Here is a 70,469-nt window from a genome sequence, read left to right as displayed (position 1 = left end):
AAGTGTAAGAGAAAACCTCACCTCTTGAACTAGCTTTTAAGGTTGTGAAAGGTCTAAGACCACCCAACACTGGTATCAGAGCCTAGGTTTACCAACAAGTCTCGGACCAACAGTCTACGGGAGAAACGGGTTAGCGTTGCTCCGACCTAAGGCCCGATGTGTGAGGGGAAGATTGTTGGGGTAATCCCAACAATCGATTGTGGAAGGGGTTGATGGTCATTTTATAAGTGTGAGGGAAAACCTCACCTTTTGAGCTAGCTTTTGGGGTTGAGCAAGGCTCAAGACCACCCAATACTACGGAAGGCGGACACAACTCTAAACCCGACGCATCCAGACACCCGTCCCAGGAAAGTAACCATAGCTCTGATACCATTTGTTGGGAGATAAAGCGGTTATGGAGTTTTTACCAAGAGTACATTAATATACATGATTGAACACAATTATAGCCCAAAAGCCTAAGCTAATGGGCTAAGGTCCACTTAGGTATATTAAGCACTATTTTCTTATATATTTTCTCAATGTGGGACACAACACTCACAAGTGCATTTATAACAATCTCTCTCTCACTTGTGAGTCTCTTCACATTAACCTAATTCCCCCTCGCTTGTGAGTCTTTTTCCATTTCCAAGAGTGCCTTGCGTCAAGAGTTGCGGAAGGTGGACACAACTCTAAACCGGACGCATCCAGATACTTATCCCAGGAAAGTAACCATGGCTCTGATACCATTTGTTGGGAGATAAAATAGTTATGGAGTTTTTACCAAGAGTACATTAATATATATAATTGAACACAACTCTAACCTAAAAGCCTAATTAATTAAAACATAATTGATTTGTAAATTAGGCCAACCACAATGACTAATTTTGCATTTATCCCATACTAATATATAACACACACGTGTATAATAAAATAAGTGATATACATAGAAGTATTGAGTAACATGTACTTAACTATATTTAGTTGATCTATATTAATTAACTAGATAATATGTTAATTTATGAACTAACTAGTTAGTATGTCAACTAGTACATACACATAAATATTAAATTATTCATATAACATATATTATTTAATTACTAATATATATATATATATATATATATATATATATGAACGAGTTAACAAGTAGTGCTAATGAGCCGGTTCGAGTCTTAAACTAGTCGAGCTCATGAGTTCCCATTGAGTTTGATCGAGCGAGTCGAGTATGTATCATTAACTAATCGAGCGGATTTCAACAGTAACAAGTGGGCTTGTACAATGTCGAGCCCGAGTTTAATCAAGCGGGTATCAAACGAGTTGTTGAGTTTTATTAGCTCGCTTACACCCCTAAGTTTTGCCTTCAATTAATTTTTTATTTTTATTTTTAAATGGTTTAAGTGTAATACAACGTCGTATGGTTTAGTTTTAAAAAAAAATTGTTCAACAAATCTTTACTTAAAGATATATAATTTTACGGTTTTGCCCTTTTAAATCATCAGTAAGATTTAAGAATTGATATGGGTGTTTTTGTCTTTCAAATAATTTAATTACTGTTTTGTCCTTCCTAACTTGTAAAGAGTGGAAGATTTTTTTGGGTGTTTTCCGTCTTTTCATTTGCACCATGTAATTGACGATGTTACCCTTGCTTAGCTTCACAATGGACAGCTTTTCAGGGGGGCTTTTCAGTAGTTTCGCTTCTACCTCCTTCCACTGAAATAGTGTTTTAGTGACATTTCAAAACACCAAGCCAAATCGTTAAAAACAAAAAAAAAAAAAAATCACCAAGCCAAATTAGCTAATACTAATCGCGAGAAAAACACATAAATAAAGTCTTAATAAGACAATTATTATTTTATATATGTGCTTAGGTGGAGACAAAACAATCTGTCTTCGCTTACTCATATTTCGCTATTCGCCCGCATATGTGCAGATAACATTATATGATATTTGTTCATTGGTGTTAACGGCTGAAAAGCCGTTTGTAAGAGTATTTTCAATGGAGGAGCCAAATTTTTATGCAAAATGATTCATCAAAACTCATTTTATCTAGTTTAGCTAATGAATATGTAAATGCCTCTTAGATCCGATTAACTATACTTTTATCTATATCATATTATTTTTTTTATAAGGATTGTATTTTTCCTAAATATCATATTTTTCAACTTTTGAGAAAAAAGAGATGTGAAGAGAGAAATAGTAGGAGAAAATTTTGGAAAAAGAGAGATGTGAATGAAAAATAGCAGGAGAAAGTTGTGGGAAAAGAAAAAACAAGTGAAAGAAACAATAAAAAAATAAAATGGCTCATGAGAAAAGTGCCGCTACATGTAGCATTTTTGTTGGCTAATCTAATAAAATATCAATTTTGTATTTTTTTCGGCTAATCCAATGTGAGGACTTTTTTTATAAATCTGATTAGCCATTTTAGATAAAAGTATAATTTGGTTCCTCCATTGAGAATGCTCTAACCCATGCAGACAGCGAATGCGGAGTTATTTTTTAACGATCTGCCTGAACACCCCTAGTGAATAAAAGCAAGCTAAAGCCCAAAGCCCACGCTCATGTAGGTGGACTGAAGGGAGGAAATTAAAGCAAGAAAAAAGGCCTATGCTCCTATCTATCTCAGCCCACACTTGATAATTAGAAGTCTGGAATTGAGAAATTTTTATCAAAACCAGCCCAAGCCCAATAAATAAAAACACACACAACTCCACAAAGAAAATTGAAATTTTCACAAAATCAAATTATTTCTATTTAAACATTATAATATTTCCTGGAACATGAAAAAATCTATTTATAATCTTTAGCACACTCAAAAGGGCTCCAATTGATAAAAGATGAAGTGGTCCACACAGTTAATACTCAAAAAAAAAAAAAAAAAGAAAAGAAACAGAGAAGTGGTCCAGTGAAATGATAATGAGTGTACTTTAAGCTCCTGCATACAATATTTACTATGGGAGGGAGGTAGGTAGGTAGGTAGATGTATGTATTAGTAGTGCAAAATTCAAATAAAGGGTGTCCCAAGCCATTTCTTTGAGTGCAATACAACTCAACTCATGATAATGTACCCACTCTTTTCCATGAAAGATTAACTTCAATGTTTTCCAATTTCCCAGCAAAATTGATTGGTAATTACAGATGATAAGTGCACCATGGCCTACATGAAATGAAATTCCAGCCAGCATGCCATATAGCTTTTAACACACTTAAAAGATTACAAAAAATAAAAAAAAATTCATTCCCTAGCAATCCTCTAAACTTCAATTATACTTTAAGTTATTATCAAATGCTTAAGCAGCTGTTTTTTTTTCCATAATAATGTTGTTTTTTTGGCATGCATTTATATAAAATATTCCCTTGTGACATGTCAAAAAAATAATAATATATATATATATATATATATATATATATATATATATATATATATATATATATATATGGTTAGGGGATGTGAAACTTGACTACAAGTATATGATAATTCTTGGGTAAAGTCCACTTAACCCCTTCAAACTACTACCCTAATGACAATCTATCTCCCAAACTATCAATTGCGACAATTTACCCCTCAAACTACCAAAATAATGATAATGTACCCATAATTTTAACAAAATGATGAAATTACCATTAGTAAAATAAAATAAAAAAATACTAAAATTAAATTTTTTTTTTCAAATTTTTAAGGGTAATTTTGTCTTATTGAACATTCTATAGGGATTATTTTGCCATTTTGCTAGTATTGAGGGGTACGTTGTCATTGTTTTGGTAATTTTGGGGGTAAATTGTCGTAATTGATAGTTTGAAAAGTATATTGTAATTGGAGTGATAGTTTGAGAGGGTTAAGTAGACTTTACCCATAATTCTTTAATAATATTTATACAATTTTATATAAAAAGCAAGTGGCTAAAGATAACATTAAAACTAGGAGTAAACAGTGGGCCAGTTAAAACCGGCCCACTCGCTAGGATTTACCTAACAGTCTTCTTAAATGGACCTTATAGACAATACTTTTTTCAAACGTAAATCCCCACCAACTGTACTTTTTTCAACTTTCTATAAAATCAAAACACAAAACACACTAACAAATATAGCAAATCTTTTCATTTTCTTTGGCTTTCATAGGTATGTGAATGGGAAGCACTACCTCTAATTAATTTTTTACCCCTTACAATTAAAAGTTTTTTTAGTTCAGCCCCTGTTTGTGGGTGTTAATTATGTGAATACCATAATTTTGAGTCCCTCGGAGCAAAACTTTCTGGTCCCACCACAAATTGAGAAATTGAGATCACACCATGCAAGAACATCCATTTTGAATAATTGTTTAAAATTCATTAGGGCCCAGAAGGATCCGGATTCCCTCCAATTGGGGAGAAATTAAAAATTCTTCAATTGTTAATTGTGACCCTTCATTTTAAATTCAATTGTCTATAAAATTATTTAAACCTCGGTAAAATAAAAGCCAGCATTTAATGCCTCGGTTATACAAAAGCAACTGGCATTTTATAGACAGATCCGACTTACATGCTGTTATTAAACTATAGTTTAATCAATGGTCAAGATTGAATCTTAAAGTTGACTTACTTTTAAAAGCTTTTAATAGGAGAGATAAAATGAATAAATATTTAAAAAAAATTTAATCTTAACCGTTGAATAAACTACAGATAACAGCATGTAAGCCGAATCATTTATAAACCATTAAATTTAAAATAAAAGACCATAATTAACAATCAAAGAATCTATAATTTTTCTGCGATCCGAAGGTTCTCAATTGTAATTTGAATGTCTGCATGCATACTGTTTTGGTATTTTGTCCGTTGTGAAAGTCAGAAGATTTCAAATAGATGTGAAGGAGAACGATGACAACTCTGGAACAACACGTGAAACTGTGAAAGCAATACCCACAAAACGACATCTCTATTTTTCTTTTAGTTTTGGTTACTTCCTTTACTTCTTTCAAAATTTAAATTTATGATTTTACATTTTTACCCGGGCTTTCTCTCCCTCTCTGTATATAATTATATATACACTATCAAAGTATCAAGGCAAGAATTAAAAATTTAGGTTTGGGGACAAAATTGAAAAGGATATTTGTAGAGTAAAAAATTAATTTTAAAAAGTAAATATGAGAAGAAAAAAAAATTAGGAAAAGTTTTAAAATTTCGGGGGCGGGAAGTAGCCCACCATACACTTAGTTCCGCCTTGAAATCTCATGCAAGGAAGGGAGTGGCCACCCCCACACTGGTCAGCTAGGGTGGCCCAAGTGATTTGGTCACCCCTGATCATCTCTCTGGGTAGTTCAGCTACCAATAACTACTTCTTAAAAATTATTTATTTATTTTTTTAAGCTTTGCTGTTATAGTTCGGACAGTTAATTTATTTAGAAAAAACGTATTGTAAATGGATTGAAATCTCTTAGAATTCCCTTTAAATTTGAGATTTTTAAATTTATAAATCTCGGCCGTTCATCTCTTTAAGTGTCTAAAATAAGTCATGTTTCAGCATTTAATAAAGAAACATGGCTTATTAAATTCCTTGAGGGTAGCTTTTCATTGCTAAAACATGGCTTATTTTATAAGTTTAGATGAGATGAACGGCGGAGAATTATAAATTTAAAAATCTTAAATTTAAAGAGAATTGTAAGAGATCTCAATCCGGACAATGATATTTAATGGGATTTCAATCCCTGAGTTTGTGCTTTTATCTGTGCATGTCTCATGTCCGTAAGCCTGTGACAGATTGAACACGTAATTTCTTAACAGAAGTGTCTGATTTTACGATATTTACCTTGTCTATGGCCCAAAAAATAATCTTTTAGGCTCATTTTTGCTGTTGAACAGTTAGTTTTTACAAGTATACAGTGTACATATGCATGAAACAAAATATAACATAAAGAAAATTATAAGAAAATAAAGAAAAAGACACAAAGATTTTAGTCGTTCGGTTTATGATTTACATCCACATGTTAAAGTCGTAAAAGTTACATTTTGCTCTTATTCAATTGATGAAATTACAATACAAAATATTTTCATTTATTAAAAAAAAAAAAATTGTAATAGATAAATATGACAATCAAATCCGATTATATTCTAAAATGCAGGGTCTATATAATTATGGGCATCTAATTATACGGCACTTTCAAGTCAAGGAGGAAAATAAATTACAGCGGCCTTAATTAGCGATCATGTGGTAGATCTAATTAATGGATGAGAAAATGGATATCGATTCGATGCGCATAACCATAACAACAACTCTCAGCTTGCGCAAGAATTTGCTTGAGAGCCTGTAACGCATCATAAATGGACAGTTTTAAGAACATAAATTACAGTTGCCAGCGCATCAGTAACAGTGCTGCCTTTGGCGGTGTATATAAGTGTGAGTTTCTGACAGGGGTGGCAGTACTTTTGGATTTTCACGAGCATAGATTCTCCACCTAAAATAAGGGGAAAAAACCAGAGATTTCTTTTGAGTTCCCTGATTTTTCAAACAGGGCACCTGAGGAGAGGCCACTAATGAGCCTAGTGTACTGAAAAGATTTAAGATAAAGAAATAGCTTCAGCTATTGGCCGAAGTGACAAGAAAATGATATCTGTTAGCATGGAAGATGGAAAATGCAGGTGGGTTCTTCTTCTTCATCTTCTCAAACACAAGACATTTTTCACTTTCTGAAATGGGTTTTCTCTCAGTGACACGAACATGGAAGGGGAGGGTGGTTTGAGAACCGTGGAGTGCCTGAGAGGGAGATTGGTTGCAGAGAGACAAGCTTCAAGGCTTGCTAAAGAAAATGCAGAGCTTCTGGGCAATAAGGTGTGCTCTTTCTGTAATTTTTTTTTTTTTTTTCATTTTAATTAAGGTTTTTACTTTACTGTTTACATTTTTCAAAAAAATTGTGTTTTCTTCCTCTAATTTACTCTCAAATGTGCTTGGGAGGTACAGTTGATGGAGCTTGAGAACCAACTCAAGGAAGAGACCAAACAGAGGAACAAAGCTGAAAAGAAGCTTAAAATCTTGATGAAGAAGCTTGAATCCTTGAACATTACAACCATATCGGTGGAATCAGAGCAGTCTAGTTCGTCTGAAAACTGCAAAATGTCTTGCAGATCATCAACTAGTACATCAGATTCCAAAGACCCAGAAGAAGATGAGCTCAAATCCCAATTCACAAGCCCAGAAATCTCACAAACCCTGCAGAACAATGCCTCAGAAACCTCTGCATCCACTCCAATTCTTTCAAGCCCTTCAAGCGAAAAAGATTCCCAGTCTAATTCCAACCTCAACGATCCTTCCCAAGAAACATTGAGCGATAAATTGAGTTCCACCTCTGAATACCCAAAGGCTGATAGTGACAGGTATCAATTCAAATCTGCGGAGAAATTTTCACAAGAGCCCTGTTTAAGCCATTTAAGCTAATCAAATTTGTTAATTTGTTTCAGTTATTCAAGCTTAAAGTCTTCATTACAAGAGAATGAGAGTAATCATGAGGATGATGTTGATAACTCGTTGGCATTAGTTCCCGTGGACTATCCAGCGAGCTCACAGGCTGCTGAAATGAAGCCATTGAATGAAAGTGTAAGTGAAGTTCTTGATGCTTTAAGGCATGCCAGGGAAAAGCTTCAGAGTTCGATACAGGGAAGAAGACATATGATTCAGGTTGGCTCAACGTAAAATCACAAATGCAAATAGACAAATAGTAATTATGTCAATTTTCTTTCATATAGTAGTACATAAAAAGACATTTGTGGTGTTGTTTTTTTGTTTTTTTTTGCATTGAAGAAAACAGAGTAATATTGGGTTGAATATTGCATTAATCTGAGTGTTAGGGTAGATGTTAATAAAGTTATTTTGAATGTGTAAGTACATCACAAAGAGCATGTGAAGTGGGGCATGATGTTGTTCATGCTTTTCTGCCCCTGGGTCCCAACTCTTTGCCAGTTTCCTCTTTGTGCTGCTCTACTCATGGCCTTTGAATGTAATTGAATATCAATTGGATATGATCACTTGAAACTTGTGACTTGCCTTTTATGGGATTTGATTGTTGGGTTTGGGCTAATTGAGGTTCATTAGTTATATGTTTTGTAGGCTTAGGCTTAGGCTTAGCTTTGCTCAACTCAGAAGCTCAAGTTTGGCGCTGCAATTTTGTAGAGAAAAAGTACCAGTTTAAGAGAAATTGTATTGTTTGAAAGTGCATTTTTAAAAAATTGTGCTTTGAAGATGTAAAACAATGAGCGTTTTGATATCATAAAGAGACGTATTTTTAAAAATGCACTATTTTAAAGTATAAAATATGATTTTAAAGGTTAAACTGTGATTTTATTATATGCTTAACTGCGTTGTTAAAATATGTATTTTCAAATCACTATTTTGAACTCGCACATTTTAAAATTGCAAACTCAAACCGTCCCTTACAAAACTAGGTAGCTTCGAGCACTTCTAATTAGCTGCTTTCATAGTCGCTTTTCACTAAAACAATTATAGCATTTTTCTTCTCTTCTTATAACTGAATAAGGAAAATGATTATAAGGGAGAATCCTTCCTATTCTTGATCCAAAAGGAAAAGAGAATGTGAGATCATAAACAACAACAAAAAGGAAATAGGGGTAAGCTTTTCAACAATAGACCAAAAACGAAAATAACGGTACAAAAATACATACAAATAGTAGGAAATTGGACAAACAAGCATTCTGGTCCTCTCAATAGGGCTGCATAAAGTGGTTACAGAAGCAAAATTGGCACAAATTAATGCAAAGCACTCAAGGAAATACTTGGAAAGAAGCTAAGCCAAAGCACGTCAAACATTGACCTATAGCCATGGTTGCTAAGTTCTTGAATTGAAGAACCAAAATTGAAAGTCTGTGAAATTGTAGAATCTTATAAGTTATAACCCTCACAATATACCTAAATAGAGAGTGTTGGATAGAGTTTTTGACATATCCGTTTCTCCCATTTAATTTGTAATTAAAGCAAATCACATACTCATTTATAGATAGATCAAGACCCTTATTTATAATCTAACAAAAAAAAAAAAAAAAAAGACCCTTATCCATAATCAATCATGACTTCTTTCCATCAAGAGAGACAACTTTTGATGAAACACCAAGAAAGACAACATTTCATTCAAGTAGTTATTTGTATATTTAATTACCTAAAATTTTTAGTTTAATATAATATATAATACATGTGACATGTAATCTTATTGTAGGAGATAGAGTTCTAACAAAGCTTGCATTGTGGATTGGACAGATCCACAATGCAAGCTAGCTTGAATGGTAATTTAATCAAGCAGGAATGATTAATAAAGCTCTATAGATTCTGGAAGTGACCTAGAAAGATGAAACATGCTTAACGTGCACTAAATAACATGTTTCCTTGAAATCATTGAAACGTGAACTTTCCCAAATCCTAATCACATGTTTAAGAGTTAATTAAGTAAGCACATAATCCAAATTGCTAAGGAATATATATATATATATACTCTTCTAAGAAATTCTGTAAGGTGTTTAATTAAGCCCTCAGATTTTGCACGAAAAAAGAAAAAAAGGAAATGGAAGGTCATTGACTCATTGTCGTTTCAAGGTGCGCATTTGAAGGAAGCAAAAGAACTGAAAGAAAAGGGACTACAGGAGAACTTTTTCGCCGGAGGGACCATACACATCAAATTGGCATGAAAAGTGAGAAGCTCAGGCGAGAAAAGCTAGCAATTCTACCACTTTTTGGTCAAAAGATGAGATTATAACGTGACACAGTGAAAACTTCAAGATCGCCATTAATTGTTGGGAGATGTTGAGAAGCACCGAATCTGTACCAAAAAAAAAAAAAATTGTAGTCATTTAGTGGTCACCGTCCCCTAGGTGCGAAGATCAGCCATTTTCTGCCATTATATTTGTTCGGACAGTTTTCGATCGTAAGCATATTCACTCCGGTAAAAGAAAAAGAGATGAGGCAAAAAGCTTGTACGAGCATGCCGAGAGAAAATAGCTTCATGTCTAAGTCTATTATTATTTTAAAGTGTGATTGAGGGGGCAAGAATTATGTGTCAAAAGATTACGGTGTCTATACCCCTCAATTTAGGAGGCTGAAGGGACTTTGTGAGTGTTCGAGTAGTGTAGACCGACATGTTCCCAACAAAACAAAGATCAACAATGAAAAAAGAAAAGGGATAAGAACTGGAAAGTGGCTGCTTAAGTTGCATTAGCTTCTAATACAACTGAGACTAACTGATATATATATACACAATGTATTCAAATATAAATATACAAAATTCAAATATGGCAACCAGTCTGATGAGTCCGCACCATCCTTATCTTCCCTATCTTTCTATAGTATCATATTTCAAGTATGAGTTCGAAATTGAAACAGAGAAGATAGCTTCAATTGCATCATCTTCGATTGCTGCTGAGTGTGACTCCATATGATATTGAATTGTTGAGGTGGCTAATGTTGAGTGATGAGTTGCTGACTAAGATTGAGTGTTAACATCCCCCCACAAGACAAAACCTTAGCTTGTCTCTCAGAACTAAATCTCGAGCAATAGTCAACCCCTTAGTGAAAATAATAGTAAGCTGATCAAGAGTTGGTGGATATCATGTGATTAGATACCCTTGTGAACTGCCTTCTCTCGAACAAAGTGATAATCTACTTTAATGTGCTCGTGCTCTATTCTTGCATGGAAAGCATGATTAGAAGCTAAAGATAATGCTCCAATATTGTTGCACCATAAAACTGATGGAACATTGACCCGTAAATGAAGCTCTTGATCATGCTAATTAAGCCAATTTAATACATCTTGACAGTAGCAAAGGCCATGGACCTGTACCCTACTTATGTGTTAGACTTAGAGACCACGGACCAAGGAAAATGGCATAGCCTGTTGTAGACCTTCGATCTTCCAGATTTTCAGCCCAGTCCGATATCTTTAGAAAGAGTCTTGAGAGACATACTTGAACGATTATGCGAAGATTTGAGAAAGGGAAAATGTGATTATTCAAGAGATCACTTGAAAATTGAGGGTAGATTTGAGAGAGCCATAAAGCATTTTTTTTCTTCGGGGAGAGAAAGGGAAGAGTTAAGGGGTTTCTAGAAAATTCCTTTCACTTGCCAAAACAGTGTTATTTATATATATGAGTAGGCAGAAAGCAAATATTATCCACCCTCCACCTACCCGTATTCTTCTATCCTAGGCGGGCGAGTAGCTAACGGGGCGGGTTGATTCATTGGACAATCCTAGTCAATAACTTGTGTTTAGATTAAGTGTTATTAAAAAAAGAAATGTTAGACGTTAATATTTTTTTCATATTTGACTCATCTCAGCTCATTACAAATTTCTTACAAATTGATGTGACAGTCTATGTGACATTTATCATGCCAACCACTAAAATATAGACAGTCATCTTGTAGTCCACACGATACTTATCACATTTACAAATTGACATGACAATCCACATGATATTTATTAAGTTAGCCACTAAAATGTGGACTTTTCACTCATTTTCATAAAAAATAATAATAAATATACATGATTTTTTTTTAATATATATATATAAAAAAAAAAAGGGTTAATTTGGTCGACATCAGCCAGCATTACACGTTGTGAATACGTTAGATTTAGGATCCATAATTGTTGGGGAATGCAATGAACACAAATGCGTCAGCAGAAATCCGCCTGCTTTGGTTGTAGGTCCGCCTGCTTACGTCTCACCGACTATAATATATAGTTTGTATCAATTGGACCGTATTTAATTAATTGCCTTTTATTTTAATATATTTATTTTAGTATGGTCAAATGGTTGATCACATGAGTTATTGTCACTGGTAAAACCTTTTCAATGGTAATCTTTTATAAGCACAAAAAAAAAAAAAAAAAAAAAAAAAGAGATTGTCAACTACTATTTTCTCTTCTTTCTCTTTATTTTTTTATTTTTATTTTATTTTATTTTTTTGCAATAGTTAGGGCTCATTTGGTTTAACGGTTTCAAAATGTGAGGATTATTTTCATCCGTTTCTTAATTTTTTTAGATACTGTTTTTAATTTAGTATTTTGAATTGTTTGTTAATGTTTTTGTCTTTTTAAAAAAAAAAAAGTGAAAAAAGTGTTATCAAACAATAAAAAACGTTTTTGCGTTATACATAGTCATCATAAAATAATATTTCAATCTTCTAAAAATACTTAATTAAAAAAAAAATTATATCAGCAAGTAACTAATAGCCGCTAGATAGGTACGTCCCGGTAACTACCTATCAAGTGGCAATTAGAACCTTTCATTTATAGAATTCGTCTATTTTTGAATCCTCATTTCAATTTGGTTTTTACGTAACGTTTACGGTAACACTAATTTGCTTGTGCATAACGTAATTAAATACGTCACGTATAGGACATAATAAAAGCATTCTCATTTATTATCTTGCCTCTCATTGTGATTACTACAAGTGACATCAACCTCCTACATAGCTTTGCCCCTTTCCTTTCTTTTTGTTTGCATCTCTTAATTTCTTTTGTTTTGTGCATCATTTGCTCATAAAACAAAAAGCAACTCAGCCGCCTTCTAAAAACGAAATACATGCCTAATTGAATTAAGCAATTGGCCAACTAAATTTGGTTCATGATTATCATACCTTTTGTGGTGAAAACTTTCTTATCTCAAGAGATGTCAAACTTGACTTAACCCCTTTAAATTTCATCACTTTTGTAATTACCTCTCCAAAGTTTAAAAACTTTCAATTTAGTGTATCGAACTTTCAATTTTTTTGCAATGTCACCTATCCGTTATAATTTTCTTTTAAATCCTGTAAAAATTCCCAAAATACCCGTTTTTTTATTATAAAAAATAAAATAAAACATTGCAAAGATTCAGGCGCTTGTTAGGATTTAACTGAAATTGTAAAAATACTTACACATGAATCTTTACAATTTTTTTTTTTTATATATAAATGTGTATTTTGAAAATATTGACAATATTTAACGGAAAATCCTAATAAATAAGAGACATTACAAAAAATTAAAAACTTGATATCCTAAATCGAGAGTTTTTGAATTTTGAATGAATAATTTCCAAACCCGAAAAAGTTTAAAGACTTTTGTAAAGTTTTATTCTTTTTATATTTTATTTTGTATTTTTATTTTTCATAGATAAATAGCTCAATAAATGTTTTATCAATAAAGTAAGGGGTAGATTGCGTGTATGAAGCACACCACCTAATACCTATGACCTTCGAATGGTGACAATATGTTGAATCCAAAACCCCTCTTCCTCCTTCCACCCACTTCATTATTTATTTTCCCCTTTGTCGTACATGACTTCCATGCTTCCTTTGCACCGCCGGATGTCACAAGTAATAAAATTAAATGTCCCAATCCACTTGTGTTTTTATTTTGAACAGAAGCTCATTCTAATAATTGACAAGTGTCATTTTTTACATGTTTTTTTTTAACATTTTAAGTATCACTTATTGTCATTCTATTAATTTAGGAACCAAAACATTAATTTTTTAAAAATTGAATGACACTTGTTACTTATTGGAGTGGGTTGAAGAAAATTTCTGCTAAAGCAGTTTGACGAAAATTTGTGTCCTTTTATTTTTTAATTGTCCTGCATCAATTTCTACTCCTACTGCATCATGCTCAATTCTCAAATCCCTAAAAAATGCCGATGAAAAATATATTAAATCTAATATCTCCCCTCCTCCCACCTACCTTTTTGTTTTCTTTTTCTTGTCCTACATCATTTTTTGGTATCCACATCCTTTTGTTTTCCCAAACAAGAGAAATAATTGTTACCCATATCTCAATTTTTTTTTTTTTTTTTTTTTTTTAAAAAAAAAAAGAAAATATACCCAAAAACAGCTCAACTAGGAGAAAGTAATCAACAACCAAAAAAAACTTAAATTGGGTTTAAGACAATTTCTTTAACTAATTAAGTCTATTAAATCGATAAAACTCTAATCTTAGTTGGAAGTAATTTCTCTGACAAAATATATTAGATTGACATGTGACTTTAGAGTATGAGATTCTCGAATGCGTTAAGAATTTGTTTTAAAAAAATGTATTTAGAAATTGAGTAATTATATATATCACCCTATTATTTTTCCATTCTCCAAAGCTAACGGGACGTGGTCCCCTAACAAAATAACCAAATGCATATTAGCTTTGGAGAGATGGAGGATAACAACAAAATGAAGTGATGTATTGATGTATAGCATTACTTATATAATTTAAGACCACATGTCAGTTTAATAAACTTTATTAGAGAAATTTCATTCAATTTAATATAATTTGAAGGAAAATTTTGTCCTATATTTAATTTTAAAATATAGTTTTAACAAGAACATGCATCTAAAAATCGGTTTAGGAAAAAAAAAAATTAAATTAAAAATTAAAAAATAAAGAAGAAGAAGAATAAGAGATTATGATTATCTCATGAGATGACTCAGAAGAGCAAAAATAGGCTAAAAGGATGGGTTACTGATCGTAAAGGTGGTAGAGCTAAAACCTCAGCCATGGATTTAAAAAGTCTTCCACAAAGACTCGGCCACGAGAAGCATAAAAAAACACAAAAAACACAAAAAACAAAAGAGAGAACGGCAACAACAATGTCAGACGTTGTAGTTTAAATCTCTTCACTTCCTCCTCTCGGATCTCTGCTGACACGCGACAACAATCTAAAGATCTTCTGCCAAAACACTCCAAGCCCTTCTCTTATCCAGTGCTCCCTTTTGATCAATCTCATCTCAGACCAAACTCTGCCAATATCAAATCTCTATGTGCTTTTACAGCTAAGTCTGTTCCTCAAAGATGGCACACATGGAAGATACAAACGCATTCAACCCAGATTCAAGGCACTTGGAACCAGCATACTCCCATATTCTCTGAACTCAGATAAAAACTATTGCTTTCTTGTCTCAAGGGACGTTGCTCAGTTGATTCTGCCCATACCCTTTTGGTCTTTATCTGAATTTTGTTCATATTAATGGTGTCTCGCTTTAGTGGGTATATAGTTTTAGGACTTGGTATTGTGGGTGTTGAGCATAAGCTTGACCTGCGTTTGAGGAATGTTTTGATTGCTGGGTCTTTTGGATGATAAATATGAAACATATGCGTATGTGATATGCTTGAGAAAATGGTTAAATCCTGTTGGAAACCGTCCGTTGTCGGTGATGGCTCTCGTCGAGGTGGTGATGCAAGCGGGAGTGTTGATGGCTTGTTGTGGTATAAGGATTTGGGGCACCATGTTCATGGGGAGTTCTCAATGGCTGTAATGCAGGCCAATAGCTTTTTGGAAGATCAAAGCCAACTCGAATCTGGACCGTTGAGTTCTGCCGGCTCGGGTCCTCAGGGGACCTTCGTGGGGGTTTATGACGGTCATGGAGGAACCGAGGCTTCACGTTTTGTCAATGACAACCTTTTCCGCAATCTCAAAAGTATGTTCTCATCTTTAATGCACAGCTGTGTATTCAATCTTATTATAATCTAGTGCTAATGATTCTGTATGTACTTCTAATAATTAATTGGAAAACTCTGCAAAAACTGGCTAATTATTGGATATTCCCTATATCAGATCATTCTTATCTCCAAAGTCATAGCTTGTCCTCTGCAAAAACCTGGCTAATTGGAACTATTCTTGCAGCAGAACACTAAATGTAAAGGATCACCTTTGTTAGAGATTTGCGTGAACCTTTGATAAACAGTGGGTTTAATGTTAAACTTGTAACTTGTTGTATATGCGACCATGCATCTGTGTAGCTATCAATATCTAAAAGTTATAGTCTTGGTTTTAACAGGAGTGTGGTTCTCATTTTAATGATTGTTGAATAAAACTAATATGTCATGTACTTTCTGGTATTTGTGATGCAGGATATGCATCTGTGCATCAGGGCATATCAGAAAATGTTATCAGAAAAGCTTTCTCGGCAACTGAAGAGGAATTTCTCTCTCTTGTGAAGAATCTATGGCTTAGTAAGCCACAGATTGCTTCTGCTGGATCGTGTTGTTTGGTGGGAATAATATGCAACGGGCTTCTATATGTCGCAAATGTTGGAGATTCCCGGGTGGTGTTGGGGCGAGCAGAAAGAGGCAGTAGGGAAGTCACAGCTATTCAACTATCTGCAGAGCACAATGCAAGTATAAAATCAGTAAGAGAGGAACTTCAGTCAATGCATCCCCATGATCCACAGATAGTGGTGTTGAAACACAAAGTTTGGCGTGTGAAGGGCCTCATTCAGGTATCGTTTTTGGGATTTTTTAAAAAACTGTAGGTTCTTTTTTCTTTGTCAGACAGTTACTTATGATTCTACAAGCTGCATTTTTTATGTTCACATTATGATTTTTAGCTCAGAGTTCCATCCTAACAAAGTTTGGCTGCATCTATATCCATTGAATGCTTCTCACTTGATCTAGCCTTTTTAAGAATAAAAAAAAGAGTAGAACATAAAAATAAAACAAAAAAGCGTTTTCAATAGAGATTATGAAAGACTGTTGGGTGACTTAAAAACGCATTATGAATTACCATTTGTTAAAAGAGCTTCTTATTTCTTTGGCAGGTTTCAAGATCCATTGGTGATGCATATCTGAAGAAGGCAGAGTTCAATAGAGAGCCTCTGTTACCTAGATTTAGACTGCCTGAACCCTTCTTCAAGCCAATCCTTAGTTCAGAGCCATCAATTTCGGTGCACAAACTACGCCCTGAAGATCAATTTCTCATATTTGCTTCTGATGGTCTATGGGAGCATCTTAGTAACCAGGAGGCTGTCAACATTGTCAACAATTACCCACGTAATGTAAGATTTCACTGCCTATATTGCAAACTTAACTAGAGTCAAAACAATGACTTCGATTGATCTTTCTATTCCTTTGCATTCCAGGGAATTGCCAGGAGGCTTGTCAAAGCTGCACTTCAAGAAGCAGCTAAGAAAAGAGAGATGAGGTATGCAGACCTGAAAAAGATTGAAACCGGGGTGCGGAGACATTTTCATGATGATATCACAGTTGTGGTTGTGTTTATAGATCCCACTTCAGCGGCTAGGAGTCCCCGCCATAGTTCTCCTCTTTCAATTAGAGGAGGTGGAATCCCGGCTCCTGCCAACTTCTAGTCCAGTGGACCTCTTTAGAACATCCTTGTTTGCCAGGGGAAAAAAAAAATCCTTTTATTTTAGGCTGCTATAGCAGTAAGCATTCCCGTGAAGGAAAGAGATTTGTTGGGAAGACTGTTCTCGTCTGAAATGTCCTACTGCCACATACTTTGCTGGAAGATTAGGAGTACTGATGCAGATGTGTACAAAAACTTGAACTGCATTTGTTGAATGCAAGATTAAGATGAGACATCCACCTTAACCATGTAGATATATGTCCTTTTATTACTATTTTCCTCTCTGAAGATGTATCATTTTGTTGTTATTATAAATAGAATTTGTGTAACCTAGGAGTCTATGATTTATTGTGGAAACTCATTATTGCTTCAGACATCAAAAACAACAGATGTTGTTCTGTGCATTGTTTTCTCTATTTAAAAATTTGAACAACAACTGAAGTGAATCTTGTGGCAACTCTACAATATTTTCCCCATGGATGTTCAGACAGAACTAAAAATTTTTGTTTCATTCATGAGATTAAGCTTGAAAAGCAAGTTAGCTATTAATTTATTTACAAATGATGATACATGTGTGCCTATAGTTTAGATTTGAATTTGTGGCTCAAGGGGCATGTGAGATGTTAATGGAATATGTTAGGACAACACATTATCTACAAGTTTTGAGTTTATGGATTTTGACCTATAATATACAGTATTATGTATTAATCACTTACTTTTGTCATTATTGTTATATGGATTTTGTTGTCATACTTGGAACTGCAATATATTTCAACACCCAAAAAGTGTTGCTTTTACACTCACTCTCTCTCTCTCTCACACGCATGGTGATTTGGGAACATATTTTCAATACCTAAAAGTGTTGCTTTCATATCTTATCTCTCAAATGGAAAGTTCCTTTGTGTAATGGAACTCATCATGAGGGCACACAAACTTTTTGTTTTAAAGCATTGAATAACATTCATCTTTGCGCCCCTATTTTCAAAGCTTGCTCCGTTGAGGTGCTCGGGTTCTGCTTGCACATGAACACCTCCATCCCTGAGCCCAAATCGGAACTGTTTAGCTCATGCTTGACCTCTTTATGTTCCTCATCAAGAAGCAATTAATTATTTCCATGAAGTCCTATCAGAATCACCAATTAGACATTTTGAACCTCGTAGCCCTAAGTTTCTTTTCTTTTCTTTTTTGAAAAAGTCCACATACCAATTAGACGTATGATTGAATCGTCCATAAACAGTAAGTGTGAGATGGGATTATTCTGCCTAGTTATAGATACTTTGATGCCTTTGAGCCAGCCTTTAAATTCAGGCATGATGAAGAATCTAAAATATCAAAACCAATGATAAAAGACGAAAGATGAAAGTGGATCGCCTTGACAAAGGCTGCAACAAGTGGAGAAATTCCCAACGGGACTAATATTGATGGAAATGGACTAGAAATGAGTTGTAATGCGTCCACTTATCAAAAAATTTCTCCATGTCTATTTTAACAGCCAAGACCCAACAGCTAATAGCCTAATATAAAGCATTCCTTAAGCTCAACGGAATACATAGCTCATCGCCAGTGAAAAAAAGTAGGACATCTACTCTGGTCAGTGTTTGGCTTTATCCCTACCACCCCCTTTTTAACTGCATTTCTACCTAAACTTTAAGCTTTGCAGGCCTCCTATCCGACGGAATGCATGCCCATACCACTCCCCCTCGCTATGCCTTGAATTGGTGTGTGGTCAAATTTCAATGCAGTAAAGCTAAGTACAAAATGAGAGTTGTCATCAATGTGGACTGCGGGAAACAGCTGTATAATAATGCATCATCGAATTTTTTGCAACCAGTACTTTTTTTTTTAACAGATATTTAACTACTTGCTACATTTTGTTTGGAGGAAGCTCAGCAAACCATATAACTTAGAACCAATTCGATCTGATTCTAAACCCACCCTAAAACAAAAACTGCTTCAATTATTAAGTAATTTTGGTTTGTAAAGTCACAGTTTGCCTATTAAAAAACCAATAAACCATTGAAAAGACGAAAAGAGATAAATCAAGAACCAACCTTGCATCATTTTACAAAATTGAACACCAACAAAATGTTAATACTGTTTACAAGTTTAGCAAATTCTATGATTTGTCAAACACTTCCCAGATAATCTTAGAACGGGCCAAGTGTAAAGTGTTTGATTCACCCATGCAAACAAGTCTACGCTCCAGGATACACACCCTACCATGAGCTAGGTGCGTTGGCATGGATGGAACAAAAGTAGCTACTTCATCATTAAATCACCAAAAATTAAAAAATAAAATAAAACAGAGGGAGAGAAGAGAGAGAGAGAGAGAGAGAGAGAGAGGGCGGGGGAGGCACAAGAAGAATATGTTGATATCCTCTAGCAAGTAAAAAGGTCCTTACATTCCATCTAATCTGACAATAATTCGACAAGAATTTCCACAGATGCAGGGTATTTTCCAGTGTTCATTGAATGAAAGCTTCACATTGAGAATCTACAAAATTACAAGCTAATGACAAAAAACCTAGTTATCAGAGTAGTCTCCATTCCAGAAATCCTACCTTGCAGATTGTGAAGTTCTCCCAGTGAGACCTAAGAAAATTAACAAGAACCTCCCAATAGTGCAATTATCTCAAATTACAAACCAGGAACATCAGAAATTCTGATAGAACTCAACTATTACTTTACGATATGAATTTCAATCCCATCTGACAAATTTACCTTTCAAAATTTACTCATGCATTCGGGAAATGGTTCTCATGATCAAGTGTTGGACAACAGTACTAAGTAGCATATGCCTTTTAGATCTTTCCCAAAGAAATTTGCACTAGATTAAATGGAAAGACATAACAAGCATGAGTTAGTAAGATCTGATCCATGATTAGTAGGATAAAAATATCTTGTGTTCCACTATCATCAAATAACACATGAGACGAAACCCCACTTGGAGAGCAGAACAAATGCAGAATAGTTCAAAGCCAATACAATTTCTCTTCCCCTGTTCCCTCACCCTTCCTTTTCAGGTGAAAACACACTCAAATATGGCTCAGAAAACATATTAAATTATGCATGCCAATCACAGAGTCCTGAACTCAGCAGAGCACAAGCAATTATGCATCTAGTTCTAGGTTGAGTGCACTACCGGTCCTACTGTCAAAAGTTGACACCTAATCTAAAACTGCAAAGATGAAAATTTTCCTAAATCCAAGTTCAATTCAACCAGAATAGAGCACAACCTGAGTAATTCCTTTTCTTAAAGGGCCCATATCCTAATTTACTTGGTTCTACCACAAAAAACATTCACTACTAATAGCAAAACAATACAGCAAATTTTGACACTACCAATCTTGGATCAGATGATGATAAACTCACAAAACCTACTTAGTACTGCCATGCCACATGATCATGATTATGCGACTGCCAGCAGATACCAGATACTGGGTTAATTTGAAAAATGAAAAATCTAAAATGTTAAATTTCACCTACTTGGTAATTTCGAATTTCTGATATTCTTCGTAGACTCTGAGATAATTAACACTAAGTAGGTAGTCATAAATTACTCTAGGTCTCACCAGGTAAACCATTACTAAAACACATCCAGGATGAGAGAACTTCATGTCCAAAATCTTGTTCAGTGCTAGAAAAGTATCAGTCTAACGGAAAGTGCTGCATCTGGGAATCCACATGACGGAAAGAAGGAATGCGTATAGAAGCCATAGAGAAAATTAAAAAAGCAAAAACACCAAACCTGCCAAAAGAAGGACAAAAGAGAGGAGAAAAGAGAGTAATTACATCAGCACAGAGAAAGTATATGAATAAGCCTAAATTATTGCTAAAGAGAGCGTATGCTAATGCAATAAAAAAAAAAAATAAAAAGTTTTCACACTTCACCCTCTTGCATTTTATTTCTTGGTCAATCACCCTGTACTTCCAATTGAAATAACGCCCACCTAACTTCTAATGGTGTGCCAACTTGGCCTTTCAATGAATTGCCCATCAATAATTTATGTCAATTACTAACAAACAAGGATTTTAAATTATTACTCGAAAGAACAAATTCAGAATATTACACTTCATAGCACATAGCCATGAGTCACAATCGATCCTTATTCATTAGTAACTGTCAAAAAATTACTAAGAATAGGGAGCATATAGATCCTAGAGGATAATTGTAATGGTATAAAGCGTTTTTTTTTTTTTTTTACCAAAAAAAAAAAAAACCTATAAATGTATTTTTTATATTGAATGTCACTGCAAGTTGCATCCCAGAATATCTTACTATTGAAAAGCATGTCTCAATTCAAGTCCCTCCTCCAGCCTTGCCTGCGAGAGCTGCCTTCTGATCCACAACAAAAGAAATATCAGCACTGAGCACAAGTAGCATACTTTCTCTTATCTAGAGGGATCGAAAAAAGATCTCATTAAAAGGCCTTTACCGGCTCCACATCCCCTTTGCCATTCACTTGTGATAAGGAATTTGATGGAGGGTTTGAAAACCTGAGAAGCAAACATTAAAATTTTATCAAATGAGAATCTCACACAAATATGCAGACAGTAATTCTTCAATCATAGACTGCCAGAAACATGTAAAAGATCTATAAATGGATATGAAGGACAACAGTTTGCAGTGACGCATACCTGATCATCCTTGCTTTCCTTTTTTCTTCTTCCAAGGTATCTGTCTTAGAGACTGGTGCAAACCTGGCAAGCCGAGCTTTCTTCTTTGCTTCCTCATCAGTAGTAGCTTTCTTCTTTGCTTCCTCATCAGGAGTAGCCTTCTTCTTTGCTTCCTCATCAGGAGTAGCTTTCTTCTTTGCTTGCTCATCAGGAGTAGCTTTCTTCTTTGCTTGCTCATCAGTAGCCACAGACGTATCCTGAAGCCCAAACCTGGGAGAACAAAAAAGTGTCTATAACTAAGATTTTTCAAAATTATACTTCAATACATATAAATAATTTATTAAAACACATGAAATGAAACCTCTCAGCTCTAGCCTTTCTCTTCAGCACCTCTGAACTCTTCGATGCCTCTGAACCATGCAATGTGGACCCAGTACCAAACCTGCAATAAGATCAATTAACACTTGATGAAGTTCCAATGGCAAACAGAAAAAAGAAAAAAGAAAAAAAGTGTGGAATTCAATTCTACACAAAGCGTTAGAGTGCGCCCCTGCAATCATGCTCAAGTTTCTCCTTTTGAGACAATTTGTAACTGACAAATATCCATTAACCTAATAGATAACATTCACTCCAAGTTTATTCAACAAATGACCATCTCTGCTAGTTACAATGATTCTACTCCCTAGACCAAACCAATCATGGCTCCCTGCTAATGCTTCCAGATATTTTTCTCCACTCACATCATCAAAAAATAAAAAACCTTTCTACTGCGTACTCTGTTCCCTATCACATTGATTCCCATCCGTATCTGTAACCTCCATTAGCAGATTGATTTTACTGAGGTGCACTGCCAAAATAAAAATCTTCCTGTGATATGTGGCTGGTATGGTGATATTAGCATGCTCACAGCCCAAACTAACCCAATACCAATTCATTTACATCTGTCTTAACAGAGAAACTTTATTGTAGAGGACCTTTCATCTGGTGGAATACATATAACCATCTATGACATTTGAAGCTTAGTACAATTCACCAGGAAAAGCAGCATCTTCCTGTGTCAGTGCGTGGGTTCCTACATGCGACTGTTTGCCTAGAATTGTCTCCATCAAAGTACACTTATCTAGAGTCATTTCTCGAGTCTCTTTAACCAAGCCTAGAGATTTTTTCCAAGCATTGTTTAGTAAAAGGATTGCCTATTGCACCAGCCTAAACACAATTAAAAATTAATTTATGACATAATAACTCTTTAGAAGTTATTTTTTTTATGTATAACTCCTTGAGGGTTATTTTCCTAGTTGAATAAAAAAATTTTTGTACCTAAAAAGGCGACATTGATAATGCTATACCATGATAGTATCTGAACAAATAATATGAACAGAAGACGTCACAATAGGAAAAAAATTTAATTATTCATTTCCATCTGTAGTTATCTACCACCATGGGCTGTTTTAAACCTATGGCTCATACAAGGATATTTGCTAATAAATCCCACTAAAATAAATTATTATTTTTCCATTTCTGTCAAAAATAACGGCTTTCCAGCTCAATCATAAAAACTCATGTGGCAAAACATCAAGGACAAACACAGGCTCACATGTCATGTATGAAACACATTATCCGCAATTTATCAATATTAATGGACGAAACTACTGCTGCAGCTTAATAAAACAATAAGTTGTGTGTGACTCCTTGCTAACCCTGCACAGGACAAGTAGCATCCACAGCAGGGTAAACTTATACCACGCAGCAAAGTAAAGTTTAAATTGACAGAGGAATTCTTTTGTTAATCAATTTGACCATGGCATAATGTAATGATTACATTCAGCAGAGTTGAATTATTGATATCCTCATGTATCATATACATATGGAATTAGAAAATCATCCACAACAGATCATTCTTTTGCAACGCAACAAAGACCCCACATTCTGTTCTTATTCACAAAATCTCGTTTCAAAATACTTCTGAACAGAAAATTACCTACTTAAAGCTAGTCAACAAAGTTCTATTCTACTGCATGACAAACCATTACATGAATAAATACATACGACTGAATATGAGCTTAAATGTTGTAAAGAGACTGGAGGTAGCTCTCCAGACGTTACTTCCATTTCCGTCCAGTTTCTAAGCAACCAAACAGAAACTGAACCAACAAAACAAACACCCATTCATGGAAAACCTTTAAGCAGAACAGCAAGCAAAAACGAAAGGACGATTGCGTATACCTCTCTGCTCGGGAATTACGCTTCTCTTCTTCGGTGAGTTGCACAGAAATACCAAATCGCTCGGCTCGGCGCATCTTCTTCTGAATACTGGAAACCGGGCCATCATCCCCCGCTGGCGAGCCCGCCGTGGCCGCCGTGCTCTTCGAATCCTCGCCGTCTTTCCGAGACTCGACGGTACCGGAAGGAACGGTGGAATCAGAAGAAACTTGAGTGGGAGTACTACTGGGCGGATCTTCGTGCAGATCTGGTTTGGCAATGGGCGAGACCTCATGGTCTAGGGTTTCCTTAGGGTTTTCTTGTGCAAGTATACTGGGGTTTGATTTCTCTGATTCAGTGGCCATCGGGAAAGATGGGGCGAGAATCGGAGACTGCGTGCGAACTATGACGAAGACTGGAATTAGGGTTGGGTTCTTTAGGCTCGACTGGGATTTTGCGTTTCGCGAAAATTGAGAATTTGAGAGCAATCGTCGAGGTGAAGGGTAAAGGTGATGGAAATCAAGAATACGAACCGTTTAACGGATAGGATCTTCTGAAAGATATCTAAGGCACGAGGTGTTGCCACGTCATTAAAAGTATGCATTTTACGGTTTCTATTAATTGTGCAGTTTTTTCATATCAAATTCGTAGAAAATGAAGGTACGAAAAACGAAAATCATACGGTTTTATTAAAGAAAAAAAATTCGTATAATAGACATCAATTGTTTCAATTTGAATTATTCAAAAGATAAAATTAAGGGTAAATTATCATCCGCTTTTCATAATTACACTTTCAAACTAGATTTAGTGCAATTCAAATTATAAACTATCAAAATATTTCAAGGTATTTATGTGTCAAATTTATGGTGACATAAAACAGGCCGAAGCACTTACCTATTTGCTTATTATCTAAAAGGTACAAATATCATACGAGTTGGGTTGTGGGCGTTTCTCCAAACTTAGTCTTTAAAAGTGTTATGTATTTTTTAAACATGTGAAAAATACATACTATTAAAATAAAAAATAAAAAATGTGATTGTTATGTTAAGGAATACATGACAATATTAAAAACTGAGTTGAAACAATTTTCTTACAACCTAATTGGTAAGAAATTTATGTCATTCCAATATTTAATAAGCTTGTTTAGTCCATTGTTGGGGACAACATCTCCAGCAGAGTAATTAAATGGCTCATAATATGTATATTTAACTATTATGAACACTTTTTCGTCTCCAACAGATTAGCTCTGGAATAGATAAACTACATATTTAGCTACAATGAATAGCTACTTATTGCTATTCACCGTAGCACAATGTTCAAATTTTTTAATATTTTTTCTCTCTTCTCTCTCCCTCAACTTTTCTCTCTCTTCTCTCTTCTCTCCCTCCTTCAATGGCCTCGTTCAGTACAGCCTTCCTTAGTCCTTTGGAGACTCACTTTCTCCAACAAGAAAGTTCATCTACAATACTCCATTTTTGTTGAGACGCCGACAATATTGGTTCACATTGTTATCGCGATTCATTCTCATTCCTCAACATTAATTATTGAAATTGTTATTTTTTTGATGCCGTCCTTTCTGCCCCCAGTGGATTTCAGACCAAGAGAGCATGACCCAAAAGGGCATAGATTTCTCAACTGCTTTGACTTAAAAGGGCATGGCTAGTAATAAAGATCATACTGAAGAGAGGAGGAAGGAGTTCATATAATAGATGAAAATTGGGAAATGCTTCAAATCGATGATGAACGAAGACTAGAAAAAGAAAATAATAAATAAAAATTAAAAAATAATATATATATATTTAAAAAAAAAAAGAGAATGAAATAAAGAATTTGTTAGAGTTGGCATTAAAAAATGAGTAGCTACGATAAATAATTATACTTGTTGACTAGGTATAATACCTCTTACTGGTGGAAATGCTCTTAGTGCCTCTAACAACTTAGAATACGTGGCTCATATGTTTTAGCAATTCAAACTCAATGCCCTCTTCTTATTTTATAATAAGGTCTTGTTTGGTACGTAGAAACCAGGCCTCGAAGCACCTCGTGGGCCTTGGTTTCTGCTGTAAGTGGTCAACCACCTATTGAATTTAACATTTTCAACCTTTTTGTTTCCTAGGGTTTTAGGGTTGAAAAAAAAAATGGAAAAACATTGTCTATTCTTTTAGGAATAATTATTTTTCTCATTTTTTTAAAAGAATAGTTATTCATTTTCATTAACTATTCATAGGAATATCTAATAAGTTTATACTAAATAAATAAAAGATGGGGAAATTATAGTTTATTCCCCCGAAGTTGTGTGCATTTTTATTATTATTATTATACTTCTAATGTTCAAAAATTGACAATCATGATTTTTTTTTTTTTTGTTGTTGCAATGTGGTCATTCCGTTTATAAATTCCGTCCTTTTTGACGGTTTGGAGGTCACATGCGTCTTACGGTATTTATTTTTTTGTTAAAAAACGTTGTTTATTATTTTAAAAATAGTTATTTTTTCATTTTTTAAAACTAATATTCATCTTGGTTAACTATTTATAGGAATAAGTCTCTACCAAATAAAAGAATAGTTATTTCATTATATTTTAGGACTGTATAGTCTACATTCGCTCTAACCAAATGGGCTCAAGAGCTTTGTTTGCCAATAGCTTAGAAAAAGAAAGTGGCCCCAAGATGTAGCAAGATTTAATTGATGTATGAAAAAATGAAAAATGTTTGATATTAAAAAGAAAAAAAAAAATTATTTTGTAATAATTTTTTTATTTGAATAATAATAAAATATGATTAGTGTGATATAAAAAATAGAAATGTTGGGAGTTGAATTTGAAGGGGTATGAATATTTCTTTTTAGTCCATTGGCAAAATCATCTCATAAATTTTAGGAAATGTTGACTCACCAATCAATCAATCAATCGGCCGTAACAACACCTGTCCCTATTGCGAAACGTGTCTGTCATGAAGGAAACTCTCCGAGTGGATCAAAGATTCAAAGGATAAGGTCCAAACTCGCTCTTAATTCCCTCTCTACTCTTTTGAATTCCGCACCAAAATCCTAATCCCTTCAAAGCTCAACCATGGGATTAGCTTCGGTCATCCACCCCGGCATGCCTAGGCTTTCGCCGGCGCCGAATTGGTCTCGCCTTCAACTTGCGCACCATCATATCATAAATTTTCGTACAGGTCTCAATCTTTCTCTCTCTTCGTGTATAAATGTATTGAATCACATATATCTCAGTTATTGTATCCCTCCGAATTTGGATTGGCAGTTGGTCATAGTCGTGGAGCTGAGTATTTTCCAATCGCCTGCTCCAGAGGAACCGAGCAGGAAGATCACTTATCTACCTCAGGTGAATTTGTGTGCGCATTATATTTTTCACTGCAATTTCGTTGACCAAGCAAGGGGAAGAATTGCAATGAACCTTAAATTTCTGTTTGTTGGATTCCGGTGTGCATGAATCATGATCTTTCTGTGTGTTGTCTCATTTGCTCTGAAGTTGCTAGCTATAAATTACTTGAGTACTTATACCCTGGCTCACGTACGTGCACACCCCTGTACACACTGTGATGAGGCTATGAATTTAAGGGCATTTACAAATAAGCATTATTTTATTTTCTCTTATCGTTTCTTTTTGAAATGTGAGGATATATAGTTTTCAGATTTGATTTTGATGTACCCAATTGCTTAACTTGTGCTAACTTGGTTCAAGTCTAACAGCTTTACAATGGCCTGCGTCAATGATTAAATTTGTTAAGTATTACCATCTATTGTGTTTGCTAAGGAATTTCTGATTTGCTCATCTTCATGATATGTCAACATTGTGTTGCTGTAGTTTAATTGAATTTAAAGCACTGGTGGAATGAATTTGCAGAAAGCAAGGGAATCGATTCTCCGTCATACAATGACAATATCCACACTGACCCCTCTAACACCCCCACTTCAGTCAGTAATCTAGAAAAAACTCAGGGGCACGAAACTTACATCTCCTCTGTTAGAACTGTTGCCTTGTGGGTGAGCACCATCTGAGCTGTCTTTGATTTGTGCACTTGAATGTATTGATTCTGTCATTATTTGGAGCGGTTTCATTTTAGTCATTAAATTGTATAGGTGTGCACTGCAGTGGCATTTGGCATTGGTATAGGTTTGAAAGAAGGATTTGGCAAGGCATCAGAGTTTTTTGCTGGGTATGCTGAATTTTGCGTTGTAGATGCTTTTCAACAACAATTAGATAGTTCACAATAAAGTTAATAAAGCTAAATCTGTGCTCAAACTACGTTCATAGTGGGTGACTCAAATTGATGTTGTCAAGGCTAAAATCTATTCTTCCTGAGCTCTCATGGTGTGGACTAGCATTATGATGATTCACATGCTTAAAATTTCTTTCCCAGCTACAGTTCCGATTTGGCAAAAACAGTTCCCGTTCAAACAATAAACAATGAATTGTAACTTGGTGATATTTCTTATCTGAGACTATTGTTTGTAGTTTGTGCAGCACTGTGAAGTTTTGTCACTCCTGAAAATAAATTTTAAATATGAAGGTTCAAGGATTATTTTTCAAAGTTCTCTACATAATTACTTTTAATTGTTGATGGAACATAAATGAGAAGAGCATATGCAGCTTGAAAAATTCATATACCTGAAACGATAAACATCTTGGATAATATATTTTTTTTGATAATTAATTGTTGTATATATCAAAAAGCGCAAGTGCCGCTAAGTACACAAAGAGTATACAAGACCAAGGCACTTCGAGCCCGAAACAACCCACGCTCACGCAGAGCTCCCCAAGGATACCCCCAAATTACAAAGCCAAACTAGCCCACAAGAAACCCCACAAGAACACCCACACAACCCTTAAAACTTGCCCATTGAAATATATTACTATCAATATGAGCTCTGTCTTTTGGTTTGCTCCATTGAAATCTCCCCCTCCCTTCCTGTGGTTCTTGGTTGGATTATGCTGATAGGGAAGTAGTCAACCTACAAGAATTTGAACTAGGGACGATACTTGCATCTTGCCTGTCCTAATAACTAATAAGGAATGTTTTATAACATAGCAGAGGTCGAGAAGATGGACAGAGGCATGGATTGACATATAAAGCATGAGCTTACAGTTCATAACTGAAATTTGTTTCTGACACCTTGGTTTATTTATTTTTTAAACTTTGTCTTCTACTTCTGCTGGGTTGAACTGAGTTAATTAGTTACTTTTGGATTATTTCCTTCCCAATGACCATTGTGGACCATTTGCAGGTATATATTGGAGCAAAGTTTGTCAGTGGACAATCTGTTTGTCTTTGTTCTGATTTTCAAGTATTTCAAAGTGCCCATTATGTATCAGGTGATGCTTTAACCTTATCTCCTTCGAATGAATATCGAATACCATATAGCCATAAACCTTGGGGCCCAGATTTAAATTATATGAAATTTGTTATTATTGTTTTATGTTAACAAATCCATAGCATGTTAATTGCTTTTATTTTCTGGATGTATAGAATCGGGTACTTTCATATGGTATTGCTGGCGCAGTTGTCTTTCGTTTGACACTGATCCTACTTGGAACGGTCACCCTTCAGGTAAATTTCTAGTTGTGCATGTTGTTTGCACAAGCTTGCATGAGTGTTGCTGTGTTTTAAGCAGCCTTTCTTTACATGCTCATTCTAAGAAATATTCGTTGTATTGTTTTAGAGGTTTGAAGCAGTGAACCTGCTACTGGCTGCAATACTCCTGTTCTCGTCATTTAAGGTGAACTTTCAAATGAACAACCCCCCACACCAAAAAAATAAAATAGAAGAGTATGGGAAGTGATCAGTTTTCTGTTAGTGGATCCACCTATTATAATTAGAGTTAATACGATGAGGCTACAGAGCTGCTTAAGAATATGCTTAGTGTCAACGCTGTTTATGTTGGAATCATATTGTAAAACTAGAATCTTCTTTTTCCGACTCATTTGGTTTGAAGGGAATAACGATTACTAACTACTTAGAAGTTCATGCTGATAAGTCCTGGTCAATCAGTCCCCTGCAAATCTGAGTTTAGTACAAGTCACTATAAAAGGAGGGGAAGAAGGTGAAGTATGTGGAGCAGAATTATTCCGATACTGAGGCCAGCAAATCAACAGTGAATTTTATCTTGTGATAACTGATAAGTATGCATGAGGCAACTTTCTGCAAATTATCGCATTTTTGACTAGCAATTGTTGACCAATGTTCCATGTGGGTGAGGTTTAATATCTGCATTAGAAACCAGAAAAATAATTGAGCTCGGAAAAACACCTTCAACTACTTGCCAATCGAACAGGAAGGAAAAATAAAAAAAATAAAAAGGAGAATGCAAAGAACTGCATTACAAATTCTGATTTTTTAGGTGCTTGAATGTGTCATTTTATGACAGTCTCTTGTTATTCATATCCCCGAGAAATTTTGTCTCTGCTTGTGGTCTTTTACACTGATTATTCTCGATTAAATTTCAAGTAACTAATAATTTTTGTTATCTTTTGATAGCTGTTTGCCAGTGAAGAAGATGACACTGACTTATCTGACAACTTTGTGGTGAAGACATGCCAAAGATTTATCCCTGTCACATGTAAGCTTATGCTGTGTACTTATTTCTTAGTTGGAGTATTGCTTGTTGGTTTTATGTATGCTTCCGAAGGCCAGTACTCTATTGGAATCTGATAATTTTTTGAGGCTGAGCCAATGCCATGCCTAGCTCAAACTCATGTTCAGTAAAAATTTAAACCTAGATTGTAGCTTTTCTTATAGATTCATATAGGTTTCGACATCTCCATCATTTAATTTTTAGTTTATACGTAGGAAAAACTATTGGACAAGACTCTTTGAGTTGAGTTTATACTTTTTAAAGTTATTGTATATATTATTTTTTTTTTCTCACAAATTGTGCTCCACTAAATTTCTATAGCCACCTATATAGCAGAGAGCGAACACCCAATTCTAGAAGTGAACATTGTTGCTTCTTTCCCATTTCTGGGACACCTTTTTGTATGGGCCATAGCATTGGTAGTTAATTTGTATGTGTTCCATCTTAGTAGATGATAGCAGTATTCATATGATAAAGAAGTTTCTTGGTGGATTTGAAATGGAGCTGGCATTTGGTTTCATAATTAGAGCTGATTCACTCCTCTCTCACTGATTTTTCTGGTCTAAAATCTCACCATCTTTTCTTTGTTGCAGCTGGTTATGATGGCAATCGGTTTATAACAACTCAGGATGGTGTGTGGAAGGTAGGTTGTTGATGATCTTGTTAAAAGTTTAAAATGTTAGTCTAGCCCATTGATGCTCTTTATTTTTCAACACATTTTATCTTTAGACAGATGCTTTTGTTTCTCCTGTGGTTATTAGTTATCTTGATTTTCTTGTTCTTTTTACTCCTACTAATTATGTGGCTCCTCTTGTATACTTCTTGTGTACTTGGAGCCGCCTTACGCTTTTAATAAAATCTGGATTACTTATCAAAAAAATATTATTGCATCATAGTCGGTGTATCAAACACATGGATGTGTAATAGAGCTGCATAAAAGTGTTGTTAAAACTTTTCTCTGGATCAGCATGTGGCATTTTTGCCTCTCAAAAAATTGAAGCATTTACTGTCTTAAATTAATTTGTACTCTATTTCTAACAGGTGTCAAACATTTTGGGCAGGCCACACCTTTACTTCTCACGGTAGCTGTTATTGAGCTCAGTGACATTGCATTCGCAGTAGGTTTTCCCATCCCTCAATCATGTGAGACATATAATATGGTTTTTACACTTTTGCCTTTCCTAGTTTATGTTGTTATGGGAAACTTGATAACTATTTCGTTTTCTTTAGGTTGACTCAATACCTGCAGTTTTTGGTGTTACACGGGACCCTTTCATAGTTTGTTCTTCTAATCTTTTCGCCATCTTAGGTAATTCTTGTCACTTTTGGTAGTCCTCACAGGTGCTATTTATGTCTTTGGAACTGAATTTTCATAGTATATTAAGTTGATGTATGTCCAAATTGGTTGTGGTTTGTTCTTGTGTTTCTTCCTTTTCTTATTATACCACGAGAACAAGTGTTTGGCCTTTTACACTTGTGACGATAATAAATGCAGTAGCTCTGGCTATAAAATGGTGGCGGCCTGTTTCTTCTTGACAGTGACATTTTGATCTGCAGTTTCAGTCTGCATTATTGATTTGAAACTATCACTTTAGAGTCATGTTTCTTTTACTGTTGTACAAGTATTTGGATTTTAAGTTGGAGTTAAACTATGGAGGAAAGATCATAAGATAATTAAATGACCTAACATTTCTCTCTATTATTGGTTGAAGGTCATTTTGGTATCTATTTGCTTAAGGTAATTGAATTCCTATTAAACGTAACTAGTTGGCCATATTTTCTCCCGCTGTAGGTTTAAGGTCACTTTACACCCTCATTTCTGAAGGCATGTCAGACTTGGAGTATTTACAGGTAAAAGTTTGTTTGCACTACCTGAATACATACACTTTTTTTTCACATATTCACCAACTTGGGATAAGGCAATAGTTCTCTTGGTGTTTGGGGCATTCCATCAAACAGTTGTGCTAGATTTTGGTGTTAAATATCATTTTCAATATCTTTTCGTTTTATATCCTTTCAATTTTGTATTAGTAGAAATCCACATTTCTCCTTTTGCTTTATATCAGCCATCCATTGCTGTCGTATTGGGCTTTATTGGGAGCAAGATGATCCTGGATTTTTTTGGTGAGTGTTTACTAATGTTGTTACCTTATCTTACAAGTAACCGAAATCAACATTTTTGCATTTCTTTCTACAGGATTCCATATTTCAACTGAGGCATCTCTTGCTTTTGTAGCCACCACTCTTACCACTGGTGTGTTGTTAAGTCTAATGAACAAGTCTGACTAACAAAAGCAAATCAAACACACAGGTGGCCCAAAACCCTGTATTTTATTTGTTCGTTGTAAGCACTGGCCAAGCAATCATATTGGAAAGAGCAACTCATATTTGATGGTCCAAAAGGAATGACCCATATATAATCAGTAGCTTAATTAACAATTTCTATTTTTGCCTCATTGCAGTAAGAAATAAACGAAGAAAAAAGTTTTTTTTTTTTTGTTTCCTCTAAACTGGTTGGAGGATTTTTTTTTTCTTCAATCCAGCCTATTGAACTGGCTTGTGTCTAAAATATATACGAGATGCATATGTTTTTTTTTAAAAGTACACGTGATAATCAAATGTTTTATTAAAAATTGGTCTCTTTACAAGGAAAAAGTCTTAACCAACATATGGATGAAGGGATGATTGGTTCAACCCTTCGTCCCTTCATGCATATGTAGATGTTTATATGGAAATCATATGAAGTAGATGTTTATAGGGAAATCATATGAAGTGGATGTTATTATTTTAGATCTAAGTAATTTGATGAATTACTCTTAAGAGATCACTGAGAATAGTGACAGTTGATGAGAGTTACTTATGAAACACACAAAAAGAAGTTCAATTCACTTGGGTTATTCTCTCAATTTCAATAAAAGGGTTATTCTCTCAATTTCAATAAAATGCAACTAGATCTAGTATGAATTGCGATCAAAACATATATATGGACGGAACTTATAACGAGGTCTTGAAAAATAAGTAATATTTGTTGGTTAATGTTATATATATTCTTATTTTTTCACATTCATTTTTACATTTCCTTAAGTGACTTTTAAAATTATCGTTGGATTAAAATTCAATAAAGATTTATTCCATATCCCAAATCTAATAGTAATTTTAAAAATTATCATTTTCACTATCTTGACATGACTTATTAAAGAAATCACGATCAAAGGGGGCCTGGGGGCATTATGTGTAGGAGGCAGAACGGTGGCCTTCGGCTGATTTTGGTGGCACCATTTGGCAGAGGAGGCAAATGTTGACATAGAAGTAATTCTCTTTTGAAATTAGATGTATTGAATGTGGAAGGTTTAAATTCAAATCATTGATTTGATTCTGTTTATGCAAGAAACATCCCCTTCCTACGTGTGCCCTCACCTAGGAAAAAAAAGTTAATTGCGGATCATAAAACAAACGGACAATTTTTAATACCCATACCAAAAAAGGAAAATTTTGAAATTTTGAAATTTTGACTCACCAAAACACAAGACAAAGAAAAGAAAGAAAAGAGAACCGTCGTCCACCCACTGGATTCCCTCCTGATTGTTCTGCTATCACTAAGAAAAGAGAATTGTCTCCCACACATTCTCTCTCTCTCTCTCTCTCTCTCTCTCGCTCTCGCTCTCTTTCTCACCATCTTAATTTCCACGAAGATCACATTTTTTCTTCGTTTATTTCTCTTTTTTCTTTTGAAGTTATTCTCTTTTGAAATTAGATGCATTCACCGTGGAAGGTTGAAATTCAAATCATTGAATTAATTTTGTTTATGTGAGAAATATCCCCCTTTCCTATGGGTGCCCTCACAATCATTTTCAGTCACAGAAATAGAGTTATAATCGAGCTGAGCCAAGTCAAGAGCTTTAAGATTTTAAGATTGACTCATTTACGAAAATGTTTATTCGAGTTGAGCTATGAAATGAGTGTTCAAGACTGGCTCGTTGAAGGCTCGGGCGAGCTCGAGCTTGTTGAGAATGTTATTTGAGCCGAGACAGGCTCAACTCGAACTCGAGCTAAGCTATTAAATAGTAAGTAACCATATAATATGTTAGTTTATGAATTAGCTAGATAGTATGTTAACTAATACACACATAAATATTAAGTAACCTATATAACATATATTACTTAATTACTAATATGCATACTTAAATTTATATAATTAATTTTTAGTAATATATTAATATATATTTGTACATATATACAAAATATATGAACGAGCTAACGAGTTGAGTAAACGATTTGGTCGAGCTTTAAACGAGCTGATCTCGCGAGCCTCTATCGAGTTTTCTCGAGGGAGTCGAGTGGGTATCATTTTCTAATCGAGCAAGTTTTTACAGTAACAAATGGGTTTGCATAATATGGAGCTCGAATTCGGATCAAACTAAACTGTGCGGGTATGGAGCGTTCGACAAACAAACAGTTTTCAATACCCATACCAAAAAAGGAAAATTCTGAAATTTGACTCACCAAAACACTAGTACTAGACAGAAAGAAAGAAAGAAAAGAAAAGAAACAACTGTCTGTCCTCGACCTACTGGATTCCTTCCGCGTAATATTTGATGACAAGGAAGCTAGATGAGAGAGGCATATGCGTTTTCGGCTCCTGATTGGTCCACTACTGCTGTCTCTTCTCTCACACATTTCTCACCACCTTAATTTCCACGAAGAATCAAATTAGAGGTCTAAAAACTAGCTTTTGCTTTTGTGCATGCCTAGCTTGTGGCCGTGTGGGGGCTAATCCTTTCCATTTTAGGAAGGTCCTTCCATGTCCTTTTTGGGTTTGGAAGAAAGCATGGAAGGGCTAAACACATCATCCATGCGCGTTGGCCTGGCTGTACTGGGACCATTATTGATCAAACACTTTCTTCTCTGTTATGTTTCTGATACATGTTGCAGGGTGTTGATCAAGATGGGTCTTTGCATATCTCTCTCTCATGAGCCTCATCCTGCCATTCCTGCAGGTACAAAGAGCACTCCAAAATTCTTTCAATCTTGCAGTAATTTTTCATTTTCTTCAATCTTTTTAACTTGTTCGATCATCTTGTTTTCCATTAATTTCCTAGTGGCATCAAGTAGTACTACAGAGGAAGCTGGTGGTTGGAAAATCTTGGAGACACCCAACCTTAAAAAATTCAGCTTTAAGGAGTTGAAGATTGCAACTGAAAATTTCAGCATCAACAGTTTTTTGGGCGAGGGAGAATCTGGGAAATTTTTCATGGGTTGGATGGATGAGAAGGCGCTTACACCTTCTAAGGTCGGCAATGGAATGGCAGTTGCTATCAAGAAATTTAACTCAGAAAGTCTGCAAGATTTTCCAGAGTGACAGGTATCTGCACTACTTTCAACTCTTTCTTAACCTACTGTTACTTCAATCATCCATATAGCCATTTCAGCCTTGCTAGCTCCCTGCTCTCTCTATTAATTATAATTTTATGAACACAAGGTTACAAGTACACTTAGTAAGACGCTAAACCTTAACAATTCTCCGCTACATGTTACAAAACAGAGTTTCCTCTTAATGTTTAGGGTGAGGGTACCTGTGATTCAACCCGGCCATAGGAGGCAGGGGGATTTGTGGAGGGAGAGGGATTTTTGAACAAAGATATTTTCCTGTTGCATAGAGCTAGCTACTTTGCTGCTTGTTTTAGACCTTCCGAATCTCACTATATATAGTAATATATATGTTCTTCCCTTTCCATTTGATTTTGCAGTCACAAGTAAATTTGTTAGGAAAGCTACATAATCATCCCAACTTGGTCAGGCTTTTGGGATACTGTTGCAAGGATAAAGAGCTGCTCCTTGTGTACGAGCACCTGCAGAGGGGAAGCTGGGAGGATCATCTTTTTCAAAGTATGAATTTCATTAATTAGGAGAAAATAATTGAGAACATGCATATGTAGAACTGCTTTTGCTTAAATATTGGATTATTTATTGTGTTAACTAAATGACCTTTCTGGTTGAGCAGGCAATCTTGAACCCCTTTCTTGGGACATACGACTGAAAATAGCCATTGGAGTAGCTCGTGGCCTGGCTTTTGTACGAAGTGTAGAAAACAGAGTCAGATACTGGAATTTTAAGGCCTCAAATATACTTCTTGATGGGGTTTGTTTCTCTTTGATATATATCATCTTTTCTATTTCTAGTTTTAGTTTAATGCTCTAATTTGTTGCTGATAATATATATAGGAACTCAAAACCAGATAGAAATTCTAGCTGCATGCCATGTTGATATGATAGGCGGTATCTGATCATTAGTCCAAATTCCTTTTTGTTTCCTTTGATATATATATATATATATATATATATATATATATATATATATATATCAAAGGAAACAAAAAGGAATTTGGACTAATGATCAGATACCTATTGTTTTGTTTTGGATGAGTAAAATGATTTCATTAAAAATCAAAAGACTCACTTAATTAACTACATGCAAAGTATATAAGAGAAACAACTAAACAGAAAAAGAAAAGAGATAGAAAAAGTCATGAAAACTTGAAATGTGCAAACAATCATACTCAATTACTTATCACCCAATACATATATAGTGATAATAATCTATGTTATTTATACTTGTCTTTTTAAACTCCCACAGAACTACAATGCAAAAATTTCAATTGGGTTGGCAAAATTGGAGCCTTCTAGTAGTGACAGGCCGGTTATCCTTAAGGGCACATATGGTTATGCCGCTCCGGAATGTGTAGAAACAGGTAATTAATGATATCTTTGGGCACAAATGCTAAAAATTTATTACTTTTATGCCTTCCATTGCATTAATTAATCTTCAACAGGTCATTTGACCATGAAGAGTGTTGTGTATAGCTTTGGTGTAGTGCTGCTTGAAATGCTAACAGGCCTACTAGTGTTTGATTCTAAGAGGCCGAGCGAACAGAAATCTCTGGTGTTGTGGAGGAAGCCATGTCTTTCCAGTAAGAGAAAGGTGAAAGCCATGATGGATACGAGGATGGACGGCCAATTATATTCATCCATGGCTATGTTGCAAGCAGCGCAACTCACTCTGAAATGCCTTGCGACTGACCATAGAATCCGACCTTCCATGAAAGAAGTTATGGAGGTCTTGGAAGAAATTGCTGTTTTAGTTTGATTCTGGGATTTTAATTGGAGTTTTAATATATTTATTCATCTAAATTTGTTTCATATATTATACAAACAAATAACACCTCAATAATTATTTCGGCTTCGACACCCACCTAAGTCAAGGTGGATTCGGGAATTTCAAAGCCTAACCGAAAGAGTGTGAAAGACGGTATCCGATTGGAAGACGAAATTCCTCTCACTAGCTAGCAGGTAATTAAAGAGATTTTTCTAAAAGCTGTCGTGCAAGCCATCCTTACAGACAGTATGAGTCTCTTTCTACTCCGGAAAGAACTATGCGATAAGATGAACAAGCTTATGCTGCAGAAGTTTTGATGGGGGCACAAGGAAAACGATCACAAAATCCATTGGATAAGTTGGGAGAGGCTAGGAAAAGAAAAGAAAAAAGGAGGTATCGGTTTTCGGAATCTAGTTTGTTTTAATAAAGCACTACTTGCAAAATAGTGATGGAGGCTTTTGAAAAACCCGGACAATTTGGCTGCAAAAATAATAAAGGCTAAGTATTATCCACATGGTGATTTGTTGAGGGCATCAATGGGAAGCCGTCCCTCGTAGGCTTGGCGTAGTCTTATGGAGGGGAGGGAACTTCTTAAGGAGGGTCTAATATAATGTGGAGAATTGGAAATGGGAGGCTGACTGGAATATGGACAGACAAATGGATACCCAAGGCCTCCACTTTCATGATTCAGACCCCTTGTCGAAATCTCCCTATTGATGCAAGAGTGGAGAGCTTATTAATGACAATCCGATTAGATGGAACACGGATCTCATCCGAGAAACATTTAATGCGGAGGAAGCTGACCTGATTTGTAACCTACCTCTTAGTCGTTATAGTCAGCCGGATAAGTTGATTTGGCATGCCTCTTCCAATGGGACCTTCACTATGAAGAGTGCATACCACCCGGAAAAGGAGAGGCTAGATGCAGCAAAAAGGGGAATGCTCCTATAGTGAAAGCACACAAGGGGTTTGGAAATTCATATGGAGTTTGAAGATCCCAAACACGGCAAGAGTCTTCTTATGGCGAGCATGTAGCAACATACTCCCTACAAAAGACAACTTACTGAGGAGGGGGGTTTTAAAGGAGGACACCTGCATCTTCTGTTGTCAAGCAAAGGAAACAATTCTACACATTCTCTGGGAGTGCCCGTCGGCCCAAGACGTTTGGTGTGCCAGTTTTCGAAGATTACAGAAAAGCCAGGTGAGGGGTAACAGTTTTGTTGAAATTCTGGAATACATGATGGAACGGCTGAGTACGGACAAAGTGGAGCAGTTTGGGATGATTGCAAAGAATATTTGGAAGAGGCGAAATGACGTACTGCATGGGGGTTCCTTTACCCACCCAAATGCCATAGTCAGGAATGCGAGTGAACTGGAATATTTGTACCGACATGCAAACGCCCCAAGACCGAATGAGGGGACTCTAATCCAGCGTGAATCAATATGGAAGAAGCCTCCGCGGGGGTGCTATAAGGTCAAGACGTGGCCATCGAAGCCCAGAAAAAACAAATGGGAGTAGGGGTGGTTATTCGGGATGAGCAGGGACTTGTTGCAGCTGCACAGGGAAGACACTTCTTGCAGTCTGTGAACCAACCACTGCTGAAGCGATGGCTGCTCTAGTGGCGGTGCAACTCTGCCACGACCTGGGGTTTTATGATATAGTGATGGAAGGAGATTCACTGAATGTAGTAAAAGCACTCAAGGAGAAGCAGCCAATCTTGCATAGATATGGACATGTTGTTGCAGATACCCTTTTTCTCCTAGGGTTAATGAGGAGCTGGGATATTGGGCATGTTAACAGAGGAGCAAACCAGGCAGCTCACAATCTTGCTAAAGAGGCATCGAAGAGTTATTTAGATAGAGTTTGGATTGAGGAAACTCTCACGTGTATTTCTATTTGTATTATTTTAGAGCAGTTAGCTCTATCTTCGTAGAGCCTTTTGGCCCTTGTTTTCTTATTTGTTGAATGAGAAGTAACATCTCATTTTTTCAACAAAAAAAAAAGAAAAGAAAAGTGAAGGTGGATTCAGTTCCCAGGGGTAATTCAATCGGCCGGAAATTACACCTTATGAAGCGGGGGTTACTAGTTTGAATCACTCTTCCCCTTTTGTGTGGACATGTAAGAAAATAATTTTATTTTATTTTTTGTTTTTTGTTTTGTTTTGTTTTTTTTTGTTTTTGTTTTAAGTATGGAAAAGAATGAAAAGAATGACAATAGTAGATGTTCTACCATTTCTCTAAGCTTTTGGCGAAGAACTCACTGCTAATATTGATTATAAAGACTCCGGTCTCATGTGGCTACTTTTGCTTTGGTAAGATATTTGAGAACCTGGTCGCTAAAACGGAAACATTCTTGTCTTGGCACACAGCAACCTTGTTCCCAATTTCTTTTCAATGGAATGAGTAGCCCAATTTTGATTCGAAAACTATATATACGACAAAACGGAACCAATCTTGTCTTGGCACACAACAACCTTGTTCCTAATTTCTTTTCAATGGAATGAGTAGTCCAATTTTGATTTGAAAATTATATATATGACAATCGTCGCTGATGATGAAAGAAAATCTGTCACATATTAATAAGAAAATAAGCATATATATATATGATTATTTTATTTGATAGTAAAGTTATACAAGTAATGACATCTATCCATTCAGACTATTCGTCTTTAAGAAAACAAAAAAACAAACGTAAACGACAATTGGATTGATAATAAAATCGAATTTAGGGTCTTCAGCTCTCTATGATGATTCTTTTATGGGAAATGTTAGGTATTTTTTTTTGATATTCTCTCAATTGTGATGTGATTTTTAAAATTATCAATAAATTAAAAGTCAATAATAATAATTTTAAATTCAATGATAATTTTAAAAGCCATATTACAGTTAGAATAACGCCAGTATAACACTATAACAACACCTAACATTTTCTTTCTTTTAAATATTAAACTATATATATATATATATATATGAACCATTTTATATACATATATCAGATTTCTTGAGATTTACTGTATTATTATATTATATTAGATGCCCATTTTTCCTTTGTTCCTTTTTTAAATTATGACTTTTGTGAATTGCGTTTTCATTGAATAAGAGGTCGGGATTCAGCCATCTCATCTGGCCTGGCGGTCACCGTTGGATTCAAAACCTTTCAATGATTAACGAAACCCATCGGATAGAAATGAGAGACGCCACAACCTTATCATGAACCAGCCCTCTCCAATTCCCTACGACACATAAAAAGTTTATTCGAGAGTCTATATTTTATTTTTTTACAGATATTTTTTACCAATTAAATTGTAAGAAGCATTCTCAATGGAGGAGCATATTTTTATGTAAAATGGCTTCTTAAAATTCACTTTTATCTAATTTAGCGAAGCCATTTTTATATGTCTCTATATCCGATTAGCTATATTTATATCTATTCTATTAAAATATTATTAAAAGCAATAAAAGTTTTGGAAAAAAGAGAACATGTGAGAGTAAAAATGAGAAAAGTTTTGGGAAAAAGAGAACATGTAGAGAAAAAGTAAGAAACGATTTGGGAAAAAGAGAAAATAGGTGAGAAACAATGAAAAATAAAATAGCTCCCTTGAAAAGTGCTGCTACATTTAGCTTTTTTTTAGCTCTTCCAATTAAATATCTATTTTACATTTTCTTTTGGCTAATCCAATGTAGGGGGTTTTTTAAACATTTGAAGAGCTATTTTAGATAAAAATAACATTTAGCTCTTCCATTGGAAATGTTCTAAGAACTTTTATAATTTAGCCTTTAAAAAATGACATATGCTCCTTACGTATATGATATGTACATATTTTTATATTAATGTTATCGAAAAGCATATGAAAAGATTAAAAAAAATATGTAATTCTCATAAGAGACAAATGTCAGTTGAAAAAAAAAAAAAAAAAAAACCATTTTTACTTTTTTAGAGGCTTTAATTGTAAGAATTCTTACATTCCAATTTATAGAAAAATTGGGTCCGTCATTTTGTTAGTATATTTAATTATTTAAATAATTAAAATAACGTGAATACCTTTTAACATTCACCGAATCCAAAAAGTGGATTAGAATCCTAACATTTTGATGTCTAAATTATTTTTTACAAAAAAATATAAAAAAGTCTTTCAAACTAATCGCTGTTGCGATAGAGCCTTCACAATGTTCAAAAGGTATATTAAGTAGTCAATCAAACTATCAAAGTGTGTCAAAAATGTCACATATTTTATTATATTCCTATAATACCCTTTTTCTTTTAAAAACTAAATAAAATAAAAAATAAACTAAATTATTTTTTAAACAAAAAAAAAAAAAAAACCCAAGGGGCAAATAAATACAATTTTTCTTTTAGAATAAATAAAATATTAGTCACTGTAGTTGGCTTAAATTACAAATCATTTGTACGGTATAAAAAAATATAGATAAATACAAAATCAAACCATATGGTTGGCTTAATTGGCAACCACCCCTTTCATTTTTTATTTTTTATTTTTTTTTTTCATTTTTTCATTATATATATATATTTTAAAAAAATAATTTTTTAGTTTTTTATTTTATTACTTTATTAATTTTTTTATTTTAGTTTTTAAAAGAATAGGGATATTATAGGAATATAAAAACACATGTGGTCTTTTTGACACACTTTAATAGTATGATGAACTACTTTAATACATTTTGAATATTATGAAGCTCTGTACAACTGTTAGTTTGAGAGACTTTTTTATATTTTTTCCTTTTGTTTTTTTATATGTCAACACAAAACAAAGAAAAAGAAATCGAAATTCAATCTAGTAACTTCTAATTTACCCGATTCAACTACCTTCGACACCAAATTGCTTTTTGCTTATTAATATATGAGACTTTTTATAGTAAGGGATAGACTAGCGGAAAACTGTATGGATGAACAGATCTCAAAAACGGGTCAAATTCCTAATAATCCGACAGCGAAATTGCTGGATACGCCCACGTGGCAATCACGTTTCGTCACTGCTCGCGACTTCAAGGGATCGGAACTGCTATATAAGGAGGGGCCGCGTGAACCTAGACACCATTGCGCATCAGAGTAGAAAGTACGAACAAAATTAAGCTTGGAAGTCTCTGGACGACAACACCACCACGATCATCATCAATGGCTGCATCGTAAGTGCTTAGGAGTTCGAAATTTTCCATTTTCTCAATTGGGTTTTCCGTTCGGGGACTCTGGATTTGTGCATTCTTGTCAAAATCTGGAAGATTGTTTACTTAACTTTTCTGGGTTGTACAGGAGTGTGCAAGAGCATCTTCCCCCATCATTGGATGCCACTTCCCACCCACCTCCTCTCTTTGATGGAACTACAAGGTTCACTCTGCTCTCCTAATCGTTTCTTCTTTCTTTTTTTGCTACATGTTTTTGTTTTTGTCCCATCCACTGTCCTTACTCTGTGTTTGTTTAGGATTTATCTATAGTTTTTACCCCGTGTGCTAAAATGAACTTGGATTTTGTTTTTTCGAAGGTTGTACATCTCTTACTCATGCCCATTTGCACAGCGTACGTGGATTACCAGGAATTATAAGGTTGTTTTCATTTCTTAATTTGTCTATAGACTTCTTTTTTTTTTTGGTGCTCAAGTTATCTGACACTGCTTTTCTAACTCCTAATTTGGATTAAGAGACAGACCCTTTACTCCTTTAGGGATCATTTGTCATTTTCTGTTTTTTAATTAATATTTATGTTTCTGAAAATTTTTTGGTGCAGGGATTACAAGAGAAGATTAAATTAGTCCCAATCAACCTTCAAAACAGGCCTGCTTGGTACAAGGAGAAAGTCTACCCTGAAAACAAGGTGATGATTTTGGAAGAGACATGCCTGGGTTGATTTTTTTATTTTTTATTTTTAAAATTGTGATATCCATTTCATGTTTAACACGTATTCTATATTAACAGGTGCCATCATTGGAACACAATGGAAAAGTCATTGGGGAGAGTCTTGATTTAATTAAGTATATAGACAGCAACTTTGAGGGGCCTTCTCTTGCGCCCAATGTAAGATTTTGTGCCCTTGTTCAAGAACGGCTCTCTCGTTCTGTTTCAGTTTCTGTTTCCCCTGGAATTTGACTAAAGTAATGCTGGAAAATATTGCAGGATCCTGCGAAAAAGGAATTTGGTCAAGAGTTGATAGCCTACACTGACACCTTCAACAAGACAGTGTTTACATCATTCAAAGGAGATCCAGTAAAAGAAGCTGGTAAGAGTTAGAACTTGCTGCCTTTAGGGATAGCATTTTGTGTGGAAACTGGGTTGACTAATAACCTTGAACTCGCATCAGGTCCTGCTTTTGATCACTTGGAAAAGGCTCTTCATAAGTTCGATGATGGGCCATTCTTCCTTGGCCAATTCAGTGGTGTAAGTTGAATTCTTGATTATGTTTTTTTTTTCCTTCAAGTGCGAGCTGCATGCTTCTTCTTGATGTTGGACCTAACATTTATAGATTGTGTAAGTTTAGTATTATACTACAGAAAATGATCATGTTGATTTATATGCGGAAATTGAAAACGGATAATATGATTATATATATAACAGTATTTTCCATGATTCTATTGTTCCCCCATTGATATGTGATTGAATTATGTGTCTGTGATGATCTTCAGGTGGACATTGCTTACATTCCATTTGTTGAAAGATTCCAAGTCTTCTTATCGGACGCATGGAAGTATGATATCACAGCAGGAAGGCCTAAACTTGCAAAATGGATCGAGGTACATTGTAAAACCATGAGATTGCTTTTGCCAATTACCATTAAGCTCTACTCCCTGGCATTTGCCTCTCCCATTGAATTAGTCTGCTGAATCTGCAATTCAACAACATCTACATTCTACACTAGTTCAAGTTATTATTTCTAAAAGTTTTCGTGTTAGCACAAAATGGGTAGGAACATGTAGTAAAGACTTGGAACTTGGGGTTTAAAGTAGCACTCTAGAAATATATAATGAGATATATAATATAGAAGAGAGAAGAGAGTAGAAGCGAGAAAGAAACTGATGAAATTGTTAGGGCTTCATCTTGAATATTTTGAAGTATCATAATTTGTATTATAATGATATCTATTTATAGAGAGGCTAGGAGTGCTGAATAAGAAAGCCTAGGCTAAATAAGGAAGAAAATAAACCTAAATCATAATATTTAAAATGTTCTAACAAGCACCACAGGGTTTAAAGTCTTGTGAGTTTTGAGTTGTGACAAAAGCCTCACCTTGCCTCCAAAGAGGCAGTCTCATGTCTGCTTTTGCTGTAAATGAATGTGGATTGATGGGTAGTAGATATCTTGTACTGATTCTCATGATGTCCTACTGGTTTATACCTTTTGCTGTAAATGCTTAGTTAATTGAATCTGAGCATACTCTTCTATGCAAGCTTAGAAGCAATCATCCCACCTGCAGCATGACAGGGCACTTATGCTGTTTCTTTTTACATTATCTTCACCTTAAACTTGACTTTGAAAGAGGCATGAGTCCCAATGTATCATACTTTGGTTCTTGAATGGTAATGATTCTTGCTTACCCTTGTGCAGGAGGTAAACAAGATCGATGCTTATAAGCCAACAAAAACTGATCCCAAAGAGCTTGTTGAATTCTACAAGGCCCGCTTTTCGGTACCTGCTATTTAGTACACTGCATTATGAATTTGGTTTCGTTAAGAGGTTTTTAATCTTGTCTTTGTGCAAATTGTGCTTTCTTCTGACCCCTCTTCAATCTGTTCTTCTTTCTCAGGGTCAGCAGTGAAAATGCCAGCAGGTGTTTTGAACACAAAGTGAAATAAAGTGGCTTTGAGCCTCTATGTAATGTTTATGTAAGAATGCCTTGTGTGTGTATGTAGAAGTTGAAGATATGGGCTGCTACATCTGGGTATCAGGTGTGGTCAGCATGTATGGATTATCTAAATAAATACAAGTCATTACTGTACTGTACTGAAAAGTTAGTATTTAATGATGATTATGTTTTGTTTTTTTAACAAATAAAATTGATCGATGAGTTTTATATCTTTTGATGTGACATGAACAAGTTGCCATATCAACCTTGTGAAATTCAAAGAAAGAAAAGAAAAAAAAAAAAGTCAGTGGAGGCCGCGACCTCCACCCCCACTGATTTTTAAAGTAGGAAAATAAAATAAAATAAAATAATTGGTCCATTGATGGGTTTTACTCATTTTAAAAATTATACCTACATTTGTAAAAAGAAAAAAAAAAAAAAAATCACTTCCTACGTTTTATTATGATTAAAAATCACTCAGCTTTTTCTTTTTCATTTAAATTGTTGAAGGACTTTCTACCAAATCATTGGTGGCCACGTCAAGGCAATCACCAAGTCACCGACCATTACATGTAAAATTTGTAGGGATATCAAGGTAATTACGGTTAGTGGTTATTGGCAAAAATTGCTAACCATAACCATTTTAGCGGTTATTAAATTTTACTAACTGCTGGTTAACGGTTAATAAAATAGGTAACCGGACGTTATAACCGCTTTTTCAAAATTTGGCCTTTTTTTGGGGTTTTTTTTTTAAAAAATTATTGTAGCATTTTTTATCCCCATCTGTTTTTTGTATTTTTAGTGTCTTCTTGGGCCAAATTGTTATAAAAATAGCCCATATTGAAAAATCAAAAAATATTTGACCACAAATTTACATTTACTTGTACTTTTTTTAAAAAAACTCCTTAAATATTAAATCATAACCAATTAACTTTTTTTAAAAATAAAAAATAAAAAAAAATCACAACATATAAAATAAATTTCAACACAACATATAAAAAAAATTAAAAAAAGTTCAAATAAAACATTAAATGATACAACTAAAATATTAAAACTTTATCAATCCTTGTACATAATATACTCTCATTTGGTCTCTAACAAATCCTGTGAACATCAAAAAAAGAAAAGTTATAAACATAAACATACTAATATTAAGGCACAATTACACATATCAAAAAATTGTTAAAAAATTGCTCAATTTCTTTTTTTAGAAAATGGTTAAAAAATGGTCAAAACAGTGTTTGAAGATATAAACTATAAAGTTTCAAAAATATTTTATTCAACTACAAACTTATGTCTTTATAAATTTATATTTTTAGTTTAGCAACTGAATCAATAGTTTCGTTATATGTGAAAATGTGGTTATAAGGGTTATTTTAAATGTTTTTTTTTTTTTTTTCAAAAAATGGTGAAAATATTGTTCAAAAAATACGCATTAATACTTCAATCGTGCTTATAAGTAACACATTGTTTAATCCAATATCAATTACTTAATTTGATATTATACGAATCACATTATCATTGTACATTAATAATAATATAATATGATTAATTTGAATAAAGTATTTGAATTGTCATTAAACATTATCATTGTGATTTAATTATCTAAAACAAAAATTTGATTTAATTATTAATGTTCAATTGATTATATTAGATATATAAATATTATTATAATTATAATTACAAAAATATATTATATAAAAAATACGGTTAGCAGTTAGTGGTTAGCAATTAAGCGATTAAATGGTTAGCGGTTATAGCGGTTAACGGTTAGTGGACGGTTATTAATCGCCCACCTTGACACCCCTAAAAATTCGGAATTCTTATTATATCTGGCAAAAGAAAATCTGTGGATGGAGGCTGCTAAATTGAACCAAGCAAAGCTTTTTAATGTCCAGAGGAGTCCTATTTTCCTTCCATAGCACGCGATCAAGAGTGCCAAAAGCATTGATGAGAAAAACTTGGTAGGAAGGGTTATGAGAGTCCTTTGCTTCAATTAATTACTCGAATAAAATTAATTACCGGATTTTTTTTGGTTCAATTTCCTCTAAGGCATAAAACCGAAAATAATATAAAAAATAAACATCGTACGTACTCGTATCCAATCTATTAAGCCAACGGAAAATTCAAACCTTCATCAAAAGACAATTAACTACAACAAGTCAGCCATCCACAATTTACAACCTCAAAATAACATCAAACAAACAATTCAAGATCCAAAAAATCCAACTCTTCATTCGGCCATCTACTAAGCAAGAATCAAAACACTCAAAAATCAACCGTCTAAAATCCCAAGATCATCCCTTCATTTTTATTTTTGCAGTTCTTCCAAGATGTTCGTTCTTTCAGCCACAAGCTAGCAGTAATAAATGAAGGTAAATTGGATGTTTCAACCATTTGCATTATATCTGAAACAGAAAGCAATAGAAAGATCAATTCACATGCACTATCATATTCTTAGAATTCGCTTTTTGGCTTATTTGAAAAAAAGAGTGGTCTAGCGCATTGTAAAGGATTGTTTCCGAGTAGAGATAAAGATAGCGTTTTACTCCTTTCTCTGCTTCCCATCACCATAAACAGTCAATGATTCCTTCCTGGTCCTTAGTGCCCTTGTAATTATTGATGAAGTAACAAAATAATACTCAGATAAAGAAAAAGAAGAAATGACAAATGAAAACTAGTGTAAAATTAACCTTACCCAATTCAATCTTTCGAGCTTTCTTTGTGTTTCTCCAAATTAAGAAAAAGGATTTGTCCACGAAATTCAATAACCTTTAGCTTTAGAGAATCTGATTTATTGCCTTTCGTGTGTTTATATGCATCAACCTTAACGATTAAGCTAAACTCAGTATAAGGAAACTCAAAGACTGAAAACTTTGGGAGGATGGAAATTGGAATATAATTATATACTAATTTTTGAAAAACAGAGATAACACAAACACACATGACTGCAACTTTGATAATAAAGTGACGAGTGGGAGGAGGAGTGACCCGGCCATATATGCATCCTAAAGGGACTTTTTCTGCGTGCAAACTTGCCCATATGCTCTGCTGTTTCAATCTCGAAAAACAGAGCATAACAGAGCATTATGGCATCTCTCCTCTCTTCTTTGTAGAAAACATAATTGACTTGTTTACTACATGTGATGAAACTCATTTTTCACTTAACCATTACGAATTTGCAGATTACAGAAAAATGCACTTAATTAATCACGCATTAGCTATTATAAATAGGGGTACTGTTATGTATCCACTCTCACAAGCAAGAAAACAGCAATGCCGTCTCTCTTCTTACCATACTGATCATCACCTTCATCAACCCCATATTCACCTCAGCTTTATCACAACCTCCGACCCCTCCAATACCATCAACAGTACCTCCGGGTCTCCTCATGTCTGCGGTGATTTTTCCCCAGACATTTGGAGTATATCTTGTCGGGATAGCAGTGGGTACCCCTCCTATTAGCCAGCATATGATTATGGACACTGGCAGTGATGTTACGTGGTTTAAGTGTAAACCCTGTAATTGTCTCCAAATTCCACGCGTATTCGACCCACTCCTTTCCACTTCCATTTTGGTAGTTCCCTGCGACTCCCCTGCCTATAATCACTTTGGTTGCAACAACAGTCAGTATACGAATGAAGTCGACTACATGGACGGCTCCTTCACCAAAGGCGTGCTTATGCTCGAAACGCTCACATTTGGAAGCACCGGTGTTCTCAATGTGTTTGTTATGTTCTCACCGGCGGCTTGGTGACTGAAGCCAATGGCCTGCTAAGCCTCGGAGGTGGGCCATTGTCATTGCCAACTCAGCTTCGACTTCGTGGATTGGCTGGCATTTTCAGCTACTGCTTGCCAGATTCAGCTCAAGGCTCACTGGATTGGTTGAATTTCAGCCTTCCAAGAGCAATGCTACATGCGGGAACAGCATGGATCCCCTTGCTCTGCAACCCAAACACACCAACTTTCTACTATGTCGGGCTGTCCGGCATTGGAATCGGAGACGTGCGACTGCCCATTCCCAAAAACACCTTCAAGCTGACAAAAAAGGGCTTTGGATGAGTGATTATTGATTCCGGCACAACGTATTCCCACCTACCAACGCCTATTTACGAGATTTTTCGCAACGCTTATGTTGCAAAAACGAAAAATATTCTTCCTCGGATCTCCTTTGAGAACCCCATATTTGACACGTGCTTCAACCTATCCGGCTTAGAGTCGATTCAAGTTCTGAACGTGTCATTTTTCTTTTCAGCCGGTCCAATATTGACGTTAAAAAAAAGGAACATTCTAGTTGAGCAACAACCTATTTTTGGCGAGGGCATTTTTTGTTTAGCATTTGTCCCAACTAATTACACTATGTTCATTATAGGGAACGCTCAACTATGTTCAAACCTAAATGAACATATTATGAAAGTCGATGTGTTTGGGTTGCGAAGCAAGGGGATCCATGCTGTTCCGGCATGTAGCATTGCACTTGGAAGGCTGAAATTCAACCAACCCAGTGAGCCTTGAGCCGAATCCGGCAAGCAGTAGCTGAAAATGCAAGCCAATCCACGAAGCTGAAGCTGAGTCGGCAATGACAATGGCCCACCTCTGAGGCCTAGCAGGCCCTTGGCTTCAGTCACCAAGCCGCCGGTGAGAACATAACAAACACATTGAGAACACCGGTGCTTCCAAACATGAGCGTTTCAAGCATAAGCACGCCTTTGGTGAAGGAGCCGTCCATGTAGTCGACTTCATACGTACACTGACTGTTGTTGCAACCAAAGTGATTACAGGCAGGGGAGTCGCAGGGAACCACCGAAATGGAAGTGGAAAGGAGTGGGTCGAATACGCGTGGAATTTGGAGACAATTACAGGGTTTACACTTAAACCACGTAACATCACTGCCAGTGTCCATAATCATATGCTGGCTAACAGGAGGGGTACCCACTGCTATCCCGACAAGATATACTCCAAATGTCTGGGGAAAAATCACCGCAGACATGAGGAGACCCAGAGGTACTGTTGATGGTATTGGAGGGGTCGGAGGTGGGGTCGGAGGTTGTGATAAAGTTGAGGTGAATATGGGGTTGATGAAGGTGATGATCAGTATGGTAAGAAGAGAGAAGAGAGACACCATTGCTGTTTTCTTGCTTGTGAGAGTGGATACATAATAGTACCCCTATTTATAATAGCTGATGCGTGATTAATTAAGTGCATTTTTCTGTAATCTGCAAATTCGTAATGGTTAAGTGAAAAATGAGTTTCATCATATATAGTAAGCAAGTCAATTATGTTTTCTACAAAGAAGAAAGGAGAGATGCCATAATGCTCTGTTATGCTCTGTTTTTTTGAGATTGAAACGGCGGAGCATATGGGCAAGTTTGCACGCAGAAAAAGCCCCTTTATGATGCATATATGGCCGGGTCACTCCTCCTCCCACTCGTCACTTTATTATCAAAGCTGCAGCCATGTGTGTTTGTGTTATCTCTGTTTTTCAAAAATTAGTATATAATTATATTCCAATTTCCATCCTCCCAAAGTTTTCAGTCCTTGAGTTTCCTTATACTGAGTTTAGCTTAATCGTTAAGATTGATGCATATAAACACACGAAAGGCAATAAATCAGATTCTCTAAAGCTAAAGGTTATTGAATTTCGTGGACAAATCCTTTTTCTTAATTTGGAGAAACACAAAGAAAGCTCGAAAGATTGAATTGGGTAAGGTTAATTTTACACTAGTTTTCATTTGTCATTTCTTCTTTTTCTTTATCTGAGTATTATTTTGTTACTTCATCAATAATTACAAGGGCACTAAGGACTAGGAAGGAATCATTGACTGTTTATGGTGATGGGAAGCAGAGAAAGGAGTAAAACGCTATCTTTATCTCTACTCGGAAACAATCCTTTACAATGCGCCATACCACTCTTTTTTCCAAATAAGCCAAAAGGCGAATTCTAAGAATATGATAGTGCATGTGAATTGATCTTTCTATTGCTTTCTGTTTCAGATATAATGCAAATGGTGTTAGAACCGTTTTCAACACGGTGGATGCGCTTTCTTCGGGGTCTTCAATTCGTTGTTGTGCACTCCAAATTACTATAAAAAAGCAATATTGTCAAGGAGGTTCCCGGGGAACCGGAGACACTCCGATGCCAAAGTCAGAAAGTTTCTAAGAGTGCTTCGGCGCACAATAATTCAATACGCTCTATAATATGTGTGAAGATATTTCAGGATCCTTTAATACCTTGTGTAGGGGCCTATTTATAGGCTTGGGGAGTTGAAGTAGACTTAGACTAGATCTTTTTATTTCAATTGGTTTGAGAGTCTAGAGTTGAGATAGAACTCAACAGCTATCATGTAGAGACAAACATTCAACAGATATCATGCAGAGATAATCTTGAGTAGTCATCTTGTAGAGATAAGTATGCCGTTTTTATTCCAATATTATCCTAATTATAATATAAAACTATTAATTAATTAAATAGCCATTGTTATTTAATTAATATCTTCATGGGCCTATCCTTGGCCATTGGGCCCAGAATTTGGTGGGCTCGTAGTGTAAATTTATTCCCAACAGTTACCCTCTAATTCCCTTAGCCAAGGTTCTTGGGTAATGGGAATTTAGTCAAAGCCCTCTGGCGGCTTCTTGTTTGACCTTGTCCGAGACTTGTGTCTCCCTAGTAAGTGTGCTTTGAGCTCATCAGTTGGAGCTCTTTAGCTTTGTTTTTGGCATCGCCTGAGTTCTCGGGAGCACCCCCCAACTCTATCCTTTGCCCGGGGGTTAAACTCGTCCTAGTTCCGAGATACTCGGGGATCATGCTCGGTTCCCTCTCCAAGTCATAAAGATAATCCAAACCTGCACAAGAACCTTTAAGCAGTAATTTATATGTATTTCGACAGACTAACCATTATTCCCTATTCGCCTTGGGGTGATTTCTTGTTTTTATCCAAGGTTTTCTCATTGTCTCCTTGTTGCTGGGAGTGAGTCTTATTGTTTTTTGACTAGGTTGTCTCCCCGTTAATTGTTTTTGCCCAAGGTTGTCTCCTTGTCCTTGTTTTAGAGGGTTGTCTCCATATTCTTGTTTTTGCCCAAGGTTTTCTCGTTGTCTCCGATAGTGACATATCCGGGGGTGACATACCCGGTTCTTCTTTGACATATCCGGGAGTAATTTACTCGGTTCTTCTTTAAAATATCCGGGAGTGATATACCCGATTCTTCTTTAAACTATCCGGGAGTGATATACCCGATTCTTCTTTAAACTATCCGGGAGTGATATACCCGGTTCTTCTTTAAAATATCCGGAGGTGATATACCCGGTTCTTCTATCAAATATTCGGGGGTGATATACCTCGTTCTTCATTGAATCCCTCTTGACAAACTAAGCTTTAACCTGCAGAATAATCTACAACCATGATATATGAATATTTCAACAGACTAACCTTTGCTCCCCTTTCACCTTAGGGTTACTCCTTGTTTTTGTCTAAGGTTTTCTCCTTATCTCCGGGAATGAACCACCGCTCCCTTTCACCTCGGGGTAGCTCCTCATTTTTGTCCAAGGTTTTCTTCTCGTCCTGTCTACCAAAGAGTAATTGTCAAAGGGGGTCCTCAGAGGACCAAGGACCCGATGCTTAAATCAGCATTACTCTTTATTCAAATCAAATTTATTATTGAAAAACAATCAAATAATAAAAGCATAAAAGCATAAATAAACCAAACTCTGGGCGTACTACTAATAGTACTTCTTCAGATGCTGTTCCTTGCTATTTCCTGTCATTGCTACACCCGATCCCGAAAGTAGTCTTCCTTGTGGAGTTAGTCTTTCCTCCTCCTGCGAATCCTCCAGCTATTGTTCGGATCTCGCCTATCACATTCTGGTGTCTCAAATCTCCGCGTTGTCGGCTTTGGCTCCTTTCTCTTCCTCTGTCACCATGCTCCCGAGGTTCATCTTCCCGGGGATGGTTCTCTCTACCTCTTCCATCTTGGCGCGGATGGTCCCATGGACGGTATTCCCGGGCATGGTGGTCCTGGTTATTCCTTGGTTGATCCCTCCGACCCCCCAAGAATTGAATCAACTTACCATTCTTGATAAATTTTTCTATCAATAGCCTTAGGGCTATACATCCTTCGGTGTAGTGACCTCCTGCCTCATGAAAATCACAATACCAATCCTTGTTCTTCTCTGCAAGATTGCCCGGTATCTTTGGTGGTCGGACAAACTCTGGATCCTTTTTGATCTCCATCAACACCTCTGACATCTTAGCATTGAGAGGCATGAAATCATAGTCCTGGTACTTCTTCTTTGAAGGTTTATGTTCCTCCACTGCCTTCTGAGTCTCCTTTTTCTTATCTTCTTCTTGTCCCGGATGTCTCGTGCTATCTATCACCTCTAGAACATCAGACTCATTGATAAACTCTTGTACCTTGCTCATCAATTCCTCTAGATTGCTCGGTGGTTTCCGCGCCATCTTCCTCATCACTGGCTCTTTGGTCAAGAGTCCATGATAAGTCGCCAAGTATATTAGGACATCTAAGGGTTCTTCAATTTCTGTCTTCTCTAGGTTAAACCGAGTTATGAATTGCTTTAGGGTTTCATCACTGCGCTGCTTTAGAGTCAGCAAATAGGACGGTGGTTTCTTCCGAATCCGTGAAGTCATAAACTGAGTTAAGAATACCCGGTCTAGATCTTCAAATTTGTCAATTGAGCCTGGGGGCAGCTTCCTGAACCAGTTCCGGGTACTTCCTAATAAAGTGAGGAGGAAGGCCCTCCAAGCCACCTCATCTAGGATACCAAGGAGGCGCACATGTGACCAAAAATCTTCTAAGTGTTCGACTGGATCTCCGACCCCCTTATAACTCATTATAGGAGGAGCCTTGAATTTTTCAGGCAACCGGTATTCCTCCACACGTGGGGAAAAAGGTAAACCAGTTCCCTGCAACATCTTCTCCATGAAGGTGTCCTTTCCTTTATTCTTTCGCTCCATCTCCAAGTTGGTGAACCTCTTATCAAACTCTGCCATCCTTCGGTTGAGTTCGCCATCTCTATCTTGGGTACCGATTTTGCTATCATTCACCCGATTTTCCTCATTTCGGCTTGCATGCTGCTTGAAGTTGTCTTCTTGGTGTCTTTCCCTTGGTTGATTATGAGTGCTAACACGGCTACTGTGCTCTTCTTCGTCCCGCCTACCATGAGTTTCCTCGCGATGAGACTGCTCTGATACCCGTAAACGGAGTTCTGCATTTTGCCATGTCAGGGCTTCGATTTGCGCTGCCATTGCCATTGAACTATGGGATCAACAGGGTTGATGCTGATAATTGGATCTATCGGGTCAATCTGGCCAGCGTGGTTGATCGGTTTCAAATTAGGCTGGACCAATAGACCAACATGGTTGGCTATTTCCGTTCGCGACTGTCGGATTGCAGCACTTCCCGATCGCATTGTGACCACCATGGCGGAATTTCTTCTTCCTTTTTGCTTTTTCCTTTACTCCTTATTCGGGATAGAGTATCCCCGGAATGTAATTATTTGGAATAAGAATTACCTTATTCTCACAACCAATCAAAACCAAATTTGGACTTTAAACCAGAATAGCCTATTTCTAAGCAAAAATAGGAATATAAACTTGAACCAGGATAGCCTATTCTTCAACTAGAATAGAAATATAAACTTAAACTAGAATAGCTTATTCTTAAACTAGAATAGGAATATAAACTTAAATTGGGATAGCCTATTCCTAAACTAGAATAAAAATATATGCTGGATAAGAATTAAACCTGTTACCAAACGCCCTTCTTCTTTCACAAATCCAACGCCCTATTTTTTTTTTTTACAAGCAGTAGTCAAGTGCTCGCAGGTGCTGAATGGCCATGTCGCAGGTCTAGGCGTTTGGGTCTCTGGCGAACGGAGATGAACGGCAGTGGAGTGCGGGTCTCCTACAAACGGCAGTAGATCTTCGGCAGGGGCGATCAGTGATGGTCCCGAGATCGGCGATGACGGATCGGAGGTGTTGTGTGACTGGAGCTCCGGCGATCGTGCTGGGTTTGCTCTGGCAGTACAATCTGCGTGCTGGAGGTCGGCGATGCTCCAGTCCGGCGGTGCTGCGGCTGTCTGGTCGCTTGGGTTTGGCTTGCTTCGGCGAACGGCAGTCGTGAAGGAGTGAAGCCGGCAGTGTTGTTTGGATGCTTGGGTTTGCGATGCTGTGGGTCATGAGGCAGCACCGGCAGTACAAAGATCGGCGGTCAGATCTGTGCGCTTGGGCTTGGGGGCACTTCGGTAGTTCGGCTTGGAGATCGACGGTACGGCGTGGTGTGGGTCTGCGGCAGAGATCATTTGGCTGTGCGTTTGGATCTCAAGCAGTGGTGGATCTCTTGCGAACGGCAGTGAATCTCCAGCAGGGGATCTCCGGCAGACTGGAGGTGTGGGTCGTGCTGAGCTTGATCCGGCGGCGTGCTTGGACACCACACTGTTGGGCTTCAGTGAACGTGGATCTGCGATGTAAGTGGCAGATCTGCTATGGGCCACGCACACCGTGATGATTTTTTTTTTTTACGAGAAACAAGATAATCGTTCTCATGGCACCAAACTGTTAGAACAGTTTTCAACACGGTGGATGTGCTTTCGGGGTGCTATATAATATGTGTGAAGATATTTCAGGATCCTTTAGTACCTTGTGTAGGGGCCTATTTATAGGCTTGGGGAGCTGAAGTAGACTTGGACTAGATCTTCGTATTTATAGGCTTGGGGAACTGAAGTAAACTTGTACTAGATCTTCTTATTTGAATTGGTTTGAGAGTCCAGTGTTGAGATAGAACTCAACAGCTATCATGTAGAGATAAACATTCAACAGATAATCTTGAGTAGTCATCTTGTAGAGATAAGTAGGGCGTCTTTATTCCAATATTATTCTAATTGGAATACAAAACTATTAATTAATTAAATAGCCATTGCTATTTAATTAATGTCTTCATGGGCCTATCCTTGGCCATTGGGCCCAGAATTTGGTAGGCTTGTAGTATGAATTTATTCCCAACAATTGAAACATCCAATTTACCTTCATTTATTACTGCTAGCTTGTGGCTGAAAGAACGAACATCTTGGAAGAACTGCAAAAATAAAAATGAAGGGATTGTTAGAACAGTTTTCAACACGGTGGATGCACTTTCTTCGGGGTCTTTAATACGTCGCCGTTGTACTCCAAATCACTACAAAAAAAGCAATATTGTCAAGGGGGTCTCCGGGGACACTCCGATGCCAAAGTCAGAAAGTTTCTAAGAGAGATATTGTGCTTGGGTGCACAATAATTCAATACGCTCAATAATAATATGTGTGAGGATATTTCAGGATTCAAGATGTTTGAGTACCTTGTGTAGGGGCCTATTTATAGGCTTGGGGAGTTGAAGTAGATTTGAACTGGATCTTCTTATTTGAATCGGTTTGAGAGTCCAAAGTTGAGATAGAACTCAACAGTTATCATGTAGAGATAAACATTCAACCGATATTATGTAGAGATAATATTAAATAGTCATCTTGTAGAGATAAGTAGGACGTCTTTATTCCAATATTATCCTGATTGGAATATAAGACTATTAATTAATTAAATAGCCTTTACTATTTAATTAATATTTTCATGGGCCTATCATTGGCCATTGGGCCCAGAATTTGGTGGGCTTGTAGTGTGAATTTATTCCCAACAGTTACCCCTCAATTCCCTTAGCCAAGGTACTTGGGTAATGGGAATTTAGTCAAAGCCCTCTGGCAGCTTGTTGTTTGACCTTGTTCGAGACTCGTGTCTCCCTAGTGAGTGCGCTTTGAGCTCGTCTGTTGGAGCTCTTCAGTTCTGTTTTTGGCATCGCTTGAGTTCCTAGAAGCACCCCCCAGTTCTATCCTTTGCCCGAGGTTAAACCCGTCCTAGTTCCGAGATACCCAGGGATCATGCCCGGGTCCCTCTCCAAGTCATAAAGATAATTCAAACCTGCACAATAACCTTTAAGCAGTAATTTGTAAGTCTTTCAACAGACTAACCTTTGTTCCCCGTTCGCCTTGGGGTGATTCCTTGTTTTGTGACTGGATTGTCTCATGTTGCTTGTTTTTAGCCCAAGGTTGTCTCCTTGTCTCATTGTTGCCAAGAGTACCCCCCAACTATTTCCTTTGCCCGAAGGCTAAGCCTGTCATATCCTTGAGATACTCGGGGATCATGCCCGGTCATCTCTTCAATGCCCGTTTTGAGAAATTAGGCTTCGAACCTGCATAATAATCTTTAAACAATAATTCGCAAGTCTTTCAACAGACTAACCTTTGTTCCCCATTCTCCTTGGGGTGATTCCTTATTTTTTACCGGGTTGTCTCCCGTTGATTGTTTTTGCCCAAGGTTGTCTCTTTGTCTTCGGGGTGAATCTTCTTGTTTTTTTGACCGGGTTGTCTCTCGTTAATTGTTTTTGCCCAAGGTGGTTTCATTGTCCTTGTTTTAAAGGGTTGTCTCCCTATTCTTGTTTTTGCCTAAGGTTTTCTCCTTGTCATTGTTTTTGCCTAAGGTTTTCTTCTTGTCCTTGTTTTAGAGGGCTGTCTCCCTGTTCTTGTTTTTGCCCAAGGTTTTCTCCTTGTTCTTGTTTTAGTGGGTTGTCTCCATATTCTTGTTTTTGCCCAAGGTTTTCTCCTTGTCTCCAGTGGTGACATATATGGGGATGACATACCCGGTTCTTTCTTTTGACATATCCGGGAGTGACATACCCGGTTCTTCTTTGAAATATCCGAGGGTGATATACCTAGTTTTTCTCTGAAATATCCGGGGGTGATATATCCAGTTCTTTGAAATATCCGAGGATGATATACCCGGTTCTTCTATCAAATATCCGGGGGTGATATACCCGGTTTTTCTATCAAATATCTGGGGGTGATATACCCGATTCTTTCTTTGATATATCCGAGAGTGATATACCCAGTTCTTCTTTGAAATATCCAGGGCTGATATACCCGATTCTTCTTTGAATCTCGCTTGACAAACTAAGCTTTAACCTGCAGAATAATCTTCAACCATGATATATGAATTTATAAGTCTTTCAACAGACTAACCTTTATTCCTCGCTCGCCTTAGGGTAGCTCCTTGTTTTTGTCCAAGGTTTTCTCCTTGTCCTGTCTACCAAAGAGTAATTGTCAAAGGGGGTCCTCGGAGGACCGAGGACACTCTGATGCTTAAATCAGCATTACTCTTTATTCAAATCAAATTTATTATTAAAAGACAATCAAATAATAAAAGCATAAAAGCATAAATAAATCAAACTCTGGGCGTACTACTAATAGTACTTCTTCAGATGCTCCGCGTTCCTTGCTATTTCCTGTCACTGCAATACCCGATCCTGGAAGTAGTCTTCTTTGTGGAGTTAGTCTTTCCTCCTCCGGCGAATCCTCCAGCTATCGTCCTGATCTCACCCATCCCATCCTAGTGTCTCAAGTCTCCGCGTTGTTGGCTCTGGCTCCTTTCTCTTCCTCTGTCACCATGTTTTCGGGGTTCGTCTTCTCTAGGATGGTTCTCTCGGCCTCCTCCATCTTGGCACGGGTGGTTCCGTGGACGGTATTCCCGGGCACGGTGGTCCTGATTATTCCTTGGTTGATCCCTCCGACCCCCCAAGAATTGAATCAACTTACCATTCTTGGTAAATTTTTCTATCAATAGCCTCAGGGCTATACATCCTTTGGTGTAGTGACCTCCAGCTTCATGAAAATCACAATACCGATCCTTGTTCTTCTCTGGAGGACTACCATGTATCTTTGGTGGCTGGACAAACTCTGGATCCTTTTTTATCTCCATCAACACCTCTGACATCTTAGCATTGAGAGGCGTGAAATCATAGTCATGGTACTTCTTCTTTAAAGGCTTATGTTCCTCCACTGCCTTCTGGGTCTCCTTAGTCTTATCTTCTTTTTGTCCCGGATGTCTCGTGCTATCTATCGCCTTCAGAACATCAACCTCATTGATAAACTCTTGTACCTTGCTCATCAATTCCTGTAGATTGCTCGGCGGTTTCCGCGCCATCTTCCTCATCACCGGCTCTTTGGTCAAGAGCCCATGATAAATCCCCGAGTATATCAAGTCATCTGAGGGTTCTTCAATTTATGTCTTTTCTAGATTGAACCGAGTTATGAATTGCTTCAGGGTTTCATCATTGCGCTGCTTCAGAGTCAGCAAATAGGACGGTGGTTTCTTTCGAATGCGTGAAGTCGTAAACTAAGTTAAGAATACCCGACCTAGATCTTCAAATTTGTCGACTGAGCCTGGGGGCAGCTTCCTAAACCAGTTCCGGGCACTTCCTGATAAAGTGAGGGGGAAGGCTCTGCAAGCCACCTCGTCTGGGATGCCAAGGAGGCGCACATGTGATCGAAAATCTTCCAAGTGTTCAACTGGATCTCTGACCCCCTTGTAACTCATCATAGGAGGAGCCTTGAACTTTTCGGGTAACCGATATTCCTCTACACATGGGGAAAAAGGTGAACCGGTTCCCTGCAACATCTTCTCCACGAAGGTGTCCTTCCCTTTATTCTTCCACTCCATCTCCAGGTTGGTGAACCTCTTTTCAAACTCTGTCATCCTCCTATTGAGTTCTTCATTTCTATCTTGGGTACCACTGATTTTGCTATCATTCACCCGATTTTCCTCCTTTCGGCTTGCATGTTGCTTGAAGTTGTCTTCTTGGTGTCCACCTCTTGGTTGATTATGAGTGCTAACACGGCTGTTGTGCTCTTCTTCGTCCCACCTACCACGGGTTTCCTCGCGATAAGACTCCTCTGACTCGTAGACAGAGTTCTGCGTTTTGCCGTGTCAAACCTTCGATTTGCGCTGCCATTGCTGCAAAGTGTTCAGGATCTCCCATTTCCAGTTGACGGGGAGGTATGTTGTGTTGAACCGGTCTCTGCTGAACTATAGGATTAACAGGGTTGATGCTGATAACTGGATCTATCAGGTTAATCTGGTCAGCGTGGTCGACTGGTTTCGAATTAGGCTGGACCAATGGACCAACATGGTTGGCTATTTCCATTCACGTAGCCACCATGGCAGAATTTTTTCTTCCTTTTTGCTTTTTCCTTTTCTTCTTATCCGGGATAGAGTATCCCCAAAATGTAATAATTTGAAATAAGAATTACCTTATTCTCACAACCAATCAAAACCAAATTTGGAATTTAAACCAGAATAGCCTATTCTTAAACTAGAGTAAAAATATAAGCTTAAACTAGGATAATCTATTCCTAAACCAGAATAAGAATATAAACTTAAATCGGGATAAGCTATTCCTAAACCAGAATAGAAATATAAACTTAAATCAAGATAAGTTATTCCAAAACCAAAACAAGAATATAAATTGAATAAGAAAAACCTGTTGTCAAACGCGAATTTTCTTCTCCAAATTCTTTCAACGTACAGCCCTTCACGTCACGTGCTGTTATGTATATATTTTTGTATTTCTTTTTTCTTTCTTCTTTCTTCTTTCTTTTCTTTTTTCTTTTTTTTTCTTTCTTCTTTCCTCTCCTGCGCAGCACGCTTTCTTTTTCTTTTCTTTCTTCTCCTTCTACGAGCAGTAGCCGAATGTGTGCAGATCCGGCGGTGCGTGCAGGTATGGAGGTCGGCAATCTGCGGGTCTGGAGATCGACGACGATGCAGTCCGGAGATCGGCGGAGGTCCGGCGAACGGCAGCTGTTCGGAGATCCGCGATGCCGCGGGTCCAGAGGTCTGGCGAACGGCAGCGCTGCGGGTCTGGGTTGCTTCGGCGAACGGCAGCACGGTTTGGTGGCTCGGCGGGCCTTGCTGCGCGCTGGGTCGGCGACCTAAACTTTGGATCTCCGGCCATGATGGGTCAGTGATGGCAGGACAGATCGGCGATGGGCGTTGCTGTAGGTCCGAGCTTGGAGGTTCCGGCAGTGCTGCAGTGCTGGTGGCCGGCGATGCTGCTGTTGGGGGCTGCGAAGCTGCTGTTGGGGGACCACCGGCGATGAACAGAAACGTTGCTGAGTTGCGGGTCTGCGGGTACGGAGCTTCGGAGATAAACGGCGAACAGCAACTTCCAGGTCTATGGGTCCGGCAGTGACTGTCGTGGGGCGATCGTTTGGGTTTCTGTGAACATGGATCTGCGATTTTGGAAGCAGATTTGTACGGATCTGCTGCCTTCCGGTTGGTTGTCGCCGGAATGCGTGCTCGCACCGTGATGAATTTTTTTTTTTAATGAGAAACGAACTACTCATTCCTACATACGGCGCAAATACGGCACCATTGCGCACTCCAAATCACTACAAAAAAAAATAATATTGTCAAGGAGTTTCCGGAGAACCGGAGACACTCTGATGTCAAAGTCAGAAAGTCCGATGTGCTTGGGTGCACAATAAGCTTATTTATAGGCTTGGAGAGTTGAAGTAGATTTGAACTGGATCTTCTTATTTGAATTGGTTCGAGAGTCCAAAGTTAAGATAGAATTTAACAGTTATCATGTAGAGATAAACATTCAATCGATATTATGTAGAGATAATATTGAATAGTCATTTTGTAAAGATAAGTAGGACGTCTTTATTCTAATATTATCTTGATTGGAATATAAGATTATTAATTAATTAAATAACCTTTGTTATTTAATTAATATCTTTATAGGCTTATCATTGACCATTGAGCCTAAAATTTGGTGAACTTGTAGTATAAATTTATTCCCAACAGAGATCTTGGGATTTTAGACGGTTGATTTTTGAGTGTTTTGATTCTTGCTTAGTAGATGGCCGAATGAAGAGTTGGATTTTTTGGATCTTGAATTGTTTGTTTGATGTTATTTTGAGGTTGTAAATTGTGGATGGCTGACTTGTTGTAGTTAATTGTCTTTTGATGAAGGTTTGAATTTTCTGTTGGCTTAATAGATTGGATACGAGTACGTACGATGTTTATTTTTTATATTATTTTCGGTTTTATGCCTTAGAGGAAATTGAACCAAAAAAAATCCGGTAATTAATTTTATTCGAGTAATTAATTGAAGCAAAGGACTCTCATAACCCTTCCTACCAAGTTTTTCTCATCAATGCTTTTGGCACTCTTGATCGCGTGCTATGGAAGGAAAATAGGACTCCTCTGGACATTAAAAAGCTTTGCTTGGTTCAATTTAGCAGCCTCCATCCACAGATTTTCTTTTGCTAAGAATTCCGAATTTTTAGGGGTGTCAAGGCGGACTATAACCGCTAATTGTTTAACCATTTAACCGCTAACTGCTAACCGTATTTTTTATATAATATATTTTTATAATTATAATTATAATAATATTTATATATATAATATATTTTTATAATTATAATTATAATAATATTTATATATCTAATATAATCCATTGATCATTAATAATTAAATCACATTTTTGTTTTAGATAATTAAATTACAATGATAATGTGATTTGTATAATATCAAATTAAGTAATTGACATTGGATTAAACAATGTGTTACTTATAAGCACAATTGAAATATTAATGCGTATTTTTTGAACAATGTTTTCACCATTTTTTGACAAAAGAAATTTAACCATTTTTTGAAAGAAAAAAAAAAAAAAATCATTTAAGATAACCCTTATAACCACATATAACGAAACTATTGATTGAGTTGCTAAACTAAAAATAGAAATTTATAAGTCCTCAAGAGGTAGCTCAATCGGCTAGGACCACGCCTAATGAAACGGTGGTCACTAGTTCGAATCCCTCTCCCCCCTCTTGTGTAGACATGTCAAAAAAAAAAAAAAAAATAGAAATTTATAAGGACATAAGTTTGTAATTGAATAAAATATTTTTGAAACTTTATAGTTTATATCTTCTAGCATTTATTTATTTAATTTTTTCATAATGAAAGCAATTGAGAAAAGAGATGATAAAATAATTTGTTTATTGAAGGAAAGATGATAGAAAGAATTTTATATTAATATATTGTAGCTAGCTGGGTAGGGTGTGTTTTTAGTTAAATGGCCAAAAGGTTTTAGTTAACTGATGTATATTAATCATGGTTAACAGTTAACTAACTAGCTAATTGGATGATGATATACAGTATTTATAATTAACTTTAATATGTAAACTCAGGTTAGCATTTATTATTCAACCAACTAAAAATGAATTAGCATAATTGGAATAACTTGGGAAATTCAAGAGGCAAGTGTAGTTGCAGCCTTTCCGCGCGTTAGTCTCCCTGTGCCTTGTAGTTGCCAGCTAATTGTTGCCATTTTCAAACAATTCATGATTAGAAATCCGATTATATATGATTCGTTGGACAAAATTTGGTAGGGGTTCACGAGCATAGCTCGTTTAAAGCTTAATCGACGCGCTTACTCGACTCGTTAATGGGCTCATGAGCCTAGCTCGTTTAACACTCGACTAACTTGCTCGCCCGACTCGTGTGAGGCTCGCAAGCCTAGCTCATTAACTCGATCAATATATATATATATATATATATATATATATATATATATTTAATAATAATAGTGAATAATATTAATACTTAATCATATGATATGATTCAATGTCACTTCTTAATCATACTTAGATTCCCATTACAATGATTAGATATATAGATCAAAGATGTAAGTATGAATTCACATTAATCATATGGTCTAATCTAATGACAATTCAAATTAAAAACATAAGTTATGTGTTATATGTTAGAAGTAAATACGGGTAACTTCACTGAATACTCCTGAACTTCCACCTGATTTGACAAACCCCTCATAAACTTCAAAATCTCTCAATTGAGTCTCCTAAACTTTCAATTGCTCACAATTTGAACCATCATTCAAATTTTAAACGTTACATAATGTTTATACTCCTTGACTTTTGTATAAAATTCCAACTTCTAGAACATTTTTTACTAAAAAAAAACGAAAATCAATGATATTTTGATTTTTTTTTTTTGTATTTTTAACAGCTAATTTTGACGGATGGGTCCAAATTGAGAGCAATTGAAAGTTCAGGGGACTAAATTGAGAGATTTTGAAGTTTATGGGGGTTTGTTAAATCGGGTGGAAATTCAGGGGTCTTCAGTGAAGTTACCCCAAGTAAATACTCTTGTGTTATAAATTATTGGGGAAACTTTAGTTTGCCCCCCCCCCCCCCCTTCCCCCGAACTTCCAGCCGATTTGACAAACACCCCATGAACTTTTAAATCTCTCACTTTGGACCTCTGAACTTTCAATTTCTATCACTTTGGACCCCTGAACTTTCAATTTCTATCACTTTGGACCCCTCTGTTAGTTTTCAACGCTAAACTCAAACGGTTTGACTTTTTATGCCCATTATACCATCACCGGAAAACTACACCGTTTTGGGCCCCCAAAACTACAGCACCCACCTAGCCCAAAATGACTCAGTTTTGGGCATTAAAATTATTATTATTATTTCTTTAAAAAACCAAAAAAAAAAGAAGCAAAGATTAATTATTATTTTTTTTTAAAAAAAAAGAACGAAGAAAATTGGGGTCACCCCCTTGGCCAAGATGGGGTGGCCGGGCCACCCCATTTTGGCCAAGGGCGGTGGCTCCAGCCACCCCCATGGCCGGTCTAGGGTTGGTTCGACCACCCCCATGGCCAAGGGGTGGTCCGGCCACCCTCAAAAGGACAAAAAAATAAAAATAAATAAAGAATGTGTTTTAGGCTTTTGGGGGTGGTCCGGGCCTGGGGGTGGGGGTGGTTTCAACCACCCCCTACTGGCCGTATGAGGTAATTTTGGCCACCCCCTACCGGCCGTAGGGGGTGCCATTAGGGGTGGTCCGGCCACCCCAAAAGCCCAAAACCCATTCCGTGAAGGGTTTGTTTGTTTGTTTTTTTTTTTTTTTTTTTTTTTTTTTTGGCCTTTTGGTGGTGGTCCGGCCTGGGGTTGGTTTCGGCCACCCCCAAAGCCCAAAATCCATTCTTTTTATTTTTTTTGGCCTTTTGGGGGTGGCCGGACCACTCCCTTGGCCAACCACCCCCAAACCAGCCATGAGCCACCCCGATTTTCTTCTTTCTTTTTTCTTTTTTCTTTTTTTATTATATATTTTACTTTTTAAAAAATAATAATAATAATTTTAATTTTAATGCTCAAAACGATGTCGTTTTGGGCTTAGTGAGTGCTGTAGTTTTGGGGTGTTTTCAAAATTTTAGGTGGACTAGGTGAGGGTATAATGGATATAAAAAGTTAAACTGTTTGAGTTTAACATTGAAAACTAACAGAGGGGTCCAAAGTGATAGAACAGGAGTACAAAGTAAGAGATTTGAAAGTTTAAAAGGTATTTGTCAAATCGGCTAGAAGTTCGGGGGCAAACTGAAGTTTCCCCTAAATTATTACATACAATGACAATGTATTTCATTAGAACTTAGTCCATATAATATAACATTATGCCATATGATTAAATTATTATATAAATTAGATAAGATACTCTTAGGATATAACTTATGTCATATAATTAATATATCACGTTGTACCATACAATCATAATTCATAAATTATAAATATATAATAAAAAATTAAGCTATAGCTATAATTACAAATTATACATATAAAATGTCACATAAGTATATAAATTCATACTAATACAATAATTAAATATCTAGATACTTAGATACAAATATTTAATGTATATTATAAAGTATGCATGTATTGATGAATACTATATGTCTATTATGTATATGTTAATAATATCAATTTATTTGAATAAGATCGGTATATATATATATATATATATATATATATATATATATATATATATATAACTTAATAATATTATAGCATTTTTTTTTAAGTATATACATATATAGTAATATACATACGTAACAGTATATTGAAGACGGTAACATACAGATACAGTACAGATATACAGACTATACAGTCTACAGTAAGGGTGGGCACGGGTCGAGGCGGGTCAGATATTGGCCATTTCGGCCACCCAACCCGCATGGTGTGGGTATTGAAAAACTAGGCCCGCAACCCGACCCGCATGATACTATGTTGTAATTATGCGCAAAACTAGCACCTGCCTCAAAAGGAATTTCACTTTTCAAAGAGTGATAATACGAGGGAATTATATTAGTGTTAATAAAAGATGCTTATATCCTATAAAAGATTAGAAAGAACAAAAAAAAAAAAAAAAGATGCTTATCTAAACTTTCAAAAAATAAGATATGGTTAAGGAAATTGAGTTGTTTAAAAAGAAAAATGAGAGAAGCCCCATTTATATCAAGATAATTCAATTTCCTCACATTTTTTTTAATACAGTTATTAAGAAAACATGTGCTCTTACATGCTTTAGAGATACTTGGCAATTTATTAAACTAGTTTGTAGTATTTTGTAGCTAATTTCTGTCTCGTCGAACTAGACCCAAAATTAATATGCTTGCTTTAGAGATAGAATTTTTTTTAACTAATAATGTGTTATTGCCTTATTAAAGGATTAAGACTTTGTTTGTTAATGTATTTTGAAAAGTGTTTTTTTTTTTTTTTTTTTTTTAAAAAAAGTGTACAGATGTGACTTAAAGATAAAAATAATTTTAATTGTCTTCAGTTTTGTGCTGCTTGTGTAAGTTTTAGTTTTGGAAAGATATCACTGAGCCTTATTTTGATCATATAGATTTATTTCGTTAGAAAGAAAGATGAAAGAAAGACTACTCCTTTTAAGGGACATAAATTTGCTACAAACTAGTTTGTAGCTATTTCATACAAATCCATCTAATAAACTGACATGTGTTCCTTAACATATGCTTCTCATATGTTTTTTTAAGGGAAATGCGATGTGTTCTTTTAGTGTTCTTCTGGTATTCTCTCAACTGTAATATTACTTTTAAAATCATCGTTGAATTTAAAATTATCATTATTGACTTTTAATCTATTAGTGATTTTAAAAGTCATATTACAGTTGGGAAGACACCAGGAGAATGTTAGAAGAACACCTAACATTTCTCTTTTTTTAATAGCTATGGGACACATGTCACTTTATTAGATATGTTTGTATAAAATAGCTAGTAGCTACAAACCAATTTGTAGTAAATTATTGTCCCTTTTTAACTATATGAATTTTCATTAAATTTTAAAGAATTAGCATTTTTTGAGCATTTTAAAGATTTAGCTACTTACAAAAAGAGGAGACGTCATTTTGATAGTATGCATTGTACAAAGCATAACATTCTTTCTTTACCAAAATATATATATGCTAGTGGGATGGCACCTGCAAGTCACATGCTTAATTCCCTGCAATAGGTATTGGTGTGGTAGCATAATACATTAACATTATAAAAGTAGAAAGGGCCAAAAAAAACACTCTCAAGTAAAATCAGCCTTGTCTGCCGGGACCCAAATGGGATAATCATAAAGTCAATTTCTCAATTTATGTGACACACAAGCTTTGGCAAATTCACTTGCAATTTTACCGTAACACCCCCTTCCCGTAGTAAGGAGATACGCATTTCTCATGAGGTTATAATAATTCCATAAACAAAAATATTCCATAATATCAGAGTTTCATAATAATATTACAACACATCAAATAAACTTCAAACGTTATTCCATTCCTCAGCTAAAAGTTGCTTCTGTCTTTAATTTCCTTGGCCTATAGCATCATTAATGACTTCACCTGGGTTGTTTTTTTTTTTATAAAATTGTGGAAGAGAAAGAAAAAGCGAGTCGCATACTTAGCGAGTAGAAACATCATATTGTATGTAAAATGGAAAATGTTTTTATGTACCAAAAATTACATCAATAAATCCCACTCTATCTCACGCCTAAGACTCCCATGTTCTCTCTGATTATCTCTAATTCCCTATGAACTAAAAACATCATACAAAAAATGTTACTCTCATGTTCTCTCACTGTCGGCAGCACATATATTAACCATAATGTCATACAATTATTCAATAAGATGCATGTCCCTTATATATATATATATATAAAATGAAGCACACAAAAGCAAACTAACTCTCTCTCTTGATCTCTTTGATACACCAGTTTCAAACAAAACTCACCAAAAAAATTGTTAAAAAGTGCAGTGACTCACTCTCAGGATCTTTATTGAAACACCTCTATTTCAAACAAAACCCGCACCAAAAAAAAAAAAAAAATTGTCAAAAACCCATAGAAACCCAACAAAAAAAATCATCAAGCACATAAATAAACACTATAAAAAGAGAAATCATTTTTTTTTTTAATTTTTATGAGTCCTTACAAAAATAAACACTAAAAAACAGAAATCAAATTTTTTTTATGAATCAATTAAAGAATCGCACAAAATCTCTGCTAAGCACATATTCCAAAATTGAAGCACACAAAAGCAAACTAACAAAAAAAAAAATCACACCGTGACAGTAACTAAACACAAATTACAAGAAACTCATAACCACAATAATTTTTTTTAAAAAAAAAACAATAATTTGTAACTCCATATGATGTGTAGAATTTATGAACATTGATAATGTAGAATGCCAAGACCTAATTTTTTGATAAAGAAACAAAAGAAACACAAATTTAAATTGAAAAATAATCACAATGCAAGATATTTGATTTGTGCACTTACTGGCTCCTTATTAATTCCAATACCCACTCATATTTATTCAATATATAGCGGTAAGACAATCCACTACAAAGAATGCTAAAAACAAACAATCAAACAGTTCCAAATATCTTTCTTTCTTTTTTCTTTTTTGTTAGTACTTCCACGTGCAGTAACAACATGAAAAGGAAGAAACCCTAAACCCTAAATGAAAATAAAAAATTAAATAGTACACAATGTGCTAGCTCCCAAAAAAAAAAAAAAAAAAAAAAAAAAATCACTAAACATACCTTAAGAGGTGGATCAATGCACTGGAGATGGTATGTCCAGCTCTACAACATAGAAAGTTGTTGGCAAAATGACAAATCACACCTTCAAAGCAAATATTGGAAGACATAGGAATGGTGTAGAACAAGAGATAGAAATAGTTAGTAAATTTAAATTTTTTCCAGATAATCAAGAATAGAAAAGAAAAAGTAAACCCAAAAATAGATTAATTGAAGAAAAGAAATATAAGTCAAACATTCATGAATAAATCTTGTGAAGACCAACTACTTCTTTCTTCAGCAAAAACTCACAATCCACAAAAATAAAACTATTCATCACAAGCAATAATCAGCAAACAGTATCTCACCACAGACATGCAAACAGTAAAAACGAAAAGAAAACAAAGGAAGAAAGAAAAAACAACAAGAAATAATTATTAAAGAAAACAACGCATGCTCTAATAAGTACCAAAAGTCGAAGCAACATCAGTTCTGTTAGTGATCTCGTAATCCCCTGCTTTCCAAAACTGCTTGCAACCACATAAATTTACTAAAAAAAAAATTGTGGAAAATCTCAGCTATAAGAACCGATTCGAAGCAAAAATTTAAACTACAATGGAAATCTTCAAATTAAACCCTAAATTAAAATCCCAAATCAGAACAATTAAAAGAGAAAAATCCTTACTTTGTCTCCTACGGACGGGCACCCATTGCCATCAACAGCCCAAACCCGAAAACTCGATCTCTCAGACTCGTCTTCTCTCTCTATTTCTCTCTACTTGCAGTTATAATTAGCTTATTTGAGACTGAAACGGTTAATAAGAAACGGGATTGGTAGAATAAATAGTCATTCGGTTTGGTGTTAGAGAATGAGAAAATTGAATTATTTTGATATAAAGGGGGCCTCTCTCATTTTTCTTTTTAAACAAATCAATTTCCTTAACCATATCTTATTTTTTGAAAGTTTAGATAAGCATCTTTTTTTTTTTTTTTTTTTTTTTGGTTCTTTCTAATCTTTTATAGGATATAAGCATCTTTTATTAACACTAATATAATTCCCTCCTATTATCACTCCTTGAAAAGTGAAATTTTTTTAGAGGCAGGTGCTAGTTTTGCGCATAATTACAACATAGTATCATGTGGGTCGGGTTGCGGGCCTAGTTTTTCAATACCCGCACCATGCGGATCGGGTGGCCGAAATGGCCAATATCTGACCCACCCCGACCCGTGCCCACCCCTATTGTAGACTGTATAGTCTGTATGTCTGTACTGTATTTGTATGTTACCATCTTCAATATACTGTTACGTATGTATATTA

At 35.9% G+C, this 70,469-nt stretch overlaps 6 protein-coding genes and 2 pseudogenes across 9 annotated transcripts; 7 read left to right on the top strand and 1 right to left on the bottom strand.

Moving 5' to 3' along the window:
• The first annotated feature begins 6,384 nt into the window (after window positions 1-6,384).
• On the top strand, window positions 6,385-8,066 carry LOC132161630 (uncharacterized). The gene is made up of 4 exons (XM_059571789.2): window positions 6,385-6,587; window positions 6,657-6,777; window positions 6,907-7,319; window positions 7,404-8,066. Exons 1-4 carry the CDS (start codon window positions 6,553-6,555, stop codon window positions 7,633-7,635), a joined length of 801 nt encoding a protein of 266 aa, XP_059427772.2. The 5' UTR covers window positions 6,385-6,552; the 3' UTR covers window positions 7,636-8,066.
• A 6,455-nt stretch (window positions 8,067-14,521) lies between these two features.
• Window positions 14,522-17,449, top strand: LOC132161816 (Protein phosphatase 2C family protein). Its single transcript, XM_059572011.2, has 4 exons — window positions 14,522-15,381; window positions 15,815-16,182; window positions 16,501-16,737; window positions 16,822-17,449. The coding sequence occupies exons 1-4, from the start codon at window positions 15,069-15,071 to the stop codon at window positions 17,047-17,049; spliced, it is 1,146 nt and encodes a 381-aa protein (XP_059427994.2). The 5' UTR covers window positions 14,522-15,068; the 3' UTR covers window positions 17,050-17,449.
• A 1,948-nt stretch (window positions 17,450-19,397) lies between these two features.
• Window positions 19,398-24,374, bottom strand: MOS11 (Protein MODIFIER OF SNC1 11). Of its 2 annotated transcripts, none has more exons than XM_059607607.2 (6): window positions 23,886-24,374; window positions 22,024-22,104; window positions 21,684-21,932; window positions 21,482-21,542; window positions 21,325-21,381; window positions 19,398-20,793 (listed from the first exon to the last, which is right to left on the bottom strand). In XM_059607607.2, the coding sequence occupies exons 1-5, from the start codon at window positions 24,224-24,226 to the stop codon at window positions 21,346-21,348; spliced, it is 768 nt and encodes a 255-aa protein (XP_059463590.2). In that variant the 5' UTR covers window positions 24,227-24,374; the 3' UTR covers window positions 19,398-20,793; window positions 21,325-21,345. The 2 variants fall into 2 exon arrangements, with proteins under 2 accessions (XP_059463590.2, XP_059463589.2); XM_059607606.2 differs by having other exon boundaries at window positions 21,325-21,384; window positions 23,886-24,373.
• Window positions 24,375-26,822: 2,448 nt separating this feature from the next.
• Window positions 26,823-32,949, top strand: PDE149 (integral membrane TerC family protein). Its single transcript, XM_059607193.2, has 14 exons — window positions 26,823-27,036; window positions 27,123-27,203; window positions 27,726-27,865; window positions 27,962-28,038; window positions 29,108-29,195; window positions 29,350-29,430; window positions 29,543-29,599; window positions 30,358-30,439; window positions 31,048-31,097; window positions 31,516-31,572; window positions 31,685-31,763; window positions 32,247-32,305; window positions 32,521-32,578; window positions 32,652-32,949. The coding sequence occupies exons 1-14, from the start codon at window positions 26,931-26,933 to the stop codon at window positions 32,741-32,743; spliced, it is 1,107 nt and encodes a 368-aa protein (XP_059463176.1). The 5' UTR covers window positions 26,823-26,930; the 3' UTR covers window positions 32,744-32,949.
• Window positions 32,950-35,282: 2,333 nt separating this feature from the next.
• LOC132162399 (putative serine/threonine-protein kinase CST) lies at window positions 35,283-37,550 on the top strand (annotated as a pseudogene). The gene is made up of 6 exons (XR_015909381.1): window positions 35,283-35,451; window positions 35,554-35,816; window positions 36,202-36,340; window positions 36,456-36,592; window positions 37,088-37,202; window positions 37,315-37,550. The product of XR_015909381.1 is annotated as a putative serine/threonine-protein kinase CST (transcript).
• A 978-nt stretch (window positions 37,551-38,528) lies between these two features.
• On the top strand, window positions 38,529-39,540 carry LOC148583436 (uncharacterized). Its single transcript, XM_088511420.1, has 2 exons — window positions 38,529-39,070; window positions 39,162-39,540. Exons 1-2 carry the CDS (start codon window positions 38,529-38,531, stop codon window positions 39,538-39,540), a joined length of 921 nt encoding a protein of 306 aa, XP_088367546.1.
• Window positions 39,541-42,642: 3,102 nt separating this feature from the next.
• Window positions 42,643-45,625, top strand: LOC132191772 (glutathione S-transferase L3). Of its 2 annotated transcripts, XM_059606863.2 has the most exons (10): window positions 42,643-42,751; window positions 42,876-42,950; window positions 43,105-43,165; window positions 43,347-43,433; window positions 43,535-43,633; window positions 43,733-43,835; window positions 43,917-43,993; window positions 44,239-44,346; window positions 45,158-45,238; window positions 45,357-45,625. In XM_059606863.2, the coding sequence occupies exons 1-10, from the start codon at window positions 42,741-42,743 to the stop codon at window positions 45,366-45,368; spliced, it is 714 nt and encodes a 237-aa protein (XP_059462846.1). In that variant the 5' UTR covers window positions 42,643-42,740; the 3' UTR covers window positions 45,369-45,625. The 2 variants fall into 2 exon arrangements, with proteins under 2 accessions (XP_059462846.1, XP_088367172.1); XM_088511046.1 differs by lacking the exon at window positions 45,357-45,625 and having other exon boundaries at window positions 45,158-45,268.
• A 3,162-nt stretch (window positions 45,626-48,787) lies between these two features.
• On the top strand, window positions 48,788-49,911 carry LOC148583435 (protein ASPARTIC PROTEASE IN GUARD CELL 2 pseudogene; annotated as a pseudogene).
• The last annotated feature ends 20,558 nt before the right edge of the window (window positions 49,912-70,469 follow it).

This window comes from Corylus avellana, chromosome 10 (assembly GCF_965113065.1).
Source record: "Corylus avellana chromosome 10, dhCorAvel1.hap1.2, whole genome shotgun sequence".
In the NCBI taxonomy this organism is placed as follows: Eukaryota; Viridiplantae; Streptophyta; class Magnoliopsida; order Fagales; family Betulaceae; genus Corylus; species Corylus avellana.
This window is presented reverse-complemented; position numbering and strand designations above follow the sequence as displayed.

Coding starts and splice junctions, on each gene's coding strand:
- LOC132161630 (XM_059571789.2), top strand. CDS start 6,553: ATGATATCTGTTAGCATGGAAGATGGAAAATGCAG. Junction 6,588..6,656: donor ATGGAAGATGGAAAATGCAG/GTGGGTTCTTCT, acceptor GTTTTCTCTCAG/TGACACGAACATGGAAGGGG. Junction 6,778..6,906: donor CAGAGCTTCTGGGCAATAAG/GTGTGCTCTTTC, acceptor TGGGAGGTACAG/TTGATGGAGCTTGAGAACCA.
- LOC132161816 (XM_059572011.2), top strand. CDS start 15,069: ATGCTTGAGAAAATGGTTAAATCCTGTTGGAAACCGTCCGTTGTCGGT. Junction 15,382..15,814: donor CCTTTTCCGCAATCTCAAAA/GTATGTTCTCAT, acceptor TTTGTGATGCAG/GATATGCATCTGTGCATCAG. Junction 16,738..16,821: donor TCAACAATTACCCACGTAAT/GTAAGATTTCAC, acceptor TTTGCATTCCAG/GGAATTGCCAGGAGGCTTGT.
- MOS11 (XM_059607606.2), bottom strand. CDS start 24,226: ATGGCCACTGAATCAGAGAAATCAAACCCCAGTATACTTGCACAAGAA. Junction 21,543..21,683: donor AGGAAAGCAAGGATGATCAG/GTATGCGTCACT, acceptor TTTGCTTCTCAG/GTTTTCAAACCCTCCATCAA. Junction 21,385..21,481: donor GCAAAGGGGATGTGGAGCCG/GTAAAGGCCTTT, acceptor GTTGTGGATCAG/AAGGCAGCTCTCGCAGGCAA.
- PDE149 (XM_059607193.2), top strand. CDS start 26,931: ATGGGATTAGCTTCGGTCATCCACCCCGGCATGCCTAGGCTTTCGCCG. Junction 27,037..27,122: donor TATCATAAATTTTCGTACAG/GTCTCAATCTTT, acceptor TTGGATTGGCAG/TTGGTCATAGTCGTGGAGCT. Junction 30,440..31,047: donor AAGATTTATCCCTGTCACAT/GTAAGCTTATGC, acceptor TCTTTGTTGCAG/CTGGTTATGATGGCAATCGG.
- LOC148583436 (XM_088511420.1), top strand. CDS start 38,529: ATGCAGCAAAAAGGGGAATGCTCCTATAGTGAAAGCACACAAGGGGTT. Junction 39,071..39,161: donor TGGAAGAAGCCTCCGCGGGG/GTGCTATAAGGT, acceptor GACTTGTTGCAG/CTGCACAGGGAAGACACTTC.
- LOC132191772 (XM_088511046.1), top strand. Junction 43,634..43,732: donor GGCCTTCTCTTGCGCCCAAT/GTAAGATTTTGT, acceptor AAAATATTGCAG/GATCCTGCGAAAAAGGAATT. Junction 43,836..43,916: donor AGATCCAGTAAAAGAAGCTG/GTAAGAGTTAGA, acceptor AACTCGCATCAG/GTCCTGCTTTTGATCACTTG.